The sequence below is a fragment of the Python bivittatus genome, unplaced genomic scaffold (assembly GCF_059951505.1).
Source record: "Python bivittatus isolate LINGU-HERP-01145 unplaced genomic scaffold, Pbiv_v1 ctg000480_np1212, whole genome shotgun sequence".
Classification (NCBI taxonomy): domain Eukaryota; kingdom Metazoa; phylum Chordata; class Lepidosauria; order Squamata; family Pythonidae; genus Python; species Python bivittatus.
The window spans coordinates 79,992,883-80,064,971 of NW_028277075.1; the positions used below are offsets into that span (position 1 = coordinate 79,992,883).

The window sequence follows — 72,089 nt, forward strand, 5'->3', positions numbered from 1 at the left end:
TGTGTATTTGTTCAGTGATTTCCAACCCACCCACCCCACCCCACCCACAATCTGGAATTGTAGTTACAAGGAGATGAGGACTGGGAAGCCATCAAGACATTATCCCTTGATTGCATTTTAAAGACTGTCAAAGTAGTACCTCCTCAAAATGCAGTGGTGGCTGATTTTCTCCTACAGGAGTTACGGGGAGGAGGGACTGTGCTCCTGCCAATGAGAAATTGGCCTGCCCATAATCTCCTTAAACTTTCGACCTAGCCAGAAATCAATCAGCTTGCATCTTGAACACTGTTGATGGTGTGGGAGCACAGGGATCAGGAGCCAATTTCAAAGGGGCACACAGCATAAGAACTACTGAGCATGAGCAAAAAAACCCTTTGTATCTAGAACAAAGTAAGGCCTTTTTTAAAAGAAAGCTTATCTATCAAGTACCTTACTGTCAAACGCCAAGACTTACTACTGCTACATGAAATGGCAGTTCTTGAAATAAACAACTGTGGTAGAAAAATAATAGCCATTAGAGCATCCAAAGTCTTGTTAAAATACTGCATCCTTATTCCTTGCTTTCTCAAACAATTTTCCGTTTTTAGCCATGGCCAACACTGCCAAAAATAAAAAAGTCGATGATGGAAATGTAGAGTTCAATATAAACTCAGTCTCTTTCAGTGTTTCCAAGTAATATGGCAACATTCCAGTTCAGTGTTCCAGTCTAAAGAGTTTGTTTAAAGAAATTTACAATAAATGTCTGTGTCCTTTATTTGCAACTTTCCTAACAGACAGACCTTTTGTCCAAAATTTCCCCTAGGGTACATAGGTTTTAATGTAAATTCTCTGAGAAAACTTTTTGAAAAATGCAAATCTCCCTAATGTCACTCTTTGTTATGTAAATGATCTCAACGGGCTTCTAAAATGTTAATTTCCCCAATGAATACTCTTTCTCTCTTTTTAAAGTAACTATCCTTTTTTAAAGGTAACTTTTTTGAGGGAAAAAGTCTATTTCTTAGGCTTATCTCTGTCAGTTTGGTCTAGTGGTTAAAGCTCCAGGCTAGAAACTGGGAGACTCTGAGTTCTAGTCCCACCATAGGCATGAAAGCGCTGGGTGACTTCGGGCCAGTCACTCTCTCTCTCAGCCCATGACATCAGGCTCAGGTGACAAGCCGGTCAGTCAATTCCTGTCACAACCAATGGATCAACATTCAGTTGATCTGAAAAGTGGACCCTGCACCTGTGGAAAAATGCTAGGAAGAAAAAAAAAAATCTCTGTCACACAAATATATTTATCAATGGGAGTTTTTGACCGCAAGGAAAAAAAGATACTATGGACTGTGTTCAGTGGTACCATCCATACAATAATGGAAATAAATCCAATCCCATGGAAAGCCCTGACAGATGTCTTTTACATCCTTAGTTGGTGAAGGAATATAATTTTCTTATTTATTGTTTTGAACCCCAAAACGTATTTTGTGGTTGCCGATTGCTAAGAGACAGCTTTCATCTTTCAGCTAAAAGGAAGGAGGCCTGTATCCCCTTGTCTACAGACCTGAACAACAAATCACTATTTACCTATCAAAGCCTCTGAGTTACAGGCCAATATTGTGTTCGAAGACAGTGCCTTGCCTTCTCTTTTTCTCCTTAGAAACTCTATGAGAAAATCACTCAGATTAAATCATATTTGGTTGTTTTCAACTCTTATTTTGTGTCCCATCCCCTACCATCTAAAATGACTTTATTTCTCAGCATGAAAATGTGCATTCATAGGCAAATTAGCTGCTTCTTGAGTTTACTGACTCTGTATATAAATATATGTACCCCAACGTTTTATCTGCCACATAAAGCCTTTTTTTTGTTTCCTTTTTCATTTCCATCAAACAGTAACTTACAAAATATATATTCTTCAGATCACTAAACACCTCATTTGAGAGGATTGCTGGTCCAGGTAATATGCCTTAAATGGTGTTTTTGTTTAGCACTGTGGTCAGGACAACATAATGGACTCTTGTTTGACAAGCCAAAATATAAAATACTAGGACAGGCATTCTTTCTCTTTCTTTTCCTTTTGTATTTTTCAAGAGGTCTTGCTTCATCTTTTGGGTTTGTCATTTTATACCAGGCACTTAAACACCAACATACAGCACTATACCAAAGCATATCTCTTCTTTCCAGTGCAGCTTTTAAGAATTGTCCTTTTTCACAGCAACCAGTGTTAGATGGTAGGGCTGTGCATGCTTTGAGAAGGATTTGGAAGAAGTGTTTTGTAGCTCATGTGAGCGCAGCACTCGTTAAAGCAGACATCTTTTGCGGGCTTCTGGGCTGAGTTTGGAAAAAGCTATGGATGCTTTGAGGGTTGCATTAAAAGTTAATGGATTAAACAGCTACATAGTTTTTGAGGCTCACATGAAAAAAGACCTGGCTGCTTTAATGAGTAGCGGAGAGGTGCTGTGCTAGCACTTATGTTATATCCTTTAAAGCACTTTTGAATCATATTCAAAATGGGTACAGTTCATATAATTAACAGCACTGAGGACTTTATTGACTGTTAGAATTCTGACATTAGAGCTAAGCTACTTGGGTTTCACCTATTTTGATGTGACTGTAGGGATTGCAATCAGATATAATTACCATTACTACCAGTTACCACCACTGTATTATCAGTAGCAGTAGGAGTGATCAAACACTGTATCAGAAATTCAGGTTCCTCACAAATTTCTTTTGTAACTCACTTATTGTCCAATTGCAGTCAGATCCAGACTGGCTACTTTACTCTGCCATGTGCTTTTTACTTTCCTGCTGACTTATTCTATCCAGATCATTATGCACCCATATTGTGCAAGTTGGTCTTGGTCTGGAGTGGGACACCAAGGTTGCCACGAGTGCTCTTATGATAAGTGCAAAAAGATTGCTGATTATTTCATCAGAGAGGAAATGAGTGGTGGATATTAAACCAGGGCCAGAGTACAGTTCATCAACCCCAACGCCTGATCCTTCAGAATGTTCCTACCCTGTGGATGTTCACATACTGGTTGGCTTCCTGACATGGCAAGGCAGTCAGCCATGTATCTCCTTGCCCCTGGAGCTATCAAGTTTCAGCATTAGAGATATCTTCTTTGTTATGAACTTCTTAAGTACAGCAACATCAACATGAAGCCTGGTTTTCCCCTTGGCTCTCATTTTAGAAAAGTATTTGGGTCAGTTCCAGAAGAAATGTGGTTCTGATTATGGTAGAGCCTTGGCAGCCCCATTTCACACTCAAATCATGCAGTGACTGAAGCCCTTGGGTACTGAGGAAGCATTCATGCTTGCTAGCCAGTATGAACCAAGAGTAAGGAGAATCATTGTCTGCTGTGACAACACCCATCCCCCCAGTAGAGAAATCTCCTCATTATGGAAATGGACCATGCAGAGGAGGGAAAAATAAATAAATAAATAAATAAAAATAAGCTACAGCTAAGAGGAGGAGGGGCTATCCAGCAGGTTGTCCTGCTTGATAGGACAAATACTGTAATACTAAGTTGATCTTACCAAGGTAAGCTTGGTGCATTGTCAAGGAAAAGAGAGGCATTGTCTGTTGCTGTAGCCAGCATTCAAAACATTTCTTTCTGTGCTACTTGAGTACTTCACTTTTGGATGACCAAAGACATGGTTGCCAGGTAGCACATCTTGAGCAATTCTTCCTGTCCTATCAATTGGAGAGAGGCTGAGGACTCATCCCTTACCACACTGCTAACTGCTTACTGCCTACTTTCCAGATATGGTCAAGAGTGAGGAATGAGCACTGTCCCTCAGACACCAACTCACCCAGGTCACACACAGGGTCAGTCATTTGATCACTGAAGCAAGACATTCTAGGATGACTTTCTAACTCCCTGACTTACTTCAGATTAAAGATGCAATTCTGGATGAGATTCCATGTGACTTATTTGGCCATGTCTTTCAGTCCTTGAGTAGCACATGAATGAGACTCTCACTGGATGAGACTTCATGTGGGTTAATCTAGTCCCTACACCATCTGAGTTGCAAAGGGGTACATCCACCACCTATCCCATGGCATCCCACCCCACTGGCATGGACCCCCAACTTCATTGTTGTAACAGAATCTTGAAGCCTGAAGAGTTTATCTTTCCCCCCTCTTATACCAAAGAGAATCAGGGCAGGGAAATATTTAGTTTCTTTCTCATCTCCTTTTCTCTTTCAAGGCTAAGTTGCTGTTTATGTAACTACCCAAGTTCATGCTTCCCCACTCATCAATGCCATTGTCTGACTCGTGGGAAGGTAACCTGGAATCTATTGTAAAGATGGGTTAATGTGTGTGGCCTTCAAAAAAAAAAAAAAATGTACAGACAATCTAAGCTTAGCAGACCAACTAGCATAACATGTGGTGTTTTTAACTGCACTATGAACTATCAGCAAACAAAAGGCACCAGAAAATGAATGCTCTCAGTGCAATGATGAATGAACACTGGAACTCAGTAAGCTATCCAGCCCAAATTAATCTCTTTTTTTATATATATATAAATGCATGCAGAGTCAAATCAAAAACTCCAAAAGAGCCAATGTTCAAGTGGCTAACCAATCAAAGCAAATTATCATCATAGAACTTTTGGCAAAAAGAAAAGATTATATTAATGTCTTGTTCTTGTGTACTATTGATGCAGTCTACGGTGCGTTCTGCTGCAAAGACATTTTCAAACTTGTTGGTCTGAGCCATCTGCAGTTCTTCCATTACTTGACCACCTGAAATGTAAAAAACAAAAAACAAAAAAACCCAGGAGTTATTTTGTTGCTCAAGGGCATCAGATGTGATGCATGATTCATGGTTCCTTTTTTCTTCTGTTAAATGCAATTTGCACTGGCAAATACTAGTTGCCAGCCAAGAGGATATATATTTTTAAATTGCCAGTCTTTCTGCAAGCTGGTGCATTGGTAACACTCAGCATGAATTGCTACCCTATTTGTCCTTGTGACTCTAGGATGAAAAGAAGGAAGCAAGAAACTTATTGGGAGTTCCCATTGTTTCCCATAGCCAAAACACTGAAATATTTCAAGTTTTCTTTTGATGAAACATGGAACATTTAAGCAAGTTTTATTTCACTGAACCCTATCCAACTTGAAATATTTTGACAGGCTAATCAGAGAGGAATGTTTCCATTTCATGTTCATCCATGCTTTGCATAAAAAAGGACCCATAATCAGTCTCTGACACCTCCAGGCTGGGCTGGTTGAGACCAAGGACCTACTCCAACAATCGGTGGATTAAAGCTTCTTGCAGTCCTAACTCCCTGTTTTAAAAAAGAATGTAATGTTAACTTACAAACGTCACAATATAGTTAAGTAGAGGAAGAGGAGGAGGAGGAGGAATCATTTACTAAGGGGACTTGTCAGATATGTAATTTTGTATGGATAGATATAAATACATCCCTTTTCAAGTAATGTTTCCACTCATTTTAAGACTCAGATCTTTGGGTACACCCAGGCAAGCTTCCTACAGATTGTATGCTTAGGGGGTATCACTAGATGTTTCAGGTCAGCTAAGGTAACCTTTGTAGTCCCAAATAGTATTTTAAAAATCATGATGCATTATAATAACATTAAGTGCTATTCCATAATGACAGATGAATTGAAATGAAACCAATGAAGTGGCTCGAGTGGTGTATTTGCTGGATATGACAGAGAGACTTTTCAATGACTCCCTGATCAATTATTCATATCTTTTATTCTCATGCTGGCATCTCTTTGTTCTGATACATAAATGCATGAGCAATTAATTTAAATTGATGTCAGTCCCCCGCTCATGGTAGACATCGCTGTACTCTCATCATTCTCTGTTGAATAGTTCAACAGCTTCATAGGAAGAAATGGCACATTCACTGTGGCATATACCAATTAAAAGTAAATTATTTTTAAGGAAAAACCCAGTATTCTACAAAAATGACTTATTTATCATTCACAGAGTCATCCTTAGGACACTTTTTGACATGGAGTGTAGCCACACTAGGTTAGAGGCACAAGGAATCAGGCAACCAGCTAAAGAGCATTTAATTCTTTATGTATGTTTCATCCATAAACAAATTAGTTTGTGTAGATCGGTGTCCTCCAGCTGTTTTCAAATTTCATTCTGTCTTCATCAAAGATTTAGGGACAAAAAAATATTCCAAAGACAGATACACTCTTTTGAAAGGCAGGCCCTTTTTGAGGGGTTGGGAGGAGTCTGAAAAAAAACTGAATATTTAGTTGGCTGCTTGTCTCAGACTGGGATCATATTTAGATAACAAATTATGCCTGCTGCTCCAGCTACTTTCTTCACTGAAATTTTTTTATGCAGCATACTCATTTAACAGAGTGGGCCTTTAATTACTCAAGAGATATAGCCCAAAATAAAGTCTCAGTAGAAGAGAATATGTGTAGCTCAGGGTTGAACTGTGGAGTCCTTGGGGTTCTCTGAGCTTGGTTGTTTTCTTGCAAATGTTTCATTACCTGGCTAGTGTCCAGAAAGACTGAGAGCAATAGAGGAAGAAGAAGAAAAAAAGGAATATGCTCTAGAGAAACATGATCAGTTTTCCAGCTAGTGGGGCACGAAGGGTTGGCTCAAGACATGTTTCTGCCCAAGTGCAAGTAGCAAATGTCACCCGTCCTACAACAGCCCATAGCTGGGTGCATAACAACCAAAGATGGTTTGTGAATTATTTTGGACCAAGAATTAGAAATGTCCAAAGCGAAGGAAGGGAAAAGGTTCCCTTGCATCTAGCTTAGCTACTGGTGACCCAATACAGTGGTACCTTGGGTCACGAACGCTTCTGTTCATGAACAATTCGGTTCACGAACAGCACCGTTCGCAAAATTTTGCTTCCGTTCGCAAACTCCGCATCGGGTGATGAACAGGATCCGTGGCCATTTTCCCTGCTGTGACATGTGGTCGTGGCTTCCGGTAGGGAGGGGGACTCTCCCTCCAAACAATAACCACCTCCTCACCCGCCTTCCTGTCCTCCACGCCAGAAGTCGCCTCAAGCAAGGTTAGTGTTCTCTCTCTTCCTACTGTACTGTACTTTGTTTCATATTTTTGTGGTTTTTTAAAAAAATACATATAGTTCAGAACGGATTAACTGTATTTACATTGAACCTTATGGGAAAATTTGATTCGGGTCGCAACCAATTTGGGTTGCGACCAGAGTCGCGGAACGAATTAAGTTTGTGACCCGAGGTACCACTGTATAGTTTTCTTGGCAGCAAGAAGTACAGTCGGCAGAAGTAGCCTGGTCAGCTTAGCTTTTCAAAATACAGCCACTAGGTATTTCCCTGCCCTTTCAAAATCTGCTGCCTGGTTTGTGTGCTTGACACATTATGGTAATCCCTACTTTATAGTAATCCTAGCCCTGAAACATAAGAAGTACTTGTCTAAAATGCCAGAATAGAACCAGGGCCCTTCCTCTTCCCACCCCCGCCCCCAGTTAATGAAATGGTTCTACTCCTCTCTCTTTAAGAAATATAGGAGATATAATTATAATCTTTGGCTTCTTTGTATGTTCTGAACGACCAAGTATAGCCTACTCTTCAGAGAAGTGAGCAACACATATAGGGGGCCTGACTGCAAAGTGGTTTGAACATGAACTGTTTTAAGTAGGGGAGCCACTGAATCTATTGGTCTATATACAAAACAAAATTCACATGTTGTGAGTGTTTTGGTTTGAGTGCAACTCAAAATGTGGCTCTTTTGTTTCACGTGCCAACCAACCTGTGGTCATTTCAAGTGGCAAATAGTTGTTTTAAGTATACTGATCTGTTTTAAGTGGTATGATAAAGCCCAATTCCACCCCAGTCCCAGCCCATAAATAATTCACCTCATTTCCTTTTTAGCCCCAAATATAATCATCATCTGATGTCACCACACAGAACCTGGCCTCTTCCTGTTGTTTTCAGATGGTGATGCAGGGGAAGAGTTGGCTAGCAGAGGGACTTGAAGATACAAGAGTGCTCTATAGGTTGGAGAGAAAGGCTTAGGATGGAGTAGTCTGTGAGTTCTTCACTATGAGTATTCTTGAGCCACTGGTTATGGGGACATGGCATCTTATAGGCTGGTGGGATATAGCCCCTATTTCTCAGAAGCTGCATTTAGTGGGCAGCTGGAACAACTGTGGGAAGGAGGAAGATGGAGACAGCACCAGCGTCAGGGAAGACTCATATTTCTAGAAGGCTGTCCTATTCCTGTCAGTCAGCCATATTCCCATTCAGCAGGCGCCTCCATTGCAATCCCTATGCCAATTCCACAGAGAGTGGCTGTGGAATTGGCATAGGCATTGCCAGCAATGAGGAGGACCCTTGGAAGAAGAAGCCTTCAGTTGAAATCACCAGCTTATTTCATGACTGGCTCACCACTGCTGAAGGATCCTGATTCTTCCTGTGGGCGCTCATGGCCTTCCTGACCAGATATAGTTCAGGATCAGGATCATTAGAATCCCCGTTTGCCTGAGTACCTGCCTACACAGCCACACAAGAATTTCTGCAAGCCACGCCTCTGACTCCTGCAAAAAATCCATACCTCCATGAGGTGACAGCAAAGAGTCAGAGTTCTTCCATAGCTGAAACACTCAGGACTATTTCAAGTTTTGTTTTGATGAAACACAGAACCCATTAACTGATTTACTGAACTGCGGTCAATTCCAAATCATTCAGTGGACCTTTGGAGATGTTTCATTTCAAGCTCATGCCCATCTCTTTGCCAGAGTTGTGCCCCTCCAAGGTTACACTCAAAGTCTAAATCCAAATGATAACTGCTTGTCTTACCGTGCTCTTGTTCATCACAGATACTCTTACATCTGATGTTATGATTGATTGTGGTTCTTAGTATCTGTCCCTCTTGGTTGCAGGGTCCACCTGTTTAGTTCTCACAGAAAGACATTGCATGTCATGACCAGAGGTTTTGTTTTTCAGCCAACTGGTCACACAGCCTGATGCTGATTAGGGCTGAGAGAGAGAGAGAGTGACTGGCCCAAGGCCACCCAGCTGGCTTTCATGTCCAAGCCAGGACTACGACCTGGGTCTCTCCACTTCTAGTCCAACACCTTAACCACTACACCCAGTTGGCTGTCATCTGATGCTATGACTGGTAAAGATTTTAAATTGACACAGATGGTGGATTTACAAAACAAATCTATAAAGGTCATTTTTGCTGTTTTAGCTCCAGAGGATACTGCTGAAGGGTTAGAAATGTGTGGCTGATTACTGATTAATTTTAAATCAGTGTATATTTTCCAAAATACCCTCACCTTATTTTCTGGGTGTTAGTAAAAATATTGCAGTTGGTTCTGGAATAAATTATTAAACTATATTAAAATGCCTACTGTAGCTGCTGTGGCTGCTGCTGTTGCTCCTCCTTCTTTTGCTTTTTTTGGAATGCTCCTTAATGCTTTTTTTTTTCCCCTCAATAATCTTAGCTTCATTTTATTTTTCTTGTAAGCAAAAAATACTATTTCATTTCAGGATGGGAAAAATAGTACTGCCACTATTAACACAAGCTCAGTCACTGAATGGATAAATACGGAAATAAATTATCAGTATAGTAAGCATAGTGCTTGAAGATAAGAAAGTGAGGAAAGAAACTGTGCATGTGTGTACATTGGCATGTGTATTCAACTGAACACTTACATGTGTAAGATGCCAAGGCCTGACCTCTCTTAACACCTACCAACTAGAACCACCTGCTGAGGAAGGAATGGAACCACTGAAGCACAAAGACCCCCATCCCCAATAATCCAAAAGGATATCATGATCAATGATGTTGAAGGGTGATGATAGATAGATAGATAGATAGATAGATAGATAGATAGATAGATAGATAAATAGATGATAGATGGAAGATAGATAGATAGATAGATAGATAGATAGATAGATAGATAGATAGATAGATAGATAGAAGGTAGGTAGGTAGGTAGGTAGGTAGGTAGGTAGGTAGGTAGATGTGTGTGTGGAAATGAGTCCTCTATGTTGGCAACCAATATTCAAATACTTGGAAATGCAGATGATTATTGAAGAATATATAGGGTAAGAAATTAAACATTTATTTATTTGTTTGTTTGTTTGTTTGCTTCTCACATTTATAGAGCTGCCCATGTCTCAATAAAATGACTCTAGGTGGCTTACAATAAAAACAATCATAAAATCCAAATGTTAAAAGCTACAGTTAAAAAAAACATCAGCAATATTGTTATTAACAAGATAGTGGAAAGAATTGAAACAATGCAGCCATCTCATCAACTCACCATTGTTTTGAGATCCCCTGACACAGCCATGTTTTAAGGGACCTTCAAAAGGATGTCAAGGATGGGGCAAATCTCACCTTGTGGGGAGGGGGGAAACAATGTTCCACAGGGCAGGTGCCATGGCAGAAAAGGCCCGCCACCTGGGTCCCACCAGATGAAACTGTTTTGCAGATGGGACCTGCAGCATACTTTCTCATCAGAATCTGTGTAGATGATTTTTCTTACGGAGAAATTAATAAGGTTCAATATCTTTTTTTCTTAGATATTGCTACAATAGTGTATATAGAACACAAACTCCAAAGTACCAGAGATCAAGGTCTGTGTGTTGGGGCTTGAGCCTTGTTTATATGGCCTTCTCATTTCTCTTGTGCATAGACATTTCATTTCCATGGACTTTAAAAGAAAATTTTAAAGAAATTTGAGATATGGGTATACCTTGAGTGTACCTGATATAAGAATGACCAGGTCACATTATTTCCAGTCCATATCAGTAATATTTTTATTTGATATATGTGTTGCAAGATCTATTTTTCCCAACAGAAACAAATGCAGGTGGGCTACAACTTGAGTATCCATACATAATCTCATCTAACATCTTACTACTGTACCAAATTAGCTGTCATACTGATTCTCCTGTGTTCATTCTTTACTTGATTTGATTCATTTCTGCACCAATCTGAGATTTAAAACAAAGTACAACCATTGGCATACTCATTTTTTCCCTACAAAATATGCCTTTCTTTTGTATATGTTATAGCTGTATATTATGGATGCTGTTTTTATCTTAAAGTTTGTATTTTTACATACATTTCACTACTTTCCCAAGCTGAGAACTGTATCACAAAACTGAGGAATGTGCAAACCTCTTAATTCTGATCCCTTATTAATATATGAGATGAATATCAGGTCAGAACTTTTAAAAATGTTCTAAATAGACTTCTGAAGTATCCCTAATCTAAAATAGCTTTCTGTATTGCAGCTGTGGGATTTATACTTTATTTGTATGATGAACTATGTGAAAATCATTTATTTCTGACTTCTTCAACTCCACTGCTCAAGCTGGTCCCTAAACTTCATTTTGATAGCTTTTCATTGACAGAACTCAATTTCCTTCAAGCTGCCATTAAAGGAACATTTTGGCATTCAAAGGAACAAATATCTTTAATATGGGCTGAAGCTAGTGGGTTTGCTTAGAAGCTGCTCCATAGTTCTTGAGGTATAAATAATTTCCCCATAGTCTAACAATTGTAGAGACTAAAGATGTCACCAACAGAACAATCCTATAAACATCTCCTTGCTTTTGATTCCTTGTGATTGCCTGTCACCCCTGATAGGCGATGGGATTTTTTTTTTTCTTGTTAGGTTAATATAAAATTTATCCAGGAGAAAGGATGTGCTGGAAGAAATCATTCTCTAAACCTGTAAACAGTAGTTTGATGAGACAGTTCACTGAATCACTTAATGGCTGAATCACTTCATCTCTTTCTGGAGCTGCAATTCACTTAGTTTTTCATAGAAATTTATAAATTATCTATTGGAAGGAGATTTGAGGTTTGCTTTATTTATTTATTTTTCACTACACTGTAAAAGATGCTCAGATGCAAAGGAATATAGAAAAGATTATAGTAGGGCTATGCCCAACTTTACCAATAAAAAATATTAGGGTTCACTCATCTTCTACTTGTATCTTTTGCAAAATGCCAGATATGTTATGATTTTCTTTAAATATAATTAAAAGTACTTCCACCATCTTGAGCACAGCTTTGAAAAACACCCCTCTAAAAGGAAATTCATGAACCGGGCACAAAGAGCATATCTCATGTTCTGTCAAGTACTCATTGCTCATTTCAATGGTCTATTTTGCCAGATTACAGATAAATATAACAGTGCTTTAAATCTATTAATAAAATGGATGAATTCATAGTATTTAACCTGAAGCTTACATGAAGCTTAAGATAGCTTGTTCATGCCCTGCAAGTAAGGTTAACTGAAATGGTGAATTATATCCATAAAATAATAGAAATTGGTGGGAAAATATGATGTATTTCTCTGCAGAAAACATCATGATGGAGACCAATAAATATATGCAGTTCCACAACACATCCTGTGATTTTAAAAAACTCTGGTTAAGCATCACTGAGTAAAAGATGAGGAAGCTGAAGATCAGCAAATAGACAATCATGGGGGAACCTGAGGTCATGGGAATAGACTGGAGAAGCTCTTCATTCACGTGGAGCTAGAAAGATGAACAGGAAAACAAGATTTACCTCATATGTTTTACAATATTAAGTTCCTTTCAAACCTTCACCATTTAAGGATTTATTTTTTAAGTACTAATTTTAAGTACCATTACATAACAACTCAAATGGCTTCAGGTTTCCATTTTAAATCTCATCTGAATCTCATCAGTGAGAAACTAGAGAACCATTACTAAAAAGACAGTATGCTTCAGACATGGAAAGAGGGTCCTTATTGTTTTGTGAGAGTGTGTGTGTATGCGTGCAATTGACGCACCTCTGACCAACAGTTTGCTTTGAAGGTTTCAAGAAATGGCATATGGCATAACAGCCCTAACTATCTAAATGGACCCTGTTCTATGTTCAAGGGAGCTTAAGTCTGAACTGTCTTAAGAAAAAAAATGTCCAGACTGACATGCTTTGACATCAGCTTGCAAAGTATTTGGACCAGATTACAGGCTACCACATCCTCCCACTGGACAATGTTCCAGCTGATGAACCCTTCCGCCATTCTGTCCCAGGAAAGCAAATGTGTTTGTGTGCATGAGTATATCCATACATACACAAAGACACACACAGACACACACGATTAATTTAAATTGATATATACAAATGTAAAGCATCAAAATGCACATATATGCTGGCATAACAAGCAACTTTTTGTCTAATGCCCAAATGTAAATGCCCTTCAGGGTACAATACCCATGACAGATTTCCAAGAAAGTGGAGCTGAAAGCTAGTGTGATCATCACAAGCTTGATTAAAGGTAAATACATATAGGAGTAAACATGCAACGGTCCTTGTGATGGACAACAGGTATGTATGTTGTGTTCTGCCATGGCATGTCCATGCCAAAGGGCTGATTTGTAAAACTTTTATAATCATGTGCAGAACAAGGTGTGTGAGAAACTAGCTCATCAGAGAATGCCCTTCCTGTGAACTCCTCAGAATCTCTGCACCCGGCATTACCTCAGTGTGCCTTCCCAGATACAGTCTGTGCCAAGCTGTGCATCTTACTATTGTTTATACTAAAAGTGGTTAAACAGGGTGTTAGCTATTTGTGCATACTAAAAAATCTATACCTTTCTTTCATCACCAGATGAAACTAAGATAGCACAATGCTCCAGCTTTACCTAGTAAGGGGATGCTGGTTTAAAACTCACTAGAAATGATTTTTCCCTTTAATTCATTTTTTATTTCCTTCAACTAGCAAGCCAGCTAACATTCCCTGGGTAGCAGAGGTTTTTTAATAAATATACTGTATGTGCAGGGTTGCACGCTTTCATAAAAGTAGTCAAACAGTACCACTTGCACCACCGGCACCACCACCACCACCACTACCACTTTACTTATTCTCCTTTTCCTCCATGTATTATTATCATCATTGTAGGTCGCACAGTCAGCCAGATGTTTAAACTGGATTTGGTATTTTGGTCCACCTATCACGTCCTTCCCCAGGACCTGGAGTAGGCAGATGTTGTTGTTTAATAATATTAAAGTTATTGTTGCAGGATGTAAGCTGTTCCAAGTAAAGCTGCCTTTTGCAATTGACTGATGGTGATTTTGTCAGTCCTGATGGTGTTCAAGTGGTGCTCCAGTTGTTTTGGGATCACAGTCAAGGCTGTGGTACTATCTTTGCTTTCTTTTGCCACAATCATTCTATTTCTATTTGCAGGTCTTTATATTTTGTGATTTTTCTCCAGTTCTTCCTCTTCTGTGCTGCTGTCTCCAGGTATTGCAGTGTCCACTATCCAGACCTTTTTGTCTGTCTTATCAACAATTGTTAAGTCTGGGATGTTATGTGGCAGATGCTTGTCTGTTTGAATTCTGAAGTCCCAGTGCACTTTAGCTTCTTCATTTTCTATTATTTTGTGTCTTTTGTGGTCCCACCAGTCCTTGCTTGCAGGCAGGTGGCATTTCTCGCAGATATTCCAATGCACCATTCTTACTATTTTGTCATGCCGTTGTCAGTCTGTGCGATCTTCTTGCAACAGCTAACTACGTGGTCCACTGTTTCTTCAGCTTCTTGGCAGAGGCAGCATTTGCTGTCTGTCGCTGTCTTCTCAATTCTGGCTTGCATGCATTTGTTCTTAAGGCTTGGTCTTGTGCAGCCAGAATTAGCCCCTCTGTCTCTTTCTTCAACTTTCCCACTCTTAGCCATTGCCAGGTCTCATTGTTATCTGCTTTGCCTGCCATGTGTGTGTGTGTGTGTGTGTGTGCATGCGCACATGCACTGGCCATGTAATACTTTGCCTTGCCATGTCTCTTTTCTATTCTTCATGTGGTCTTACTTGTAGGTTAGTTTGGTCTCTTCAGTATTCAGTAAGCCTTTGGGGTGTACTAGCTTCGGTGCATCTTCTTAACTATCCTTCAGATATTCTTCCAATGCCCTTTTTTTCTTCTTCAACTGTCTGGTGTACTTGCAACATTCCATGCCCACCTATGCTTCCTGGTAAGTGGAGTCTGTCAACACAACTGCATGGCTGAAGGGCTTGATTCATTGTCATTATTTTCTGGCTTTCCTATCCAGGGCTTCTAGTTCTGCTTGAGTCTAGTCCACTGTTCCAGCTGTGTATCTAATGACTAGAATTGCCCATGTGTTAATTGCCTTGATGGTATTTCCTCCACTGAGTTGGACTTTAAGATCTTCTTCATTCTCATAATGTATTCACGCCTAACCTTCTTTTTGGTTTCAGTGTGCTTGAAGTTGTCAGCTTGAAGGACACCCAGGTATTTGTAGTGATCTTCATCCAGATTCTTGATGTTATTTCCATAGAGCATCTTGATTCCTTCAATTTACACTATTTTCCCCCTGTTGATCTTAAGGGTAGTACATTTGTTCAGTCCAAACTCCATTGCAATATCTTGACTGTATATTCAGACATTGTGGAACAGCAATTCTATTTCAGATAGTGTTTTTCCATGCAGCTTCAGATTGTCCATGTAAAGGAAGTGGGATAGCCTGGCAGATGTTTTTGGTATTTGATAGCCATGGCCTGACTTGTTCAGTATTGTTGACAGAGGAATCAGTGCAATGACAAACAGTACTGGTGATAGTGAGTCTCCTTGAAATATTCCTCTCTTGATATTAACCTCTCCTAGTCTATCACTATTGACCGGCAACTGTTTCTTCCATTGTGCCATTGATTTTTGCACAAAGCTTCTGATGTTTCTATTGACTCCTGTTGTTTCTTGACACTTGATTATCCAGTCATGTGGCAGGGAGTGGAATACCTTCTTGTAATCAATCCAAACTACATTCAAGTTGGTCTTCCTTCTCTTGCAGTTTTCCAAAATCATCTTGTCAGGTGCTGATCTTTTGTCCCTCTGCTGTTTGAGTGGTTTCCTTTCTGTTTAGATGGAAAGAGCTTGTTTTCAACTAGATGCTTTGGACTGCATCAGCTACCACACCAGTTAGCAATTTAAAAGTTGTTGGCAAGCAGGTAATTGACCTGTAGTTGCCTGGTGCTGCCCCTTTTGCTGGATCTTTCATTATCAAGTAGGTTTTGCCAGATGTTAACCAATCTTCAATTTTAACTCCTTGAAGTATGTTGTTAAAGTGCTTGGCAATGAGTGGGTGCAGACCAGTCAGATGTTTCAACTAAAAACCATGCAATTCATCTTCACCTGGTGCTGACTAATTCTTGATCTTCCTTGCCCTTTTCTCCACCATTTCTGCTGTTATTACAAGTTCTTTCATTTCAGCTTATTTTTTATTCTTATCCACCTCCTTTATCCAAGCTGCATTCTTCTTGTATTTCTTTGGATTGTCCCATAGCTGTGCCCAGAACTGCACTGTTTCTTCTTTGTCAGGTGTTGACTGGTTCATTGGAGTCTTTCCACTGATGGATTGGTAGTATGTTTCTGATTTGACTGAAATTGGAGATTCTGCCTACAGTGTGCAGTTTGAGCTTTGTATCTGCTGATCTTTTTGGCTATGGCTGTTATTTGCTGCTGTATTATTTCCAGTGCTTCTTTGATGTTCCTTGTTTCTAGGTGATATTTCTTGATCAGATATTCTTTGGTCTTTTTGTTCCTCAGCTTTTCTTTCATCTGTTCTAGCTTGCTTGTATCTGATCTTAGCATGCTGATCTTATTTTCTAACCTGATCTTCCATTTTGGTGGTGCACTGTTTGGCTTTTTCACTTGTTTGTTGATTTTGCCTCTAAGGTATTCAGTTATAACTGCAGCCATGCTGTACATCAGTTGGTTTGTTTCTTGCAGTGAGCAGGTGCATATATTTGATATTACAGTATTGGCATCATTCAATATTGTGCTAGCTGTTTCTTTGTAACAAGCTCCAATGCAGGCAAACTTATTCTGTTCTCTTTGTGCTGTTCTAGATGCTCAGTTATTCTTTCTTTCAATTCCTCTTGTTTTTTAGTTAGAGGGCTTTGCTCTTTCTGAGGAGAAGGCAGAGGAGAGGGTGCCTGGTTTGGGAATGAAAACAATTCAATAGCTATGCTGGCTTCCTCTACTGCCAACTCCCCCTGTTTTGCCTCTACAGCCTGAGCTGCTTCTGGCAAGGCTTTGATTTCTTTGCCCTGGGTACACCTTTGCATTTTTTCCAATTCTACTTCTGTAAATACTTTATTTCAGATTATAAATCAACATTGATCTGCTAGTCTCTGTTCTGTTCTTTCTGATTCTGGATATTGTTTTTTCCAGAACTAGTGTATTCTTTTCAGATGTCTTCTTCTCGTTGGACTTGATTTGTAATAGCAAATCATTATTTCTTTGTTTTCAGTCTTTATATATTTGGGACGGGTAAACAACTTTTCTTCCAGTAGTCCTGCAGCTGCTGCCCCTGGTTGCTCAGCTGATAGTCCTGAGTCCTGTAGCCCACTTGTCACCAGTTGTCTAGGAACTAGAACACCTAGTGTGGTCCTTCTTGACCCAGGCAATGACTGATCCAGTATAGATTTCTGTAAATTATGTCTCACCATATTGTTTATGGTAGAGACACTCTTCGTCTGGCTCCTCTGATGAGACCTGTCCAGTATGGTTGAACCTCTGGCATAGCTCTCATCCTCCTTGGAGCACTCAAGCCCCACAACCATGTCAAGGTAGTGCCTCACTGGGGGATCATCATGATGATGAAGATGATGATGATGATGATCCTCAACTAGCTAAGGAAAGAAAAGAATAATTAAAAGAAATGAGATTTACCTACTTAACTACTACGGTATTTTAATGCTAATGACAAAGACCAGGTCTTAGAAACTTTTAAATCAGGACAATCTTTATCTCATTTGAAGGGGCATTCTGTTTTCCATGTAGTAGCCAGTGAACTGCTAGTGTTAGTCTGTAAGGAAGTAAGGTACATCCAGCCAAAACAGAGGCTTGAATGACACATATTTTAGTCCAAGCATAGATCAACTGATATTGTCTCTTCCACACACAGGACAATTTATGGAATGTTTTGCATATGCCTAGACATTCTGATTTGGGGATGGCTCTCTTAGACCCTGAATCTAATATTTGCCCTTCCTCCCAATTATGTCCTGATTTTCCTAAACAGGTGTGAGAATCCTTTATTTTTCCCTCCTTCCAGTGCATGCTGAATTCCCAAATTAGGGGCAGAGTGAGCTAATCCTTTTATGTTATCTTTAATTATTTAAGGCCACTCTGAATTTTACCATTCAGTGTCAGCTTCAGTCTTTATGGAAAGCTAGAGCATAGCCCTAACAACAGTCCTCTGTAGCTAAATGTCAGGCTCCTCTTAGCTGATACTATATCATTTACTTATTCATTCGTTCAATTTTTAAGGCATCCACCTGCCAGGTGGGTAGAAGTCACAGAGGCAGGGATTCAAGAATCTAGATCTCTGGTAAATACATTTATTACAAGAGGCACAGAATCCATTAAGGAAGAATTCCAGTGACTACCTGGTATAAAATGGAAGCCCTATTTATAATGAAAGCTTTAATTGTACCTCTTTCTCCCAGCTGTTATTGCAATGGGCTCAAAGTATTCTGCATCCAGGGAGTAGGAAGAATTTTTATCTGTCCCTTATTATGACAATGGACTAGTCTGGTTTCAAACTGTTTGCATCTGACTTTGCCAGATTAAGCACTTCCATTAAAATTTAGTCAGAACTCCTTTATATCAGAAGTATACATCTTTGGGTCAGTTGCTCTGAGTTGTGTTGGACTGGAGCAGCATATAAGCTAAATAAATAAATAAATGTCATACTTAGGATTTGAGAAGCATGGTGAAATGCAAGCTGTGCTGTCAAAGAAGTACTCCAAAAATCAGCAGGTGACACTAATAGAAAAACTAAATTTGAATTGATTTGGTTGGATTTATATTTAATTAGAATTAAACATGTTTAACATAATATGATTTGTTTCTGTTCACATTATAATTTATAAGAAATTTAGTAATCTCTGAGGGTGCACCCAAGGCTTTCTAGGGTTGCCTGTAGCCCTTGATCTCAAACTGGGCTTCTGTTCTTTAGAGTTTCATAACACTTTTTAAAGTGTTGGATCCTAGACTGATAAAAATTCAAACTATTACAAGTTTCTCCCTGATCAGTGAAAAGACCTGCCTCCTCGCTTGATTTCATGAACGTTGTTATAAAGAAAATCAGAAAATCTCAGTCCTAATGTATGCAGGGATATATTAGCTCTAAATGAGAAATAGTTCATTTGCTGGGATATTGTACCCCATCCTTTTATCTTAATAAATGTTGCCAAAGATACTGCGAGAGTCATGCTTGGAAAGAATCACTTTCAATTTTAGGCAGCTCCAAAGAGCCTAGCAACCCTCTACCTTTCCATGTAATTATAAACACTATAGTTTATAATTATATAGGGTTGGCTAGCCCCCTAGAGGCCTGGTGTTGCTACCATCGGCCTCCTAGATTTTTTCCTTTTATTTTTGTAAATGTGTCTTGTCATAAATTTTAATTGTATATTTATTTGTTGTTTTAATATGTTGTGAGCTGCCCAGAGTCCCCCATTGGGGGGAGGTGGGTGGGGACAAGTTTAATAAACAAACAAACAAATAAATAAATAAATAGTGGGAAGAGCCAGATTAGAACTTTAGGCACAGGAGCATGTAGTATGAAGGTGCAAAAAATGCAACCTTTTGCAGTTTCCTTTTACAGTCTCCAGGCCACTCCCTTCACCCCCCCCCTTTTTTTTTTTTGCATTTTTGGGAATTATGGAATGTGGAGTTAAAGGTCAAAAGTAATGGCTAAAGACTTGTAGAAGCTTTGAAAAGGGATACTAGCTCTGATCCATTGCAGAGTGTGGTATAACCCTTCAGTTGATGTAGGACCCTATATATACACCTAAAGTTCATTAGTATGTTGGAATTGCATTTACATTTTTTTTAAATTAATCCTAATTTAATTTTGTATTTTGTATTTTGTATTTTTTAGTTTTAATTTTAATTTTTACAATTAAAAATCCTAATTTAATTTTGCATTTTAGACTGAAGGGAACTGCCTCTTTTCTTGAGGCAAGAATCACATTATTCATAAGGATCAAGCCAAATCTTTCCTAAAACCTGATTACACAATCAGGATAATCCTGCCATGATTTACATTGGAAAGTATGATTATATTGAAAGTTTGGATCTAACTTCTAGCTTCACACATACAAACACACACACATAGACACAGGCACACAAATCCATCTGCAAAAGCTGGCTAAATTATTATAGAATAATTTGTTGGGACCATAATAAATTTCACAGCATAAGGTTTGTAGATGTAAAGTGACAAATTTAACTGCATTTATATTAAGCAATTTTCTGCCCATCAGATAGATGAGAAAATTAATATGTAAGCCATTAACTTACTCCCAGATGCTCTGTGCACTACCATTGAAATAGGATATTTTAAAAATATTATCACTGATGTTTTATTGCTTTCTCAGAGGAAAATGCTTAGAAAAATTACAATCTCTGAATTTAGAAGAGGTTCATTAGAAGATTACATACTTTGAGACAAATCATCCATGAATTATGGAGAAAACCATGTTCACAATCAACTGACTTTTCTTTTTAATGTGGTTTATTTGCTCTTTGTTTCATCCGCATAATGTCAATACCACACTAATAATCTTCCATAATATATATGGATTGAGAATTCAAATGTCCTGTGAGAAAGCTGAGTTTGTGGCACATAGTAAGGCTTTACTGTATGCAACAATGATACTTATTTTGATAAAATCAACCCAAACCAGATAGAAGAATCTGTATATACCAATGTTGCTGCTTGAATGATAAACTATATGCATAGCTAGTGAATAACCGAAATCCTACCTATTAACAAATTTGAAGAATGGGAAGAAATGAGAGATGTTGATTTTTTATGTTGTTCCCACCCATTTCACAGTCACATAGGTGGGATTCCAAGTTTTTTGTTTGAATAAGGCAAATAAAGGCTTAATCTTTATTAAAGTACTTGATGATTAATGGATAGATAATATTTGTTCAGGAATGCCGAAGTAAAATCAATTGAATCCAGCAAGGTGAAGAATTTCACAAATTCTTGAACTTACAAGAATTTTACAAGAATTGAATGTACAAGTCAATAAGTTGATTAAATCCAAAGTGACAAAATAGCAAAGCAGATCAAGTCAAGCTTCTTACAGAATGAGAACATCACTCCTAGATATGCTATGGCTCTCTCTCTATCCTCTACCTTCACCTCCCCATAAATAGAAAATGGATCTAAGAAGCATTTATCTTTGTCCTATCTGTTTACTAGGCATTAATTCGCTCTGCAGTATCTGTTAAATGGCTCTTCAGTCTAGACAGTAGTAGTGTTTGAATCTGTAAGAACAAATTAATATTTAGTTGACATGGTGGGTGGAGGGTTCTCCTCCTTGCCATTGTTGTTTCTATACAAAAAGAAATGCATAAAATATTAAATAAACTTCTTTAGCAAGGACATCCTGCTATTCATTGGGTAAATCAAAAGTACAGGTAACTGTTAAGAAAAGTGGATTTAACTTCTCACACTTACAGCTTTATTATTGTGTATTTATCCTTGCTTTGAATTTTTTTTGTTTTTTGTTCTGTTTGTTTTGTTTTATTTTTTGGTGCCTTGGAACTCCTGACAACTGCCTGGACAATTCCCTGCAGTTTTCTTGGCAAGGTTTTTTGGAAGTGTTTTGCCATTGCCTGCTTCCTAGGGCAGAGAGAGGGACTGGCCCAAAGTCACCCAACTGGCTTTGTACCTAAGGCAGGACCAGAACTCCTGGTCTCTGGACTGGTGCCTTACTCACTACACCAAAGTGGCTCTCACTAGCTTTGCTTAGCATTTGGAATAAATAACTTTAAAATTTAACTTCTCTTTGGGCTCTATTTAAGAGTTGTTAACTAGCCCTACGGTAATCCAGCAAACATTGGGATCCGTGTTTGTGCAGGGATCAGTTTCAGTACTTTCATGCACTTAATGCTGCAGGACAGGAAAAAAAAATATTGGTTTGCTGATATAATTTTGACCCATTTTACCATGATGAACTTATATTGTGGGATAATCATATTTAAAAATAGCTTCTAAACCTGTATTTTGGGTAAACTGGACCGCTCACAACATTGTTACTTTGAATTAATTCAACTCTGAGGGAGCTGCTTTTAAATTATTTGCAGATTCTCAATTCTCAATAATTGCTTTCCAGTCTCCAACCTTCCCTTTCTGAGGAAGTTTGTTGAGATGGTAGCCAGTCTGCAGTTGATGCGAACCCTGGAGGAAGCATATTATCTAGACCCATTTCAGTCAGATTTCAGGCTGGCATTTAGCACTGAAAACACCTTTGGTCACACTTGTAGATGACCTGTGGTGAAACTGGGAGAGAAGTGGTGCTTCCATCCTTGTGCTCCTTGATCTCTCAACAGCTTTTGATACCGTGGACACTGTGTGGGCAGTGATCGGCATACCGAGGTTTCCCTGCTTTGTACTGGTTACCTGTGAGCTTCTATCAAAATTTATGATGAAGTTGGGTGGCCTATCAATCAATCAATTAAATTTGACAGAATATTTAATAAGGATTAGTTATAATCATCCTGTTTCTAGATATGTAATTCAGGAGTTGGAACATTAAGAAATATGGTTTGGTCTTGCCCTATCCTACTATTGTTATATAGGATTGTGAATCTGACTCTGGATCATTTCTGTTTATTAAGGATGTGCATATTATTCTTGGCTTTATCCCCTGTATTTGGAATGTATCAAAGTATCAAGAATTTGAGATTTTAGGGAGCATGGGGCTTAATTAAAGAAGTATGATATAACACTGGAAATGATCATTATTAGTAGTATTAGTAGTGCACCACCTGACTTCCTTAACACTGGGTGGTTCACAAACTAAACACACAGAAAAAAAATAGCAATAAAAAAATATAATAATAAAAAAAAGAAGCAAAAGATGGCAAAACTGTGCAACAACAAAAAACAGCTCAAAAGTCTGGGTGAAGAGCCAGGTCTTCAAGAGTGTCTGAAATAACAGTAGGGTGGGAGCTCTTGAGGGGGGAACCTCATTCCAGAGGGCAGGCACTATGACAGAGAAGGTGTGTCTAATGGTATGTGGGAATGACCTTGGGAGACAAGAGAGAGAGCCACAGACTGGACAACCAGTGTGTAAAAGATATCTCAGCCCACAAAAGGGGAGAGGGCATGGAAATGTTTCAGAGGGGACCCTCCCTAGTTTTCCAGAGAGTAAAAGGAAAGGAGGGGAGAAATACTTTCCATCTTGCAAGTTTCTGTTAGCTCTATCCTTACTGTAAAGTTACATTAATACTCCTGCTTGTACTTCTTGTCCGGACTACCTGACAGGGCTAACAGTGTGCTTCTGGGGTCCCAAAAGATGGCATTGTTTAATTGAAGGAATCCAAAATGTGCCAACCCTGTTGGATTGACTAAGTTGGGCTAATACTATAGGAGATAGGTGGTCCTTCAAGTAAGCAGGACTTATGTCATGTTAGGGCTTTATAGGTAATGACCACCACCTTGAATCATACCCAGAAGCAAACTGGCAACCAGGGTGCTTGCAAAGCAGGAGTATTATATGGGCCTCCAGAGGCACACCCATCAATGTCTGTGCTGCTGCACTGTGGACCAGTTGAAGCTTCCAGGTGGTCTTCAGTCCCATGTAGAGCATATTGGATTAGTTAAGGTGTGAGATGAACAGGGTGTGAGTGACTGTCTGAAGGGCCTCCCAAACTTGGAAGGGGTACAACTGGTGCATCAGGTGAAGCTGTGCAAAAGCTTTTCTGGCCACAATTGCCACCTGTTGATTGAGCAAGAGTTGTGAGTCCTAGTTGGCAGTTATACAAACATGCACAGTCATTCAATTTCAAGGCCAAGACCCCACTATATCACAGAATAGGTGGGAAGAAGAAACAATTCCTTTTTTATATCAAGGGTATAAAAAGTAATTCACACACTCTCACTAGCAGTGGAAAATCATCTCTTTTTTATAGTGTCATTCCTGTGTGCAATAGTGATTCTTATCTAGCTCAGCTGTGTCCGTGAATCTACTGCTAAATCAAGCTGAAAAGCTAAGCCATTATCAGGAGATTTGTGAATCACTGTTAAGTCTTGGTTGGGGAGTCAGACAAGAAAAAAATCTACACTTGATTTGCAGCAACGGATCACTGATATGTGTACATTATCAACATTTTAATTAAGGTATTTGTTTGCTTTGTCACAAAGGGACAAAAAGAAACCTTTTGAGCAGTATGCTCAAACTTTGTGGAGTTATTCTGCTTATATATAATTTCCACGTCAGTTTTTTAATTTTTTTTAAATGTTATGCTTATTAATCTTTAATCTTGTTATTGTATTAATCTGTGAGAAGAAAATCAAATTCTTCCCCCCATGTCGGCCAGAAGTCAAAGCTTCCCATTTGTCTTACCCTACCATTGTTTATCTTAACAGCAATCAAGGCATATGACTAAATTATAAGAAGAATGGGCTTACCTCAAAAGATTAAGACTAACAGAAAGAATCAAGAGTCCTCCACCCTAGCCCAAAATTAAATAACTAAAGACCTGGCAGGAAGGGCCGTTTCCTTAAACCCAAAAAATCAAATCATAAAAAGATTTCTTCCCAAAGAGATCTACATTCCAATTAGACAATATCAGATAAGGCAAACACAGGAAACCCCAGTTTAGTAGGGTGCCTGACCTTAGAATGCTCCCTAGTCAATTTCACTGGCTAGCGCTCTCTCCTGGAATCCCAGAATTACCTTTTCTCCTAGAGGGCTGGTTTCCCTCTGCACCTTTTAAGGGTCTTCCCTATAAAAGGGGATTCCTGGGAAGACCTGATGTGACCCCCCTGACAGCTGATCATCTTGTGTATCTGGCTCTCGAAAATAAAGTTTTCTCTCTCCTTCAAGCAACCGCCTGCCTGTTTATTTCCGGCTCGGAGACGAACCTCGTCAGTTTGCATTCTAACAAATCCTTTAAAAGTACAGTATGTATTTGTACTTTTTAATTAGTTTGCATAATAAAATATATACTTTTAAAAGTTGTAACATGATGCAACTAGATTGGATCTGGAAATCCTACATGGGCATTCTACTAATGGATTCTTCTGCCTAAATATGCGGGTTGGGTGGAATAGGGAAAGGATTATACTAAAATTAGAGAAGATTAGCATGGCCCCTGCACAAGGATAACATGCAAATTCATGAAGCGTTCCATATTTTTAATGGTTTTTATTGTATTTTAATTAATATTTATTCTTGATTTTATTGTAAACCACCCAGAGTCACTTGCTAGTGAGATGGGTGGTGACCAAATCTGAAATATAAACTAATAAATAAAAATTCATAACTGGGAGACATTATGAACTGTCTGATGGACCCAAGAATTTCCTGGGGAAATAAAAAGAAAATATTTCCCCAATATAACAGCCAAATTCTATGTCTTTTTTTTTTTTTTTTTTTACAGCAATCATTCTGAATTCAGTAGGAAATAAGTAGAGATCAGATTGCAGCCAAAACACAGCTGGATCTATAAGCTGTAAATCAGATTGTTAACTTGCTACATAGAAATGAACACATGTGGATACACACACCTGTTGAAATAGCCCCTTGAATAATGGTCATATTTCCTATTTGATTCCAATAAAGCAAGTCTATAAGACTGCAGGCCTAAAGCCATGAATCAGCCCAGCTGAAAGCAGCTGCCACGCCTAGGAAGCCAGAGTTAATGGCTCATGTCTAGCTTTTAGTCTAGATAATTTAGCTTTCTGGCTGGGGCCTCCAAAGGATGAATATAACCAAGGCCATAGAACAGTTTGGAATTGAAAAGAGTTGCTGAACTTCTACATCTTCTATAAGCTCTGCCACTTTTGCATAAGTTCTGGAGGGGGGAGAGAAAAAAAGAAAAAGTTCCTTTCTTGTTACAGAACAGATTTTGGATGAACAGCTAAAATCACAATTGAATGACACCAACAATACATTCTAAAACAAAGGCTTTCAAAATATGATTTAAACAGGGCTATTTTATGGGTTTCCTATGTATCGTATTAAACATGATATATTAAAAGAAGAGCAGACGAAAGGCATAGGGCTTACATTATGACACTCTGCCATCTTGCTAGTTTGACCCCTCTCCCCACAGATGCTACCACCTGCCATTCTCCTTGCAACTCTTGGAGGGCATTTTTTTTTTAACTGTGGTCCCTGACACATATATAAAATGAAAGGCTAGCATGCCGCCCAGCATTGCTTTTTAATGAGATAGGTGGTGACAAATTTGATACATACATACATACATACATACATACATACATACATACATACATACTTTTTTCTGGAGAAAAGAAATAATAAATCCATGGTATGTCCCCAGTGGTGGTTCTACAAGGGTAGGTAAGGTTGCCACACTTGCAAAGAAAAGGGTTTTGAGAACTGATGTCTCTGAATGCCTGTGGACTTCCCTCTGGGTGTATGGAAGGGAAGATCCACATCACCCTGGGGAAACTTTTTGAATTACTATAGGATTGCAGGCTAAATTTAAGTTGGAGCCTGCTAATTGCTAGTGTGATCTTCTAATTGCACATTTTACTTCTTAATAGCTAATCTTACTTCTTAATTGTTCATTATTTTTCTACATTTGCATTAGCATTTCATTACATCTTTCTATTTCTTTGATTCATCGATGCTTTACTTTCACGAACACTTTATTTCATTTCTGCATTTGTTGATTGAAACGTTTCCATTGTGTCCTTCAACAGTGGTGCTCAGGATGCTTTAGTAAAACAACAAAACAATAAAACAACATCACAAGACAATGAAGAGCACCAATATTAATGTTAAGTAGCCCAAACTGTTTAAAGCATTTCAAACGCCTGGCATAATTGAGGCATTCCTCTAGCACCAAGAACATAATACAAAAAGCACCATATGAGATTGGTGGGAGATGGGAAGAGTTTGGCCTAATTTAAGAATGCTTTTTTCTACTTGTCATAACCCCACCAGAGGTGAGTATTTGTAGGTGACTTCAGCATATGGGAAGTTTAATTTGTTCTAGTATCATTCCCTTATGTTCTTGTAAACCTTATTACTTTTTTAAGCATGTTCATTCTATTTTCATATTATTAATTGCATGATTCAGAGGCATCCTAGGCAGATAAGGTCTCCTGCCTGTTTCTTCAACAACTTTTGTTGAATTTAATGAATTTGCATTCGAGTGTTTTTAGAATGGATTTTTTTTAACTTATTTATTTACATGTTGGTCCAAGGATGTGCATGAACATCCTGTCTTTCATTGGACCATTATCTCTCCAGAGAACTGAAACCTTCCTGGTTTCCTGTGTTACTATCAGTCCCAAGGGAGGATGTTGTAAGAGAACTCTTTCCATGTTGGGCTTTTTTAGTTGTAGAGCTAGTAAGTGAGAGTCCTGACCCTGAAAGCTTGTTAGAAAATATGTTCTCTAACAAATTTGAAGAAATCATCCATACAAGTGGACTGGGGAATTTCAAAAAGTCCAGGTCTAGTTCAAATAGTAAATGAAATATGAACATTTAAGTGGTATTTAAAGGGTTTAATAATTTTTTGAAGCCAACCACAGCTGAACTGGTGGGACAGCTCACCTACTATTACTATTTTTACATCTTTCACTTCAAAAACAGCAATATTTCCTGTTAGCTTAGAATCTGTGTGTCTATGTCAATCTGATATTCATTCATTTTTCCATGTTTAGGGTGTAGAATGATTGAATGATCCTGAGAATCTAGCTCCAGTCCTGAGAATCTAGCTCCAGTCCTATTTCCCTCTGTGACCTACTCTTATTTTTCCAGAGGAAGCTGTTCAGTATAACACTGCTGGCACAATGCTGGCATGTTAAAAACAAACATATATAGGAGCAGTATCTTTGAAATTCCATCTAATCTGGGTTAGATGAAAGCAGAAGTTTTCCACATTTTTTTTAAACTGATGAGATATGATAAAAGGCAATGGTAAGAACTTGGATACTCTTTTTTTCCATCTGAAGAGATGGGGTCAAAGAGACCTAAAAACACATTGTTTTTATCATTAAAAAAAAAAAAATCCTTGGTGATTAGAAAAATAAAGAGTGTTGTGCTAAACTGGAGACCCAAATTGCAAATGAAATGGTTAGCTGTCACAGGGAACAGTGTCTCCCTTTTATGTTTGCATGATCTGTGAGGTCAAGTTCCCTGAGAACTAGTTACTTGTTCAAGATCAGCCAGCTAGCTTTCTACCTGTATAGAGATGAAAACCTGGATCTCCCCAGTCTAAATGCAACCTGTTATTGATGGGAAATGAATCAAGCCAAAAGGCCAGATTGTTTTTATCCCATCCCTATGTATGTGTTGAGCCAAATGAGGTGCGGACGAATGGATCCCAGGTCAGAGTTGGCAGTCATGTAAGCATGCAACCACCAGCCAGCTTCAAGGCCACCAAGTGTCATGCCAAGTATCCATTAATTCAGAAGGATGGGAGGTAGAACCCCTGAGAATATCAAAGCATTTTACATCTGGCACTAGAAATGGGCAATTATTTATTGGGTATGGCTTCATTCTTGTCTGGCATAAGGATTCTAATCAAGCCAAACTGTGTTTGAGGTCTTTCAGTCAAGTTAAACCAAGGAACTGAGATAAACCAAGAAGTGTCAGAAGATCTGGAACTTAATGCTGGGCTTTGATTAAGAAGCCCGATACCCAGTCAACTGTATGGTGGAAGGAGGTGGGTCTTTGGGGAGGGAAAGCTTCTCCCTTTCTCCCAAAGCCCCACATTGAAATGGAAAAATCATGGATCAGTAATAGAGACTGTTTCATCCCTCAGTCTGGAGAAAGGAGAAGCCTTTCACTATGCAGATGAGTATGGATGATAATAATAATTCTCACAATTTCCCATGCTGGAAAAGGCAAGGAACAAACATTCCTTGCTTTCCCTTGCATTGAGAAAAGCTCTGCAGGTAATCTCTGTTTCCAGCATAGACTGCCTTCTTGCAGGAAGCATAAAGAGTATTCCTCCATGTAGAGGAAAGGAAAGCAGAAATGAAGAAAAGATGTTCCACATACAGACAGGGAGCTAATTTCTTCATCTTATCTAGACCATCTTTCTTTATGTAAAAGAAGGTAGAAAGCAATTGTACAACTCTTTGGGGAGAAGAGCTTCTTTTTAGGCTTTGATGTGCTAGAGGCAAATATCTCCACACTGCTCCATGCTGTAAAAAGAAAGAAAGAAAGAAAGAAAGAAAGAAAGAAAGAAAGAAAGAAAGAAAGAAAGAAAGAAAGAAAGAAAGAAAGAAAGAAAGAAAGAAAGATCAGATGTATATGTGGTGTGTGTGTGTGTGTGTGTGTGTGTGTGATCTGCTTTTCCGACCAATTCCAATTAACTGAGCCCACCCGCAATGCTCTTCAGAATGGAATTACTTTATCAAAACCTTGCCAAGACATCATTTTCTGCCAGTGAAGTCCCCAGCTCCATTACTTATTAAGCGAATTAGAGTGCATGTATGTGTGGTCCCAAATCTGTCTGGCTACTACAGACCTTTGCTTATGAAGACTCTAGCTTGTCCTTCAAATCTCTGAGAACTATTTTGCGATAAATGCTTTCCAGCTTCCTTATCCTTAACTCCCTTAAATATGGTGTCTGAAAATGTTTATATGGATTAGCTAGGTAATCTAGTATGAAGCACAAGTTGCAAACCAAAGTGAAATTGAGTTCCCAACTGACTGGGGAAAGAAATTAATGATTTAATTGCACCACTTTTAGCAGATCTATAATGCAACTTAAAAGCTAATTGAGAACTGAACAGCCTGAGGAGAGAGTGAAGCCTTGGTGTTGGCTGTCAAGTTCAGTCAGAGAACCGTCTGCTCAGGGAGCTAGCTAGGTAGAGGGTAGGGTGAGGGCCCCTCTGCAATCTTTCAATCCATATGTGACTGTCTGTGGCCAGTTGATGAATGTGGGGGCTTCACAGCGTCCGAATGACTCACCAGACCAGTTCATCCCTAGCCATTGTCTCCACGCCCCATCAGTTAGTACCCTGTGCTCTACATCAAAGCCAAAGGGGACAATCCACAAGCAAAAGGAGCATGAGGGAAAGCATCCCCTTGCCTCTGTATATCCAAGGTGATCTTTTTAATTGCTCCCCATAGGGCAAGCTACCTCAGCTCCCCAATTTCCTCCATTGGCAGTAGGTAGACTCTTTAGTGGAAATAGATGTTTATCTTTCTTCTTATCCTGGAGAAAATGGGGTTTACTGTGGCTTGTGGTGCAGGATCTGGAGTGCTGTGAGCCCTCAGAGCATTTTTCTTCTCTTCTTCCCTGCCTTTGTTTTAAAGTTAGCCTTTCTGACTAGGAAGAGAAAGAGGGGACAGGAAGTAATGCAAGGGTCTAGTGCTATATCCTGGGAGTGAAACAGGCACCAGAAACCAGATGTAACTCTATGGCTGATAGTGGATCTGCATTTCATTTCATTTTTTCCTGTTTCCCACTAACTTTGTAACCTTTGTGACTGCTCTTCTTATGAAGCCCTTTAGGGCAAAGTCATCCTAACATGGCTTACATAAAGAATTAAAACCTAAATGGCAGAATAAATCAATTCATCATTATTCTAAAGGTAAGAGGGCCATCTAAAAATGCCCTAAAGGCCAAAATGCAGTCAGGCTCCCTGTGGGGGTCATAAACAACTTAGAAGAAAGTCAGTGATTAGGCTTGTCCAGGCAAAGTGAGAGCACTGTCCAAACTCCTGCTGGGCTTTCTTGCTCACCTTGATGCAAACCTGCAGTTGTGATAGAGCAAGTTTTGAACCCCCCTGTGATGTATTGCTTAAATTTAATTATTTTAAGTGGTGCATGCCAGTCATTCAAGGTAGAGCAGATCAGGAAACTGACTCCACAGGAAAGCTAGAACTATACTTTATTGAGATAGACTATCGTAACAAACTCTTGCAAGTGTCCTTGTACTCTCCCTCTCCTCCGTGCTAGTCTAAGTCTCTTGCTAACATAGTCTCCTTTCACAGGGCTCCTGGAAGGCTTCTGCCCTGACTGTTTCTGTCTCTGCAATGGCTTCTGAATATTCCTTTCAAGGCCATCTTCCTGGCTGTCTAGATGATATTTGTTTCTTGCCCAACCCTAACCCCAATATGATTAGTTTTATTCATGAGGGCAGCAGTCAAACAAATTTACTTATTTTTCAAAGATCATAGTACCCCAAAGTTTAAAAATCACTGCTGTAGACCACTGACCCGCAGTGGAGACAGCAATAGCATATGCAATGAAACAGTAAAAGATCTTTCAGAATCTTTAGTAAACAGCAAAGCAAAGCAAAGGGATTTTCAAGACCAATGTAAAGATGGGGAATGGATTGATCAGACAAATATCCTGGAGCTCAAGAACGTTGGTTGAAAAGGAACACCATTCCCACTTTGTTCTATTTCATTTTCTTGGGGAAATGCAACAAAACAAAACAATTTCTCGTTCAAGATTCTTAAAGAGATGGCTTATGAAGTTTAGAGAAAAATAAAAATGTAGGTGATATGGCCCCTTAGACCCAACCCCAACGAGGTGAGCCTTGATGGGAAAAGATTCCCACTCCTGATATAATGTGTTTCCTAGGACAGAAGATTTTGAACAAGCCACAATACCAATATAAGAAAGAGATGTAGGTCAACTTTTGAATGGATATTTCCTGATCTGGAGCATAGAACTGATCTGCACAGGGCTGGAAGTCTTGCCTCCAAAGTCATATATGAAACAACAACTTGGCTTAGGTATTAAAGCTGTGTATTCGTATCATGTCACTCAGTGCTAGTCAAACTCTGTTTAAGCAATTTGGCATAGCAGTATACACTTGCAATTTGCCTAACTACCACCCATGTTCTGTGATTCTCAATCATCTTTCTCTATATACAAAGTTAAGGAAAAAAGAACTTTTCTTCCAATAGCTGAGGACATATGGCAGACTGCAGCAAATTTATACAAAAACTATGAAGGCAAAACTTAGAAGCATATACAAACAGAAACAATCTGCATGGTGGCAAGTTTCTATGATGTTTCTGCTACAGCTGTGCAAACTCTTTTAAAAAAAAGATGCTTTAGAGTATGCACAAAGCACCTCTTTTCAAACAGTTGAATGGTTATGTGTTTTTCCAAGCCACTGTACTGACTTTCTAAGTTGCTCCCTACTGTCTCTGCATGCTTCTGCATACACAGCCACATCACAAAGTGGAGACAGTGGAGAGCAATTTCCAAAGTCACCACAAGAGCATGGGGGGGGGGGGGGATTGCTTTAATGATTCAAAGAAAGGTGATTTATTTGTACCCCATTGAATTCTGAAGCGTCTCTTTTAAAGGATTTGCACAGCAATAGTTTTCACCACTTGTTTCAAAGGGGCAAGCTTCCCTTTAAAGTTAAAAGTGAGATCTTGCTTCTTAAGCAAGAGGGTCAAGAACCACACAAGAAATGGTAGGCTACAAAGAAAGGCTTCTTGAGAGTAATTAGCCTACTCATTAGGGCACCCTTATCTGCTAACAGCCATTTTTTCTGGGTTGGGAGGTAAAAGCTTTTAGTTTGTATCAGACCAGTGCTTTTGCTCAGCTGCAATAGCAGCAGAAACCTGAAGAGATGTTGGGGTCCTGGTTTTTGTGTTGAGATCTCAGACCAATCTAGACCTTAGCATTTTGTGTACTGGGCCCTGAACTGCCATCAGCTTGAGTCCTGGGCTCTTGCTGGTTAGCACATCTTGTCTGGTGTTTGTACTACTCTGGAAGTTTAGATGTTGAGACTGTAAATTACTTAGTTACCACAGTGTTAGGACACTTGTACATAACTAATTTGACAGCACAGATCTTTCTTACATTCTGTCACCTCCTCGTTTCTTCTGGAGACATTAGGGATGGAACCAATCCTTCTACAAATAGAAGAGCAGTGTTCCATTGTCCATTTAACCATGGGTGTATGTGCACATGTGTGTATGCATGCCTCAGAACAGAATCAGATACACAACAGAAGTCGTTAAATTATGATGAAATATATTCTCTATACCTTCACTCTTCTGCCACTGTTACCCTATTTAGGAAACTGTGTTAACACTGATACATTTCAAGCAAGCCAACTGGCATCAAACATAAATTCTCACCAAAGTTCTATTTGTGTAATTAAAAATGACTCCACTGGGGGAAAAAACTCATAGTGTTACTCTTGCATTCCCTTTCTCTTCGTTGTTAGATCTAAAGCATTGGATGCTGAATGTTCTGTGGGGATTACAAACAGTCATCAATTTCCTTCCCAGTTATTAATTCCAGGAAACAACCTGAATTTGAAACAAGATGGCTTGAATTACTGTGTGCTTTGACAGATTACATATTTAACTGAATACAGTTTGCTAACAGCATAACCCAGGTAATCAGCTTGGGCAGGCACTTAGGTGTTTATGCATAGCTTGAAGTTGGGGATCATGCAATGTGAGATAAATTTATATTTATATTTCCCTCCTGAAATATGCAATAGTGCTATGAGCTTTGTGGCCATTTTTGTTTGTTTGTTTGTTTGTTTGTTTTAAAAAAGCACAGCAACCATTCATTTTTATTAATCATGTATCTGAAAATGTCACTTGGGAAACTGCATGCATCAGCCTTGCCTGTGAGAGTAATGTTCTGAAATGTCTGTTTTTGTGGGAATAGAAACAGAATCCCTTAGCAATAAATACATTTTTTCTCACAAATTTGGGGCTATTGTGAATTGGGAATAGGATGCCATTTATGTACTTATTTCCATTCTGTCATGTGGGGAAGGAATAATCCTTGTGGCTTGGTGGTGTGCTGAGAATTCTTGATTAATAGCCCCTAGGTCTTTCCTGAAAACAGCACTTCTCAAAATCTCCATCTAGACCAGTGATGCTTTTCCTGACTGGGAGAGATGCTTTTCTTGGATCTCTCCAAAGCAGAGGCCTTTCCTATTACCAGATCTTTTTGGATTAGAATTACTAGACATTAAAACTAGAATGAGCCTGACTCTTTTCATTTTGAGCCTATGGAGAACATCACCTAGGATTGTCCATATGGGTGTCTTTCTGTGGAAGAATGACAGAAAGAGTGTGTCTCTCCTGATACTGTTTGGATTTTTAGCTGTTCCTGATACTCTTGACAATGGTAGTTTCTTGATTGGTGTTTATAAATGGTAATTATCCTTTAACAGAGAAAATGATAAAAACTCATTATCATTCACGAATTGAACTAGGGCAAAAATCACAGCATCCATCCAGGTTTTGCCTATAACAGACTTTAAAAAGAAAATTGATCAAGTGCATCAGATCTGGAATTAAGGTCAGAAATAAACAATAAAATATCTTCAGTATATAATACCAATTTATATTCTAATGAAGTATGCAAAATACATTGCTCTTATATTCTTGTCTAATAGCACAAACTAAGGTTTCTAAACAAACCTCAAAAATCAAAGGAGAAAATGGACATTCATGTCTAGTACATTTATAAAGTAAAAAAGTAGACAGAAAAAGGCCATTGACCTTCACCTTAAATTTGGAAGCCATATAAAGAATCTGGACTTATTTTATAAAACCTTTGGGAATATACATTTGGTAAGAAAACATTCATATGCTATATATAACATTTTCCACTTGAAGCTGTAGAATAGCAGCTTTGTCTTTTCTGTCTGTTCAAATCAGTCAAATCAACTAACAGCCAAATATTACCTGATAACCCCACTTGATCATTCTTGACCACTGAAGAAATCACTTGTTGATGTCCATTGGCTAAAACATCAATTAACATGGTGATGTCTACATTAATCAGTGAAATAGGATGATAGTACATAATGTATGCTCTTTAGTAAGTTTTGGTATAATTGTAATATATGCCTCATTAAACAAAGAAGGTAAAAGAAAAGTAAAACAAACAAAATGTATGCATGCATAAAAACTTTTTTGTATACACAAAAAATATTTCCAAAGTCCTCCAAACAGAACTGTGCACCAAAACATATGAATATGTGGAACTGTTTAACATGAATAATGAGTTTGGCTTACTATTTCCCTGCTGTGGACATGCAAATCCTCAGATAATGAAGGCCACCTATATTAATGTATGCACAGCAGCATAGTTGACAGTTGAATCCAAGCATGCTTGTAGCTGTGATCAGAATACATGATTGTGGGAGTGTCCTATGCTGAGCTCTTATACATGAGCAGGTGCTTGTGTATTTAACCTTTTTTACAAGTTGGTGTTCTACTTTAGCACTGAAGAGGAAATAATAGAAGTGCAGTTAGCAGCATGGTTCTAGATCATGGTAGCACCTATATATGAATAACACAGTAGGGCTTAAATTGGGTTATTATCAGTTAGAATGACAGTTGACAATTAGGTACATGTCTGGATCACCCAGTGGCCCAATCCAGGGAAGATGGCACCTCTTACTAGAGTTAAATATGTCTTCAAAGTTCACCATGTATTTAGATTCAAATGAACATTTGAAGTAAATTCTATTGTTTAGGGTGGGTAGAAAGAAGGTATTTAAGCAACTGAGAGCAACTGTGCCTATATATCAAGATGATCAGTTTAATAATTCTTTGGTGGAGAATATGAACCTAAACAAACCACAGTGCCTCTATCCATACTAACTTGCCAGACTATAAGTTTTCCAGAGAAGGTTCTTCTTTGTGACACCCACAAGAAAAGTGTACAATGTAATTACAAAGGGGATTTTTTGGTTGTGGCATTAATGAAGATAGACCACTTTCCTCATGCTTCAGAAATGATGTGAGTGTTGCTCATACTACAATATTTTTGAAATCAGATCAAAGTGCATATACTGACTCACTGAGGGTTTTTTTCTGAAGTTGGCACCATATTTCATTTTTAAGTGAAACTTTGTCATGAAACTTATAGTTTCCTGTTTCTGCAATACAGGTAGTCCTCACTTTCCAACTGCAATACGGACCAACAACTTGGTTGCTAAGTGGCATGGTCGTTAAGTGTGATGTCACATGACTGTGTCAACTTATGATGTCAGTTCTGGCTGCAGTTGTGGAACAAATAATTGAGGGTCATTAAACATGACATCACATGTCCACAACTTGCAATTTCCTGTTGGCTTCCCCATTGGCTTTGCTTATCAGAATCCAGCTGTGAAGGTCACAAATGGTGATCGTGTGACTGTGAGACACAACAACCATTGTAAATGCAAGCCAGTTGCCAAACACCCAAAGTGCAATCATGTGACCATGGGGATGCTGCAAAAGCTGCAACTTTGAGGACCAGTTCTAAGTCTAGTTTTTCAGCACCGTCATAACTTCAAATGGTTGCTGAATGAGTAGTTGGTAAGCAAGGACTACCTGTATTGCAGGAGGAGTTTTTAGAAAAGCAAAAAGTTTTTGATAAGTCTGGTAAAATCTCTTAGTGGTACATAGTTACTCAACTGAAAATCTGATTTAAATGTAGGGATTTACACTTGGGAGAAAATATTTGAAGAACCAACATTTAGCAAAATGATTGAACTGAAATGTCCTGTAATTTCCATAAATATGTAATTCATAATGGTAATGCCAAGCTTTAAGTAATCTTCAGATCATGCATGTTTGTAACTGCATCTTTTCTTTATCTGAGAATATAATAGGCTAAAAGTTAAATGTGAGGAAATGGCTTTCTTTCAACTCCACGCTCTTGCTTTGCTTTGAATTAAAATCAATGGGCATTTGGTTCCAGTGAGAAAGCTGTCACATTGACTGAGAACTGGCTAAAGGTGTTTAAATGAAGGCAGAAGATAATGGACGATGCGTCAGGATGAAGACAAGTTGTCCATCGGCATGCACAAAGGGAACTCTTTCCGCTTGTTTTTATTTAACAGCATTATTAATCGTCTAAGAGAGGAAATAAACAACACATTAATTAAGTCTGTAGATGACAAGAAATAGAGATATGTGGCAAGGGCTATTCAAAGGCAGCTGAAATAGTGGGATGGGATTTATACAGTGGTACCTTGGGTTACGAACGCCTCTGTTAACGAACTTTTCGGGTTACGACCAGCTCCGGCAGCAAAAATTTACCTCGGTTTGCGAACTCCGCCTCGGGTTACGAACCGGATCCGCGGCCATTTTCCCTGCTTCCATGCGGTCGCAGCTTCCTGTGGGCGAGATCGCGGTAGCAAGGAAACGTTTGGTGAGGCTTGTGGTGGGTTTTGTGGCGTTTTGGAAGGTTTTTGGTGTGCTTGTCATTGAACCTTATGGGGAAATTTGCTTCGGGTTGCGACCAGAGTCATGGAACGGATTAAGTTCGTAACCCAAGGTACCACTGTACATGGAATAACAATTATATATGTTGGAAGGGTGAACATGATATTACAGTTCCAGAAATACTTAAAATACTTATTTTGACTAATCAACCGAAGTATAAATGCATATAACAGGGCTGAAAGAGCAGCACAACCTCAAAACTATAAACATAGCAATTAAAAAATGGAGAGGAAGGGGTGGGGGAGTCTAAAAATTATGTTGGAACAACTCCAAAGACATTGACTATATTCCTCTAAACTTCCTCCTTGCCACTTAATGAAAAGAAAAGAAAAGAAAAGAAAAGAAAAGAAAAGAAAAGAAAAGAAAAAAGGGAAGGGAAGGGAAGGGAAGGGAAGGGAAGGGAAGGGAAGGGAAGGGAAGGGAAGGGAAGGGAAGGGAAGGGAAGGGAGGCAAGCAGGCAGGCAGGCAGGCAGGCAGGCAGGCAGGCAGGCAGGCAGGCAGGCAGGCAAGCAAGCAAGCTCAAATGTTGACATACAACATATATATCTATTACTGCAAATCACATGTGGATTTCTGCTTCCAGAGATCCATATTAATCCTTTTAACCAAACCCCATGCCAAAAGCAAAATACTGAAAAAATTGGGAGTGGCACTTTATTTTAGATAACAATAACAATAACATTAGCTGCTGCAAGAAGTTCGCAGAGGCTGACTACAAACAACAGCATGACAAAGTAGCAACAATGGTGCACTGGAATATCTGCAAGAAATACCATTTGCCTGCAAGCAAGAACTGGTGGGACCACAAAATAGACAAAGTGATAGAAAAATGAAGAAGCTAAAGCACTCTGGGACTATAGGATTCAATCAGACAAGCACCTGCCACACAACACCCCAGACTTAACAATTGTTGACAAGAAAGACAAAAAAGTCCGGATAGTGGACACTGCAATACCTGGAGACTGCAGAATAGAAGAGAAAGAACTGGAGGAAATCACAAAATATAAAGACCTGCAAATAGAAGTAGAACGACTATGGCAAAAGAAGCGAAGATAGTACCAATAGTAACAGGCGCCTTGGGTGCAATCCCAAAACATCTGGAGCACCACCTGAAGACCATCGGCATTGACAAAATCACCATCAGTCAATTGCAAAAGGCAGCTGTACTTGGAGCAGCTTACCTCCTTCAGCTATAGCTATAACACTATCAGACAACATCGTCTATCCCAGGTTCTTGGGAAGGACTCAATAGGTGGATAAGAATGCCAAAGCCAGCCTAAACATCTGGCTGACTGTGCGACCAGCAATAATAAATTCCTGCTTGTAAATACAGAAATAGCTGAACTGATTAAAGTTTCATAGGTCCAAGTTGTTTTGTGATCACTGGGATCATCATGTTTGCTTTAGTAAGAATTCACATGCACTTATGTGATGCATTTCAAAACTGAAGGGAAGTCAGAAGTTTCTATTTCAGAAATTAAAGGACTTCATGTTGCTTGGGTTGACACTATTTTTCCACTGTTGTAGGATCTGGAATTTACATTAAAAGAAAAAGGATAAATAAATGCTGATTTTACAAAATATGAATAATATAGGAGGACTTTTTTCTTTTTTTTTTTTTACACTGAGGCACCTAGACACATCTGAATTGAAATGTATGAAGAGAGATAGGATAAACGCTTTCAGAGATACACTTTGAAAATCTGTGGCTGCTCAATTTAACAACCACAGACAGTGAAATAAAAGATAAACCCAGAAATAAAACTGAAGTGATGAGAAACAGCTCTGTGGAAGACTATACACAGGATTTTGACCATGAACTGAAGTTTGGTCGTTGTTGTTTTTTCTCAGCCAAGCAAGACTCTTCTATTGTAAGTTCTTAAGAATGCTAGTCTTGAAAATGAATGCACATTTTATTACAAGCTTTGCCTTTATACTAATGTTTGGTATTTAAAAAACAGGTCTCAATGATATTTTATTCAATATTTTTCCATCATGGCAGCTACTCTCAAAACAAACAAGTAAACAAGCAAACCCTGCAGTCTGAGAAGACACCAGGAATATATAAACTTATTCTAGATATATTTCAGATCTGGTTCAATGATTCACAAATCACCTTGCTGCAGTGGAGAACAAATCAGAATCATTAGAAATCAATTGGATTCTCAATCCATGTCTCTCACTTAGTTGCATAAGACACAAACAACCAAGTTTTGATTTTGATTTTTAACAGGAAGGCTGCAGGAATTCTAAACCCTTCTGAACTTGGAAGAAATGTGTTTTTGTGTGCCATAACTTTTTTCTTTTAATCAGAATAAAAATTTTTCAGGCGTGCTTCTCCTTCTATGGGGATAAATCTACCAGATATCAAAAATAAGCATAGATGTTTTTTTTACAAAGAAAGCCATGCAAGAAGAGTTTTTAAATTGCATGAATATGAGGGGAGTTCATTAGTTCCCCACCAATCATTATTTTGGAGATCATTTCTATGGAAACCACAAACACTGTAGCAATGTCTAAATTGCTAAACCTGCCACATTTTAAAAGGATAGAGGTAGGAAATTTTGCACTACATACCCTCAAAATTGATTCAGAAGAGGCAGAAAGGATCAGCCAGAACTAGTCTGCCCAAACCAAAAGCAACTGTTTTTAATATTGTTATGTTCACTTCAGTAATTTCAACAAAACAGAGGACAGTAACAGCAAATTATGACATTCCACTTCTCTTCTAGAAAGGACTGTGATGACATACCTGTCATTAATTAATCTCTTCTCATATTGACATATTCTTTTCATAAAAACTGAATGGCAAGTAGCTTGTTTTGTTCCTTTGCCTTTGTTGTTGTTGTTGTTCTTTTACATTCTCTGTTTCTATGCAGCTTTCCAAAGCCCACAAAGCTTGATGAAGATTCATATTTTGGTCACTTCCACATGACTCCTGCAGCTTGGGCTAAAAGATTTGGACTGAAGTGGCTTAACTCCGGATTCCAGAAAGCCTGGTCCATGCTGCTACTATTTAGTGGACATACTTATCTGTCTTCCCTTAGAATAGTAGACTCATTTATCTCAGCTGACATAATTCCTGCTCTTTACAATTATATCACATGGGTAAACCTATTTAATGGCAGATGCTATAAAATCAATTAAAGGCAGCAAAGCAAGATCTACCCAAATTGAGGGGGTAAAATGACCAAGCAGATGTTCATATCGGGTTTAATGGAGAAACAAACTTAGGTGAGAAATCTGAGCAAGACAACATTTGACAACATTTTTGGAGTAACCTGGAGTCTCTTTTCACCCCACTGCAGCTGATATAGTCACGAGAGGGTAAACAGTAAAGTCAGAGAGAGGATGTTCCTAGAGCAGCCCTGCTTTAAGACTTCTCTAGATTGCTGTAGGACTGTCTCTATCTGACAGCAGGAGGAGGAACTTCAGATGTGATATTGCTGTCCAGGAAATATTAATTTAACCCAAAACTAAAATTAACCTCTCATCCTTGACTTCAGTATAACTGGGTTTGTTTGACATGCTAAACACATCCATGATCCAGTTAGGAAAGTCAAACATAGCTCATAAGTAACATGTGAGTGATTTCAAGATAGTATTACTTAAGCATATGGTATCTTGGGTCCACTGTTTCCATCCAGGAGTGAAATTGAATTGAATTGAATTGAATTACTATTAGTTTTGAACTCTTATCTGTGATATAACACTTTTACTGCTATTAGCTTTAATTGCAACTCCATTTTTAATGCAAAAGTATAATTATTTTTGTGTCATAGACTTTATCACCTATTTATCAATTTCTGGATGTTTTTTGCTATGAAGTATTAAAACAGCATCTTCACCTTTGATTTTCTAAACTTTATTTTTATTTCTTTTAGCACTTCAGAATTATAAATTCAATGGGGAAAAAATCTAAATCTCAACTACTTTTACAGATAAAGGCTATAGTTACTAGGAATAAGTATTGCTGTGATGAACTACATGCATAGTAAACACATTCTAAGAAAAACGAGGAGGAAAAGAAGTTAAGGTTGAAAAATAATTGTAAAAAATAAGTAGAGTAAGTTGAAATATAAACCAGCCTCATTTTAATGTTGCTTCTGTCTTTGGAGTGCCATATGTAATATTTCATATAAATATTTTTACATAATTATATTAGAGCTATGCTGTTGCATAAGACACCAAATCATTTTTATATAATTTTATTGAAAGTCTTAGCAATAATAAGAACTAATACAAACTGAAATAGAAAAAAAAAAGAAGAAAAAAGGAAAAAGAGAAGAAAAAGCTAAAAGTGCAAAAAATAAGTAGAAGAAAAGAAGATATAAAGAACGATATAAAGAAGTGGCTTCTGATCTTCTTTACAGCAGTTATAAGTACAATGATAGTTTAACCCCTCTGTCTAAAGTTATATCATGACTCTCTTCTTTCTATAATCTATCCTGTGTAATGATCAAAACCATAAATCATAAGTTCATTTTTTTCTTTTTTATGCAAAAAATCCATAAGGGTTTTCCAGTCACCAATGAATGTAGATATTGCCTTTTCTCTAATCAAACACTTTAGCCATTTCAGTAAGTTCTGTCATCTTCACCAACCATTCTTCCATTGTAGGTATTTCCAAATCTTTCCATCTTTGTGCATACAATAATCTCGCTGTAGTTATCATATATAAAAACAGTGTTCCATGACTTTTTTCTAACTCTTTATCCATCAGTCCCAGAAGGAAAAGTTCTGGTTTCAGTTGATTCCTAATCTCTAAAGTCCTTTGAATCACTGTGTGTATTTGAACCAAACTTTTCTAGCTTTTTTGCACGTCCACCAAGCATGATAAAATGACCCTTCTTGTTCAGATTTCCAACATAAATTTGAAGTATGTTTATACATTCTAGATAATTTTTCTGGTGTCATACACCAACAGTACATCATTTTATAACAATTATCTTTAAGATGATAACATAATGTAAATTTCAGTCCTTTCAACTACACGTTTTCCCATTGTTCTGTATGTATATTATAACCAAAGTTTTTATCAAAGATACTTTGACTTCTTCTTCTTCTGTTTCAAATTTCAGTAAATGTTTATACATTTTAGCAATTACATGTTGATCACAGTACTGTTTCAAATTCTGTCTTACATTGTTTAATACCATGAATTATTTTGCCTACTTTAATTTTTTCTGATTACTCTAAGTAAAAAAACCATTGACAACTATGTCCCTCTGTCATCAGTTGTTCTCTTGATTTTATTTTATATTTCCCTTGATAAAATTCTAGTATCTCAAAATATGTTAAGCATTTATCTTTGCCTATTATTCCTCATCTATAAAATGTTTCTAGTGCTGACAGCCATAAAGGTGTTTTCGGGCACAGCCTGGGTTTTTCAATATGGCACGTCTAACATAATGAATTTTGAAATCTACTGTACATTAACATTGACTTTATAGTACCACAAATATCCATGCCACCCAATCTCAGGTTGTGTTCTAACTCTAAAAGTCTTTTATTTTTCAGTAACACCCAGTCTTTCATCCAAACCAAACAGCAAGCTGCAAAATACAATTTCAGATCAGGTAAACCCAATCTTCCTCTTTCCTTTGCATCTTATAACATAAGACACCCAATCAAACCAAACCAAACAATAGAAAACAAGAACAAAAACTCCATATGTTTTTTTTCCCCAATTAAAAATGGCCACCATTTTGTTAGACACTTCTAACAGGAACATATGGGAATCTCTATGAAATCAGCAGCAATAAGTTGATAATTAACATATTCAGGGCTTAATTCCATGGACAGTATTCTGACCCCTTTAAAATTTCAACTGGGCCCATGATCTCCCCAACTTCAAAATTTAAACAAAGAACTGCAGATGAAGGATTCTGATTTAGGATTTGCCATGATCTCTAGAGACATCTCCTACTTAACAATATAGTCTCCTACTTAACAATATATGTAGCAGAGGCTTTTCAAATCAAAATCATATTTCAGGTAGAATGGATCTGTGAGTCATTTTGCTCTATTTTTCAGGGGAAAGCACCCAGTCTTGTTTTGATCAAAGCTTTGATCAGAGCTGTTTCAAAATTCCTGTCCTCATAACTTCTCAAGATCTTCTTCCACATGACAATAAGGGGAAGAATTCTTGAAAATGTTGAGAAGCAAAATGAACACTATAACATTTTCAGATGGGATTTCATAACAATTTCATATAGCAACCTTATCTATACTTTTAGAGAATTGTGGCATCTAAAGTTTGAAAAACTGAAAGCCCTGTGAGTATGAAAGTCCCACACATTGAAAGTTCAGCAAGAATAATTGCTTTTTTTTATTGTATCATTTTTCTTTTGTTTGTTAAACTCACCTATGCTTTCTTTTATGCCAGCTACAGTCCTAACATATAATCCTCCATGTGTCTGCTGGCTTCTCTCAACAGGAATGATATTAATCACCTTTTCCCCAATAATGGAGCTCTGACGCTGGACAGATGAAGGCAGAAATTTTCACAGGTCTTCAAGGATGGGAATTCTACCTTCAAATTTATCCCCCAAATTGGAAATTTTTCTCTGTCTCCCTATCTGTCTGATCTAGCAGTAGTTACTTGACAAATCCTATATCTTCTGAAATACTCTCCAGAGACCAAAGCAGTGTCATATTTTATATATATGAAAACATATAAAAAATAGAGAGCCCCCTCCCCTCTTTTTTTTCTTCATTAAAAACACATTACCTGGGTGGAGCTAGGTACCTTGTACAGTATGTTGTCTGTTCCAATATCTGCTTAAATGTCTTTGGGAACAATTGCTATGTAATAACACTCAACCAGGAATTTCCTGGGGAAGAAGTGCCTGGCCTATGGAATCAGAGCCATGTCATAACATAATAGTGTCATTTCCAGAGGCATTCTAAGCACATTTTTAAAGTAGACAGCACCTGGGCTGTTCTAGTCTGTCAGAACAACTTGTGTTTAAGTAAAGTATGTTGCTTTCTGTTTTTAAATTGCCCAATTCTATGCATGCAGAAAAGTATGTGCTGCTGCTCCAATGGTCAACCTGACCCAAATACTGATTTTTAATTTCTTTGGGCTTTTAAGCATTAAAGTTAATTTGGGACAAATATTTGGTGTAACCACAATTTTTATAGCCAAATACAAATGCAGCCTTCTTGTTGTTGTTGTTGTTTAGTCGTTAAGTCGTGTCCGACTCTCCGTGACCCCATGAACCATACTGCGCCAGGCCTTCCGGTCCTTCACTGCCTCCCTGAGTTTGCTCAGTTTCATGCTCATTGCTTCAGTGATGCTATCTAACCATCTCATCCTCTGCCGTCCTCTTCTCCTTTTGCCTTCAATCTTTCCCAGCATCAGGGTCTTTTCCAAAGAGTCCTCTCTTCGCATTAGGTGACCAAAGTATCTGAGCTTGAGCTTCATTATCGATCCTTCCAATGAGCAATCAGGGTTGATTTCCTTTAAGATTGACTGGTTTGACCTCCTAGCAGTCCAAGGGACTCTCAAGAGTCTTCTCCAGCACCACAGTTCAAAGGCATCAATTCTTCGGCGCTCCGCCTTCTTTATGGTCCAGCTCTCACAGCCATACATTACTACTGGAAAAACCATAGCTTTGACTATGCGGATCTTTGTCGGCAAGGTGACGTCTCTGCTTTTTAATATGCTATCTAGGCTTGCCATAGCTTTCCTCCCAAGGAGCAAGCGTCTTTTAATTTCATGGCTGCAGTCTCCATCTGCGGTGATCTTGGAGCCCAAATAAATGAAGTCTGTTACTGCTTCCATTTCTACCCCTTCTATTTGCCAGGAATTGATGGGTCCAGATGCCATGATCTTAGTTTTTTTAATGTTGAGTTTCAAACCAGCTTTCGCACTCTCCTCTTTCACCCTCATCAAGAGGCTCTTTAGTTCTTCTTCACTTTCTGCCATTAGGGTGGTATCGTCTGCATATCTGAGGTTGTTGATGATTCTCCCTGCAATCTTAATTCCGGCTTGTGATTCTTCCAGCCTGGCATTTCTCATGATGTACTCTGCATATAGGTTAAATAAGCAGGGTGACAGTATACAGCCTTGTCGTACACCTTTCCCTATTTTGAACCAATCGGTTGTTCCGTGACTGGTTCTAACTGTTGCTTCTTGGCCTGCATACAGATTTCTCAGGAGACAGGTAAGGTGGTCTGGTACTCCCATCTCTTTAAGAATTTGCCACAGTTTGTTGTGATCCACACAATCAAAAGCTTTTGCATAGTCAATGAAGCAGAAGTAGATATTTTTCTGGAACTCTCGTGCTTTCTCCATGATCCAGCGAATGTTGGCGATTTGATCTCTAGTTCCTCTGCCTCTTCGAAACCCAGCTTGTACATCCGGTAGTTCTCGGTTCATGTATTGCTGAAGCCTAGCTTGTAGGATTTTGAGCATAACCTTGCTAGCATGTGAAATGAGTGCAATTGTGCGATAGTTTGAGCATTCTTTGGCATTGCCCTTCTTTGGAATTGGAACGTAAACTGACCTTTTCCAATCCCGTGGCCACTGTTGCGTTTTCCAAACTTGCTGGCATATTGAGTGCAGCACTTTAACACCATCGTCTTTTAGTATTTTAAATAACTCAGCTGGAATACTGTCATCTCCACTAGCTTTGTTGTTAGCAATGCTTCCTAAGGCCCACTTGACTTCACTCTCTAGGATGTCTGGCTCAAGGTCAGCGATCACACCAGCGTGGACATCAGGGACATTAAGATCTTTCTTGTATAGTTCTTCTGTGTATTCTTGCCACCTCTTCTTAATCTCTTCTGCTTCTGTTAGGTCCCTGCCTTTTTGTCCTTTATCATGCCCATCTTTGCACTAAACGTTCCTTTCATATCTCCAATTTTCTTGAAGAGATCTCTAGTCTTCCCCATTCTATTGTTTTCCTCAATTTCTTTGCATTGTTCATTTAAGAAGGCTTTCTTATCTCTCCTTGCTATTCTCTGGAAATCTGCATTCAGTTGCTTATATCTTTCCCTTTCACCCTTGCTTTTCGCATTCCTTCTTTCCACAGCTATTTGTAAAGCCTCATCAGACAGCCATTTTGCTTTCTTGCATTTCTTTTTCTTTGGGATGGTTTTAGTTGCTGCCTCCTGTACAATGTTACGGACCTCCGTCCATAGTTCTTCAGGCACTCTGTCTACCAAATCTAATCCTCTAAATCTATTCATCACCTTCACTGTGTACTCACAAGGAATATGATCTAAGTCATACCTGAGTGGTCTAGTGGTTTTCCCTACATTCTTCAATTTAAGCCTAAATTTTGCAGTAAGAAGCTCATGATCTGAGCCACAGTCAGCTCCTGGTCTTGTTTTTGCTGTCTGTATAGAGCTTCTCCATCTTTGGCTGCAAAGTATGTAATCAATCTGGTTTCGGTATTGACCATCTGGTGATGTCCATGTGTAGAGTCGTCTCTTGTGTTGTTGGAAAAGAGTGTTTGCTATGACTAGCTTGTTCTCTTGACAGAACTCTATTAGCCTTTGCCCTGCTTCATTTTGTACTCCAAGGCCAAACTTGCCTGTTATTCCGATTACTCCTTGACTTCCTACTTTAGCATTCCAATCCCCTATGATGAAAAGGACATCTTTTTTTGGTGCTAGTTCTAGAAGATGTTGTAGGTCTTCATAGAAGCGGTCAACCTCAGCTTCTTCAGCATCAGTGGTTGGGGCATAGACTTGGATGACTGTGATATTGAATGGTTTGCCTTGGATACGCACTGAGATCATTCTGTCGTTTTTGAGGTTGTACCCCATTACTGCTTTTCTGACTCTCTTATTGACTATGATTGCAACTCCATTTCTTCTAAGGGTTTCTTGCCCACAGTAGTAGATATAATGGTCACCCGAATTAAATTCACCCATTCCCGTCCATTTCAGTTCGCTGATTCCCAAGATGTCGATGTTCAGTCTTGTCATCTCATGCTTGACCACATCCAGCTTGCCTTGGTTCATAGATCTTACATTCCAGGTACCTATACAATATTGTTCTTTGCAGCATCGGACCTTCTTTTCGCTTCCAGATACATCCACAGCTGAACGTCCTTTTGGCTTTGGCCCAGCCGCTTCACTCTTTCTGGAGCTACTTGGAATTGCCCTCCGCTCTTCCCCAGTAGCATATTGGACACCTTCCGACCTGAGGGGCTCATCTTCCGGCGTCATATCTTTTAGCCTTTTAACATTGTCCATGGGGTTTTCTTGGCAAGGATACTGGAGTGGGTTGCCATTTCCTTCTCCAGTGGACCACATTTTGTCAGAACTCTCTGTCATGACCTGTCCGTCTTGGGTGGCCCTGCACGGTATAGCTCATGGCTTCACTGAGTTACGCAAGCCCCTTCGCCACGACAAGGCAGTGATCCATGAAGGGGAGCCTTCTTGTAGAGCACTTTATATAGGCTCCAGCTGTGATAAACAGGTCAACATGACAATCACAACAAAGCACAACAAAGTTTGGGAAGAAATATTAATTCCTAAGGTATGCAATAAGCTAAAAGACTTGATGGAAAAAGTAGAGTGGCAAAAGAATTTAACATCATGTCATCAGATCAAATGGAATAACTGGGAAAAATTATCCTGCAGCCCTACCTGAAATCAGTAATTAGCTGAAGACCAGTAAGAAATGTTCAAAATGGAGGCGTACAATACAGACTATCCCATGCTGAAATGTTAGTGGGGAGAAGGAAAATCTTACACTGCTTCCTAAATCTGTTTAACAGCAAAACCATTGGCAAGCATGGGCGACCAAGGAGAAATTAGATGATGGAGTGATGATGGAGTGCTATCAGGCTTCATTTCCAACTCCTTGGAGACGCTTACTTGACAGCATATTTATTTATTTGATTAATTTATTGATATGCCCACCCAACTTGCAATCGCAAATCTAGGCAGCTAACATAGGATTCAAACAGAGAAGAAAAAAAAAAATACTCAACAAAAACAGAAACAGCAAAAGACATATTACAACCAAGGTCAAATCACAACTGCATTCATATTTGCAGACTATTGCATGACAGGCTCATCCAATGCCCTGGCTCAAAGCCTGAGGGAACAGCCAGCTTTTTAAGGCCCAGTGGAAGGTCAACAGGTGACCAAAGCAAGAGTGACCATGAGGAGATCCAGGAATAGGTGTTATTTATTTATTTATTTATTTATTTGTCAAAAATATATATCTCATCTCATCCCATCTCATGCATGTGGCTCTGGGTAGCACATACAATTTAAACAATTAAAACCAAGCCTTTAAAAACCATTTTAAAAACTATAAATACAAACAAAACCATGGGAGAGTACATTCAAAACCTCACATGGTCGAACCATTTTGCAGGCTCCCTATTTCCATGGGATCCCCAAGCCTGCAGACAAAACCAAGTTTTAAGCAATTTGAGTAACTGGCACACAAGGTGAGATGGTTTGGTAGTACATCTTATCAGTGTCTTGGTTACAGCTTCAGACAGCTGACCCTGTTGTGCAGAGTACAGCAATGCTCCCAGAAAAACTTTGCCCAGGGAAAAATACACATCAGCATGTGAGATTTATAAAATGCAATGTCCATATCTTGCTCTCCAAAGAAATCCAGCCAGAAAATATATACTAGCTGATTGTTTATTGATAAAAATGCAAAACTTCATAAAATACAAGTTACATACAAAATATAGAAAAAAAAAAAACACTTCTCCTTTATTTTAGCATCCAAGACTTATCTGCTCACAAGCTTAATAAAGTCTCTAGCCAAAAACTCTCAGAGAAGAGGTACACTAATTGGTTACAACTACATAACCCATAAAAATACCTACATAATGGCTAACACTATACTGAGAGGGTGGGGATATAATCCTCCCATTATATTGCCATTCCATACCCCCCCACTGGGTAACTAGCATACACACGCCAATAGGTGGCAGTAATTAGCAGTATATGTGCACAACACACAATAACAAATTACGCTAACAATAACAAGTTTGTCACATGACTATAGTTTTAGCCTAAACACAGTTTTGCAGATAACGAGATGAATCCTTTCCCATGAGAAAATCCTAACAGACCCTTTGCTAGAAATAGGCATCAACTTTAGTAGACAACATCTGGGGATGGTTTAATGCCATAACTTGTCAATAACTTGGAAAAGTTTTTTTTTTTTTTTTGCTAAGTTCTTTGCTACGAATATTTTTTATGGGAAAAATTGATTTTAGTGTGCAGCCACTGTTTCCTCACCCCTCAGCAGGTGTCTAATTAGAGAGCTCATCCTGGCTTTTTTACCCAAATTGTTACAAGTAGGAATACAGCTAAAAGGGTCAAAAGTGAGAACAATTTATAATACAATAATGCAATCTGCAAAGTTTGCTAAGTAACATTTTCTAAGTGCATGTGTGTGGAGGAATTTACAATATAAAACTGGTTAATTTACATACAAATTGCCTCAGCTGACTAAGTAACCCTTTCTACATGGGTATATCTTATAGGTGGAAAGGGAAAAAAGAGTTCCCTCACCATTCTCGTGAGATGCCATTACACTTATTCCTTCCAATCATACTAGCAAGTGGCTGTTGATGATGCTACAGTGGATGTCCTAACAGTCACTGGTGGGAGGCATTCTGAGTCCGACATCTCAGTGGTTCCTCAAGTCTTCCAACACTTCCTGGCATCTCTACTTTCTGGAACCACAGGCATTGCATTGTATTTTGATGACGACCTGATTAGGAGGTCAGTAGAACAGAAACTTGCTTATCCAGATTCAGGAAGGTCTGCACCATTTTGACAAATAAGGAATCCATTTGAAAATGGAGACATGTTAAACTTCTAGGATTATATTCTTGGGCTATTATATTGATGTGTTGTATATTCACCCAACCTAAAATAGGATAAAGATCTACTCCAAAACTAAAGCAAGGGCTTCCAGCTTTCCTGTGATGCCTCAATTTTTACCATAAAAAGTTTACTATTATTAAACCACTTCATCATTTACTAGGCAAAAGAGTTTGTTGTAAGGATGCTTTCCAGAATGTCAAGAAACTATTGGCCTCTGAGGTGGTATTGATACTTTTTGAGGAAAAGATGTTGCTACTTTTTACTATTGCTATGTGTTTTATGAGAGAGCCAACTTGGTGTAGTGGTGAAGGCACCAGGCTAGAAACCAGGAGACTGTGAGTTCCAGTCCTACTTTAGGCACAAAGGCAGCTGGGTGACCTTGGGCCAGTTACTCCCACTCAGCCCTAGGAAGGCGGCAACAGCAAACCACTTCTGAAAACATTGCCAAGAAAGCTTCAGGGACATGTCTAGGTAGTTGCCAAGAGTCAAAAACTGACTTGAAGTCTCTCTCTCTCTCTCTCTCTCTCTCTCTCTCTCTCTCACACACACACACACACACACACACACACACCTGTCTTACAATAAGGGACATGTGCTTAGTCACAGCTACCAGGCAGCACAGAGATATTTGCTTCTTACTATTCTGGGACTATGTCTTTCACTAAAACATATAATGCATTGATTGGAAGCCCTTGCTATTACTGAATCTTATAAATCCCTTGCATAGAAGTTGTGAAAAAAAAAATACATGTGGCTTTTTAAAGCTTTTAAAAGAAATGTTAAAAAAATAATAAAATCCAACCCTCACTTACTAGACTAAAATATTTCCCTAATACTCAGGAGTAAGCAGACTTGATTTAGATTGATCTACATGTCCCTTTTGTGTGTGTGTGTGGAATATGTATCATTTAGATGAAATTGAGTTTTTTTAATGCATTTATTACCCAAGCAGAACTTCTTCCACAGAACTGAATCATTAAGGTAATTCAGGAGTGAAGCAACATAATGTAGAAACACGAATACTCTGAAAAAAAATGAAAGAAAAAAGCAGATTAGAAAAAACAGGCAAAAAGATTTTTTTCTGCTGAGCGAGCTATAGAAAAAAGAATAGGAAAATATTTATTTGAGATTTGCATTGAAGCTTATTGTACTCTCAGTTCTGCAATGTAATATTTAACATAACATGGGTTTTATGTTGCCAACTGAAACTCCAATTTCATTCTTTATTTACTAAAATTATATACCGCTTCTATACAATCACATCTTAAAGCAACTTACAATAATACATTCATGCATAGCTAATGCAGGGGATGTAACTATCCATATGTAGAGATGATCCATTGAAATCTATAAGATCATGATTACTTTCAACCCCATTAATTTCACTGTGTCTGAATCCAACCTAATTCATTCATTATAGGCTTAGCTACAGTGTGCATCATTGCAGAAAATGGGAACTCCCTACTATGTTTAAAGCTGTTATACTGTATTAGCGAGCTGTGCTTATCACTACAAGAGAATAAGCATATAGATGCTCTTTGAAAAAAATGGTTCACATTGTGACTGAGCTTTGGCTGAAATATTTATCAGGTATCAACTGAACTGCACAAATGTGTTCAACCCAGCTGGGGTCAGAAATTTCATAGAACAAAAGGAGATTTATGCTTATGGTTGAACATCATGTTTAATACTGGGAAAAAACTCTGCTGTTTTCTACACACACACACACACACACACACACACACACACACACACCAAAACTAAAATCATTCTAGATGATGAGAAGACCGTGGATTTTTACCATTAGAAGACATGGTTGGCCCATACATTCGAGCTATTCGGATTTATTAAACACATTCCTTGGTTTGATACACACAGTTCTGGGGGAATGCACCTTCCTCATTCATGGCTTTACTTTGATCCAGAAGTTCATTTACTATTTTTCTACATCTAAGGCTTCTGCCTCAGCATGGGAATTGGGTTGATTCAACAAGTTCGTGGGGTGTAACCTCATAAAAGAGATTGAGAAAACATAATCTGCAAAAACTGAAAAGCTTTTTTCAGCGTAAGGCCTTTAAGCGCGTGCAGCTGGGCAAGTATTCAAGCAAGACTAATGCCATTGGATGAGATACATCTGTGAGGCTGAAAATAATTGTCCTGTTTTGTAGCAGCCAGCAGTATGTAAGCTTGAGTGCTTGCCACAGGTTACAATGTGTCAAACATGTTTCATGTAGCTATATCTGATTAAAAATCAGCAAAGGCAGGATTTTTTAAAAAAACAATTCTTTCTGTAGCCATTTCTGCCCAGGATGGTCGCTCCCATCAAAGTTTATGATTCTAAATAGGAAATTGAGTAGTGAAAAACTTCTCTGTTAAATGATCTAGGATAAAAGGGATGATTTTTGTAGATGATTGATATGTACAATGGAAAAAGCCATATAAGCAGCATTGATTCTTCCTTTGCTTTGACATGCTTTTGCAAAAATACCTGGGGCCCATGACTCATCTCCCCCCTCCCATTTCCTCTTCAGATTTTATGATATGTAACGGGATACCAGATAATCACAGTAAGCCAAAGCAGGAAACAAATGGCTAACCACAAGCAGATGCCAGGAGAGATGCCTGCATAGTTACAGGAGGATGAAGTTTGGAAATAAAACAAAGGTCACTCTATAGATGGAAAAGTGGGGTAGAGGACCAATGAGAAGGAAGGATGGGCTTATGATATTGTAACCCCAAAACAACTTTAAAAAGGAAGACACACAGAGAACGAGAGAGAAAGAAGCCCTTTGGCCTCTTGTGATGAACTTCGTTCATTCTTTTTTTCAATTATACATTCACAATTAGCAAAACAGTCTTTAAACTTAAAAAATAAACTTTAAAAACTAGAAAAGAGGCAACCCCAACCAACCAAAACACAAACTAAGAAAGAAAAAGAGGAAAAAAAACCCCTACCTTATAGTTTTAACTTACCAATAATCACTGCATTACAGATAGTCCTTGCTTAATGACAGTAATTGGGACTGGAATTTCCATCGCTAAGCAATGCAGTCATAAAGTGTGATGGCACATGATCATACTGGTTAGTGACAGCAGTTCCAGCAGTCCCTGGTAACCATCATTAAGCAAGGACCGTATGGGTTGTTAAGTGAGGACCTTATGTGACTGTGAATTCCAACTTCCTGCTAGCTTCCCTATTGACTTTGCTTGTGGAAAGCCAGCAGGGAAGGCCACAAATCACGATCATGTGACTGCAGGACACTGCAATGGTTGGAAATCTAGGCCAGTTGCCAAGCGTCTGGATTGTGATCACGTGACTGTGGGAGCACTGCGATGACTGGAACTTCAAGAACCAGGTGTAAGTGCCACTTGATCAGCACCTTTGCAAGTTTGAGTGGTCACTGAATGAGTGATTGTTAACTGAGGATTACTTGTACTAATAAATACACTACTATAATATGCTCAGTATAAAACATTATTTTAAAATATCATAAAGTCTCTGTCATAATAACACATATTGCTGCATCCTTTGATTAGTAGAGAATATCGCCTTTTCCAAAACAGATAGATCTCACATTTCTGACAACCATTCCTTGACATCTGAAATAATATATTTCCAATTTCTCAATATAATTCCTTTAGACACCCCTCATGCTCAATACAACAACCATAATTCCTGATAAACTGTCAGATTCAAAAGCTTTGATATATATATTTCAACATTACATTAACATATTTAACATTTAAAGATTTACCCATAAACCTGCTTATATTAATACACTATCCCAAAAAAGATACGAAATGATCACATTACCATATCATATGGGTCAGTGAATCCTTAATTTTTTACACTTCCAGCATAGAAAATCTGATGTCCATCCTTTCAAATGTCTTCTTTGGGGAATCCACTACACCCTAAGTACAATTGCTGTATATTGCTGTTAATACAATTTTTGATGAATCAGCTTTAATCTCAGATCTGTTAATACAATTTTAACATTTTTAAGGATATGAATGTATCGATGGGGTTTTATCAGAAATTCCAGTTCTTTAGTCTGTGGTTGAAATATCCCAGAAAATGTCCCCTTTAAAAATATTATTGAGCTTTTGGAAGAGATATGTTGGGTTTTAATTCTGTCATGGATACCATCAAGTAAGTGAACAACTCAGGTGCCTTTGAGGCATTCAAGGTATCTGGCCCATATTCATCCATTAGAACATGCTTAAGTTGAAGATACCTCCACTGTTGTGAATTGTGAAGACCAAATTCAATTTGAAGTCAGAAAAATCCTTAAAACAGTCATTACATAACAGTTGATTTAAAGTCATGATCCCAGTTTCTGCCCAGACTTTCCAAGGCCATCACTACTTCCTCATTCTAAGCAGTAGTCTAAGCAGATTTAACAGGAAAGTCTTATGGGTGTGTATGACTTAGGGGCTCAAGCTGCTAATGTAGAAAACCTAAGAGTGGCATTACAAAGTACTGAGTTGACAGATAACATTACAAGAGGGACCCACAGAGAAACTTTGTACTGAAGTTCCAAGAAGTTGGATGGTTAGTTTATCCTTAATATGGATCCACCAAGAATCATTCAAGTGGAGAAGATGGTGTGATGGAAGGCATGAGCGGGGAGGATTCTGGAATGGAATTTCAAGGTTACAGGGAGGGGGAGTGACATTCCAAGCATCTCCTCAGCCCCCAGCTGGACTGTGTGAAAGTTAGGAGGAAGAGACTGGCCCCTCCCTAAGGGCTTGATGGTTATAGTTGCTGTCATTGGGGAATTAGAGTTAGTCTGGCAAGATTCTGTCTATTAGGTACTAGCTAATAAAGAAGCTGAGCTGATTTCTGGACTGTCTCATGTGATTCTTGGGCTGAACCTGACAGAGGGAAAGTGTATGAGTTCACCCTAGCCCCAAAGTTGGGCATGACATAATCAGCCCCAATCCAACATATATGAGGACCATCCTATTTCTATATCTGTCAAGAATGTTCAGCAGTCCACTCAAAATCTGTCTCTCATATAAAGGCAGAAAGATAGGGAGACAGCCTTGAAGGAAGTACGCAGAAGCTTTTACTTCTGACAGAAATATTACCTTAGCCCAGAAAGACAAGAGGTGGTAAGGAAGAGCCTCAAGACTTTCCCACCTCAACTATTTTTGGTATAAGAGGGAGAAGAACAGAAAGTCAGCCTTCCATGATTCTGTTATTATAGGCTATATCAATAAAGTTGAATTCTAGTATTTCTTGTGTTTGTTTCCTGATCTGGTATCTTGGATGGCTGACACTATGGTTTTAATTCAACCCCAGTGAAGGATTATGTCTAGACCTAAATTAATTTAATAAGCTATGGTTTGAAGTGGGTTTTTTACTAACCCAATTGTCCACACTGGAGTTGATATTGACAAGTTGCAGGTAATTAAGCAAACTGTTGTGGATCTTTCCTTGCTTTGGAGGAAGATGGGCGGAAAAGTTGAACCTTTCACCTACCCTCATTCTCATAAGTATGATTTCATATTTCATCTAAATCTACCCAATCTTTTTCCAGCCTTAAGGTAAATGGAGTCAGCATTAGCTCCCGATATGTAGATATAATTTAACAAGCATACATAAATGTTAAATCATAATAGCTTTGCTCAGAAAGCCATGTTAATAAGCTGTATGTTAACTCGTTTCATAAAGAAAGAGGAGGGCAAACACAATTTTTGAAGGAGGGCACACCATAATTTTGGAATAATGCAGGGGAAAGTTCTCTCTCCTGTATGTACAACAAAAGCTTCTGAAAACTAAGGGTAGCATTTTTAAAAGAATGTAGAATATAGTTTCTAGACAGGTTCATGTTGAATGTGCAGTCACTGATGGTTTAAAGCTTTAGAGGTTAAATTCAAACCTTGAATTATACCTAGAAACAGTTGCAAACCAGTACAGATATTCAATAATGTCCAAATAACATGCACTGGTTAGCAACTTATTTGCTGAAATTTGCACTATGTGAAGTTTTGGAATATTCTTCAAGGATTGCCCCACACTGAAATGCAGTAAGTAATGTAACTGTGCCAGATTCAACTGATCCAAAAATGGATGCAACTGGCATGCTAAGTATAACATCCGGAGACAGTTGAGATAAAAGAACACTGCCAAAGAATGCCATTTCTTTGGAGGGAGACTGAAACCCCATTGGTACAGTTGTTGTTAGGCCATCAGTTTGCATGACACTTTGGGCAATACAAATGGACATGACCAGGTTCAGAGGAATTCCAGTTTTTATTTTGTCACAGAAGTGGTAATGGTAGAAGGGCAAGGAAGGAGAGACTAGATAATGGAAATATGTGTTTTGTTCAGTCATATATAAGACTAGGAAACCTGGGGGGAGCATTAGGGTTAGAAGAGGTGACAGTGGAGTAAAGTTTTGCAGATGGAGAAAAGGTAGCATCAAACAGATGTTCTGGGAAGCAGTTCCAAGAATACTTCCACTTACCTTGGATACAAATCAAAAGCAAATTTGCATTGTAAATCTCCTATCCTTCAGTTATAGAACTGTAAAAATGAGAATATCATATAATTTGACATCTTTTTTTTTCACAGCTCTCTTGTCTGCAACAATATGATATTTACATACCCAGAAAATAGCCCTATTTTCTGGGCCAAATGCTGAGCAGCAGTAATTTAACTCGTGTTTTTTTTCTGAGAGAATTGACTGCTCTAGAGGAGAAATTAGGTTCCATGGATGTATAACCCCTTTCAGAGATGCCTCAAACCATTAGCTTGCCTCCAAATAGAAGGTCTGTAAAATAGAAAGCAAAAAAGAACAACCAAGCAATACAGGACCTCCTTTTCCCCCTATTGTTTTAAACAAATAGGTTCACACAAATTCCTTCAAATTAAATCTTTCAAGTATTTTTCCAGCATTTTCTGTAAACATGGATATCCTTCAGATATTTGGAATTTTTGTTTGTCATTCAGTTGTTCTTGATTTCAGTATTTGGAACCTGAAAGTCAGTGATTTAACAGCTGACATGCTGGAATGTGAAACTGTTAGATATCTGACAAAGAATGTGATTAGCAGCTTTGAAACTTTATGTATCCCATCATAGAGTTCTTTCTGCATGACAAATCTCTGTAGAGCTACCCTAGAGTTGTGGTACGTTCTGGAGTACATACCTGGTTCAGAAGAGACAGTATTAACTTTTTATTTCCCAGAATGGACTGGGAGTATGTTATAGAGAATACGGAGTGGCAGCTGGAGACCTTTGGATTTGGTGGAACAGAAAAAAGGTTGTTCTCATCTTCTTCCCTTTCACTGACAGTAAGAATGTTCATACTGAAATAGCATTGAATTAGATTTAAAATATAACTGAAATCAGGAATAATGGTTCTTATCAATGGTTCCTCATCAAACTAGAATGATGTCTCAAGTGGCCTGCCATAGTCCTAGGCTGAGTACTTGTCAACATTTTTATTAATGATATGGATGAAGAGGTGAAGGGAATGCTTGTCAACTCTAGGGATGATCCAAAGCTGGACATACTCTAGATATAAGGAAAATTATTTTCTTGTATTTAGATGTATAAAATATGATATGTTTTGAGTGGCAATTCAAACAGAAGCAGTACAGGTAGTCCTCGCTTAACAACCCTAATTGGGACTGGAATTTCCATTACTAAGTGAAGCAGTTGTTAGGCAAAACATCATGTGACCACACCATTTAGCGACAGAAGTTCTGGTGGTCCCAGTTGCAGTTGTTAGACCAGGATTGTGCTGTCATTAGGTAAGGACCTCATGTTTCTCCTGCCCTGCCGGGCTTGCCTCTACTTCAACTCCCCCCACCTGCCTATCTCCCCCCCATATTTGCCCTTTGGGCCACCCTGCACTCCACCATCCCCACCATCCTGCACTCTGCCCTGCACTCCACAACCTCTCACTGCCCCCAGCTGCCATCCTGCTGTTGATGAGGTACACCTGGTCTGGCCCTTGCAAGGTAGCTGCTGGCTGCATGCAGCCTTCCCAAGATCTTGTGCAGCCTTCCTGAAGCTGCATGAGAACTCAGGAAGGCCTCAAGAGGCCAGCAGCTGCTTTGCAAAGGTCCAGGCCAGGTGTCCCTCCTCAGCAGCAGGATGGCAAAGGTCAGCTGGGGGTTGCAAGGGTGGCGGAGGGCAGGGTGGCCAAATGGGCAGAGATGGGGGGAGATAGGTGCGTGGGGGGAGCTGAAGTGCACCCTGCAGTTGTAAATGCAGGTGGGCTGCCAAATGGCCAAATTTTGATCATGTGCCCATGGGGTGCTGCAACAGCTATAACTTCAAGGACTGGTCATAAATTCCATTCATTCAGCACCGTCGTAACTTTGAACGGTAGCTGAACAAATGGTTGTTAAGCAAGGACTACCTGTATTGGAGCATACTGTAAGAGGCTGCATTCTACTGCAACGGCTGATGATCTAAGCCCTTCTCCAGAGCACAAATTCTGCACCCAGAAACTGGCTTTGGGGCCTGAAAAAAAAACTGACCATCAGTCTTAACTCTATCCTTGTTCATACACATTCATATACTCATATCAGAGTGAAAGGTAACCACTTACAAAATACATTACAAAGCTTTCTTATTTCCACTGCTCTCTGTACTTTTCTGTTTTAGAAATTAAAGCTTGTCTCCCAACGCCTTTACAAGTTTCTTTTTAATAATTTAGAGCACTTCCTTTCTTACTTAAAAAATAACATCTCTCACAATGTGGTCAATGTTTTTCTTCTTCCCACTTAACCACTTAAATGAATAGTTGTTTCCCAAGGCAACTTTCCTTTGACTACAACCTACAATTCTAAAATGAAGTAAATGAAACCCTGCTTCTCTTCCCCCCACCATCATTAAAGTGTTCATGGATACCCCCAAAGCTGCTGAAAGTCCCCCCAAGTAAAAATAAAATTATTTGCATAGGCAAATATGTCAAGGTTATTGCTAGATCTCACAAAATTCCAGTGATTGTTGCCCTGACATCTAATGAGATCTTACACAGGAAGTCTCTCTGATTGAAGATGAGTCCAAGGAACAGATGGGATTACTGCTGTTATACAGCTCTGTCTGCTGCATATATCTTCCTGTTGCTGGTTGGTGGTTGAGACCTCGAGGTTTTCGGTTCTTGGGAATTTCAATTTATCGCCTGCTGATACTGAACGCTGATATTGAATCAGAAGTTCATGACCACCATAGCAACTTAAGTTGTCATGGGTCCACCACATATTGGGATCACATATTAGACTTGGTTTAACATGTCCCCCCACCCCAGGGCAGTTGAGATGTGATGTGCTTTTGGAGGATATTGCTTTGGTCCATTGCTATGGTCAGATCACTTTCTGATTATTTTAAACCTTTTGTGTCTTTGTAAGCAGCAAATTGCAGAAAGACTGCAAACTGGGTAAGTAAGGTAGAGGCTGACAGCAGACACCATCATGTGGGATTATCATGGTTACACCATATTAGATAGCGTTTGATGGCTGACAGGCATAAATATTTATTTGCTATGTTTGCCATGGGATGGACCTATTCTTCTTCTTCTTTTTTTTTAATCTTACAACATTTGATAAATAAGATGGTATGCTACTCTGTACCTGACAGGTGACGGCTAATGAAATGTCATGTTTGAAGCCTGCCAAGATCAAAACAATTTAGCGATACCAACACATCCAAACCATTAAGTTTGCAAATGAAAACAAAACACAAATGTTACTTTGAAATGACTCATAAACTGTGAATAGGATGGCCATATGATATGGAATACTGTCTAAACTCCTTTTAAACTATTTCAGTAATTTCATTGGGAGAATTAAACATGTGACTATATGAAGGGAAAAAGAGAGAGAGAGAGAGAGAGAGAAAGTGCCATATTTGGTCATACTGTGTTTGACCTCTGAGGTGAACTTCTGTGGTGTCTAAGGATACTGCTACATGATCATTTTTAGTTTGCGGTTTGGTGCCTTCAAGTCAGTGTTGACTCCTGGCAAGTCCCTGCAGTTTTCTTAAGGTTTTTCAGAAGAGAGAGGGACTGGCCCAAGGTCATCCAGCTGGCTTCATGCCTAAGGTGGGACTAGAACTCATGGTCTCCTGGTTTCTAGCTTGGTACCATAACCACTACACCAAACTGGATCTCAAACTGTCTCTAGTACTAAATCCGTACTAAGCTAGTATCTTCTTTAGCTCTATCTTGTTCCAGGGTAGTTTAAACCAGTTTTCTCTAACCTGGACATACTGCAAATGCCTAGACTTCAATTTCTAAGCTTCCCCCCAAAGCATATTGATTACAAGGACAAAGCATGGCCATTACAGGGTGGCAGGCACAACCAGCCAATTGAAGTACCACCCCTTTTTAATGTGCATCACATTCACATAAAAGGGGTAGAACTTTGATTGCCCAGTCATTTCCTTCCCTCCAAAAGACACCCCTGGTCCTTGCTGAGAATTCGAGGAGTTGAAGTCCACACTTCTGGCTGCTCTAAATTATCACCAGCAAAACTTTGTATCTTCCATTCTATAGTTTCTGAAACATAAACCATAATTTAAACGTGTCAAGAGGACTGCATCTCTATTTAGTAGTTTGCACTTCAGTATATCTTGGGCTTCACTTGAACATGCTGATCCCTGACTTTTGTTTCTCAGCAATCCTATTTTATGTCCCTTTTTCTTGGTACCAAACAACCATACGAGTTTGCAATAAAAGTGAATGGCTGTGTGTGCACTCATAGGCCATTTCCCCACCAGTGGCTTAGGATGTCTTCCTAACACTGGTGAAGTGATTTAAAGCTCCTTAATGCTATTTTGGCACAACAATGGTTGGATAGCTCTAGAAGATGCTGTAAGTCACTAGTGGGAAAATGACTAGAGCCTTTGCATCTGCATTTTATTTAGGATTTCTTAACAAAGCTAGACTTTCTGAATCAAACTTTCAGACAAACTTTTAATGGGAAAAGGAATTATAAACTAGGAGGTCAAATCTAATTCATCTAATAAGTTGTGTTTTATACCACAGAGCCCTGATGGGGAGATATTGCCTAATATAAATGATCTGCCTGTTCTTTCCTCTTTATGCCTCTGACTGGTATAAACAGATGAAATTAAATGTTTTGCAAGCTTTGCTAACAATGTGCCTTGGGGTGGCAAGGTTGAACAGGCAAAGACAAATAGAAAGGGAAAAAAGGAGTTTTTCATCCTGAATGTGAGCACTTTAGAAAAGAACTTTATAAAAACATCGTTTCAAAGGCAGGAGTTAAATTGTTACCTTGAGTTCCTAAGGGCAGCATCTTTGTATGACTGTGTTGGACTGGCATCAGGCAGTTTCTGAGCAATTAAAGTACAGAGCTTTTTCACACTTCCCAGTTTGACACTGTGATATTAAACAGAAATATAGGAAATGTTTCTGTTCTGTTCTGTTCTCTATCTTCTTTTCTCTTGGTCTTTTCTTTTTCTTTTTTCACATTTAGTTTCTTATATTTTTCTTTCTTTCTTTGAATGTCTTTCTTATTATCTATGTAAAATCTTTGAATGAAAACTATTTTTTTTAAAAAAAGGAAACATTTCCAGTATTGGAAAAACAGGGCAATACTGATTTATCATTTCTAATGACTGTTTACCTGAGGCATTTGCACAGGAAGCCTACAAGGCCAGAATAACCCACTCTTTTGTTCAGCTTATGATCAGAAAGGCTGATTTGTCTGGAGATAATATAGGATGCTGATAGCCAGGAATGGCTAAATGAATACATGATGCCCAAACATACCACATACTTTTAGACTGCAGAATGCTGCTGTCTAGTTTTTCACCTCAATCCCTCAAATGCCCCAAATGGTCCATTTTTGGGTCTCTACCTACTCTACCTACCTAAGCTATGATGATCAAAGAAGGCTGCGTTTTGTTATACCCTGTTTTCATTCCTTGCTGTGGACTGAGTTTCCTGCCAGGAAAAGAAACCTATATATTGAGTTATTGTAATGAAATTAAGTTATTGCTGGTGAAATGACTTCTCAGTCATTGTTGTTGTTATTAAGTTACTAGTATGGAAGTGAAGGGCTGACACCATTTTATAAAGATCAAAGAGGCCCTTGCATGTGGTGCTGATGGAAAGGTTGCAGGAATTCAAGCCTCCAATGTTGGTCTCAGACTATAAGGACTGTGGGTATGGATGACTTTTAGAGTTTTCAATTTCAGTAGCAGCACTTTCAGTTGGGTTCATTTGGTTCAAAGCAGCTATCCCATCATAGGATCACCTAGGGCTTACTACTAGTAAAAGTAGCCATATTTTGTTTTGGGGCCTTCTTTAAAGGCATTTCCATGTACAGCACATTTTAGTAATCCATCGTGGATGACATGAAGCAAGGTCTAATCTCTCTAGAGAGCATTGAAATTGATATTGGACTTATATATTAGAAAGTGATGGTGTGTACATTTGACACAGACTGATTGCAAACCCTTTATTGGATTTTTAATGATAAGTCCATTGTGACTGCTCTAGGATTGTTTTTCGAAGGATTGGGTATCATCAAATTTAGAAATTAATAAAGTATCAAGGATTCATCTTCCTACCTTATGAATGGACTTACTAGAGGCTACTTTGAGTCTTCCCTGAAGGAATGCCCCCCCAAAATTCTTCCCTTTAGCATAATCCCTTTAGCATAATTTAATACTCCATGGGTAGTATACACACACATATGTGCATGGTTCAGAAGATGGGGTTATCTAGCTGGAGCTGTTCCAATTTGTTAAGTCTTGTTAAGCCTAACTAGCGAGCAGGTTAAATTTTGTAAGAAGTCCTTAGTTGGCTTGTCCTTAAGAAGAAGCTTACCAGCTGGCAGGCAAGCAAATACTTCCTGAGATAGTGGGATTGACATTTCATGAAAAATATACCTAAAGTATGCAACTAAATAGCAATAAATATGAGAGTATACTTCTGAAATATTTGATCTATACAAAGACTTTCTTTGTATGATATACTTCTGGAGACTTAAGGAGCCTGTACAATGAAATAAAGAAGAAAAGCATAAGCAGAACATCAATAGGAAGTAAAGAGGTATTTCTGTAAAATTAAAAATGTATTTTTCTATTGGTGTCCATTCAGTTTGATGAAAGAGAATTTATTTTTGAAATGTATTTCAATGGAGAAGGTTATTTTGGTGGAATTCTTAAAGTGGAGTGTGGTGTTCCTGCACTTATCTGGATATAAGGTGACCAAAAGATGGGTGTACATGTCCTGTTTTTCATCAAGCAATCATCTCTCCATCAGTTGCAGCTTTTTGACTCTCAATATTTCAGTATAATCCCAAGAAAAGACTTCAGGAGAGAACTCCTCTCTCCCCCCCCCCCCTGCCCCCCAGTAGTAGATGGACTCAATTACAGCAGTGATGGGTATACCAGTAGACGACCAGATTAGGGACAGATTGTCTTAGAGAAACTCTATGTAGTTGCTAGTAATCAACACTGACTTGATAATACGTAATCAATCAATCAGTGTAGTGCTGTTGCAGACATTTTTGTAAAGGTAAGGAGGAATAGATTGCTTGTCCTGTTCTCCTCTGGTCTTTCCTGTATAAAATGGCTTCTCTTCTGAATCCTTGTGCATAGCATAGCCTAATAAGGCCTTAGATTTTAAACCAAGCTTCTGAGAATCCCACTTCTTCATCCTCACAGCTGTCTCTGTTAGCTGTTCTCTCATCTAAGCTCTCACTGATGAGTTTAACTAAAGAATGCTATTTCTTTCTTTTGATAATGTTCTGTCAGCTCCAAAGTCAGCCACGTGTAGTAGGGAGGGTTAGCCTCATGCTGACAAACTTTTTGTAGTAGATAGGCAAGGAGTATAAACAATACATTTGCGTAATTAGAAGCATAAATAATTGCAGTACAGGTAGTCCTTGGTTAACAATAGCAGTTGGGACTGGAATTTCCATCGTGAAGTGATGAAGTAATAAAGTATGATGTCATGTGACCACACTGCTTAATGACATCAATTCCAGCAGTCCTGGTTACCATAGTTAAGTGAATCACCGTGGGTCATTAAGTGAGTATCTCACATGACTACAGCTTCTGACTTCCTGGTGACTTCCCCATTGACTTTGCTTGTGGAGAGCCACCAGGGAAGGTTGCAAATCATGATCATGTGATCGTGGGACACTGCTACAGTCAGAAATCCAGGCCAGTTGCCGAGTGCCATGTTCATTATCACATGACTGTGGGGGTGTTGTAACAGTCAGAACTCCGAGGACCAGTTATAAGTACCACTTGTTCAGTGGTGTTGTAAGTTTGAATGGTCTCTGAATGAGTAGTGGTTAAGCGAGGACTATCTGTAAGCGTGATGACTGGCTGAAATTTATTCTTTTGGCAGCAAAACGTATACTGTATGTTCCCAATAGCTAATTAGCAAAACAAAATATGCCCTAAGCCTGATCAACAGCCATTAACTTATAGATCCATTTCATCTGCATCAATTGGGGCTCAGTCTAGCTCATCTTTGTCCAGTCTAAGCCAACATGGTAACTGAAAGTCTCTTGAGGTGCCAGGCTGACAGATCAGTTATCCCTTTCCTGTAAATAAGTTGTAGGAGGAGAGCTGTCTGTCAGAAGGCAGAAGCTAACGTATTTTATTAAAGGCAGAAGCTTTTGTGAAGTGTGCATCTGATGCATCTAATGAAGTGAGCCACAGTTCACCAGAGCTTCCACCTTTTAATCAATCTTCTAAGTCTGGAAAGGTGCTTCTTCTGATTGCTATAAATCAGCTCCCCTTCCCAGCGAGGTTGGATGGAACATGGTGCCAACCATTATAATTTTACCCAAATTCTCTTCTTTTTTCACAGATTTTTGAAAAGTGCATTCTCCTTCTGCAAATGTAATGAGAATAAGTGAAAAAAAGATGCAGGAGCTCTCTTCTGTTCAGCATTAATGCCAATCTCGGAGTCCTGTGCAGTTGTGCTGTACCACTATGGGGCAAGCAGAGAAGAAAAGGGAATTAAGAGACCGTTAACTTCTGCTGTCCACTCAGATGCTGCTGAGTGACGACCAGTGCCCTATACAGTTCTTGGGCATCGGTGTACCATTTTATCAGCCACCCTGGCATTTCAACTCCCTTTCTCCTTAGGTTGTCAAACAGTAGTGATATTGGCCTCTTTCATTAGTATGTTTATGAGCTCTGCCTGGGATCCATGGGACAAAGCAAGCTTCCCATGAGTTACAGGAAAATTAACTCGCTGCTGGAGTAAGATTCAAGTGCCATTCAGTATGGTCTGTACCCAGCACTTTTAGGAAGATCATATTGAAAAATGGGATAATAATGCAAGGAAGTATAGCTTTGATCAATGGGGGATTCTGCTGTATGCTCACAAAATGTGAAGCATTGAAATAGTGTAAACTGCTACATATACAGTAAGTGTGGGATTAATACTAGTGCAATGACCAAAAATTATTTTTCAAAAACAAATACATGCCTAACCCTAAGTATTAGTCAGCCACTAAATGAATCATAAGGTGGCAATCAGGGTATTCTCCAAAATGTTAAAAGAAAAGCCTTGTATTGCTCCAGTGTATATCCAGAAATGTATGCAAAATGTACAGTATGTTAATCTCACACAGTAGGTGGAAAATTTGAAGTCTGAGCTACATACATCTTACTAACAATTTGAATAAGGCCTCTAGAGTTTCCCCAGAAGTTTCTAATGAATTATAATGCTTCATGTGACAGAAAGAGAACATTATTAAATATACAAGGAGAGTAAACTTATTTATTCTGTTTAGTTAACTCAATTTTAATTGTATTTACATGTAAATGCAATGAAACCACAATTTGTTTTTATTTGGGCCCTGTGCTTTTTTCTTGGTCTAGGCTCCAGGCTCCTGGTATCTTTCTATAGAACCAAACATGGCCCTTAGTCCCAAAAAGTTGTACATGCCTGATATAGATTCAGATCCCCTAAAAGAGCAACTTGATAGTAGAACGGTCAGCCTTCCTAGGTAAACCAGACAGAAAACACAACCAGATGAGCTAATTCTACTTTATTGTAAGGCTACATTAACAGAATCTTGCAAGTCTGAAAGTACAAATCTCCCACCCTCCCAATTTACTGCCTGAGTAGTTAGGGCGGGTCCTTCCTAAGTTTCTTTCTCTGGCCATTACTCTGTTGCGGACTCCTTTCTCTTTATCTGATCATTCCCTAGGCTGCATCTCTTCCCCCCAGACTTCCAAGGCTACCCTCACATTCCATCATATCACCTTCCCCTTCAGACTCATCCCCTGCTCCCGAGTTCCCAGGGGAAACAAGCTGTGGACTGAGAATGAAATGCAGCTACATCGCTCTCCTCTTTTCCCGGTAACACTCTGAGATCACACGAGGCTTCCTGTAAACTGTCTGCTCCGGCCAGGGTGACAGCCGCCCCTGCCTCAGGAATCTGTAGGCCTCCCCACCTCCAGTCCTGCATGCCTGATGTGGAAGGAGCTGATTCATTTCCCCCTACTCAGTCTCTTGCTATTCCTGAGCCCCCCTCCATCCCATAGAAAAACTGTTCGTGCTCGTCTTGGTCAGTGCCTGACTCCTGCAATGCCAGGCTTCCTCAGTCTGTCGCAAGATGTTTGACCAATCCTCTATATCTAAAGATGTGGTCTAAAAAGAGTTCAGCTGTTTCCTGGGCCATTGGAAGACCCTTGCAAGGAATAAAATGGGCCAATTTGGTAAATAAATCCACTACTAACAGTACAGTAGTATATCCCCTCACTGAAGGAAGATCAGTGATGAAATCTAGAGAAACAGTGTCCCATGACTAAGAAGGAATTTCCAGCAGTTGGAACAGACCCACTGGCTTACCAGGGACTGACTTTGCTCTACAAAAGACATGGCAAGAGGAAACATAATCCTTAATGTTTGAGTGGATGTGGGGCCACAAAAACTCTCTGAGGGCTCTCTGTTGGGTTTTAAATACCCCCCCCCCATGCCCTGCTGTTTTGTCATGGCACAGCTGTAGTACTTCCTCCCTTAGGGAAGAGGAACATACAAACATCCATTGTGGAACAGCTGCCCTCCCTCCACGGTGAAAGGTGAAAACGTACCTTGCTGGGGCTTCCTGGATGTCATCCATCTGGGCCCTGGCATATGCATCCTGGTGCTGCTGTGTCCTAATCCAATCAAAGAGATCAATAGCTTGTCTTAATGCTCCCAGCCTCTCATGTTTGTCTGATTTACAGCGCAACTCAAAGGTGCATGGCTGCATTATTGTTGCTGGTGGGGGGGGTGTGTGTGACTGGGGAACCTCATACTCTGGTTTGTGTGAGAGGGTGTCTGGAAGTTTGTTCTGGGAAAGTGGGATGTATGAGATGTAAAAATCAAAGTGGAAGAAAAATTGTGCCCACCTGATTTGCCAAAGGGTGAGAGATTGGGTGTTTTGTGGAATCTCTAAATTTTTATGAGCTGAATGTACTTGTATCAGGTATGCTGCTCCTTCTAGCAGGTGTTGCCATTGTTGAAAGGCATTTCCTACCGCCAATAACTCTTTACTGAAAGTGTCATAGTTCCTTTCTGCTGGTAGGAGTGCTCTGGAGTAAAAGGCACAGGGTAGCAAATCTGCCCTCCCCGCTTCCTTCTCTGCCTGGATTCCTACCGCTACATCTGAGGCGTCTGTCTGCACAACAAAGCAACGGAAGGGTTTGGGGGGGGGGGGGTGGAGAGGCTGAGAAGCAAAGAGCTGCCTTAATTCTTGAAACACCACTTGTTCTTGGGCTGACTAGGAGGATCGCTGACCCTTTCTTAGGAGCTGGGATGGTGGTTTCGCAAGCTCAGCAAAATTAGGGATAAATTTCCTGTAGATGTTAGCAAAGCCCTGAAAGTGCTGCATACCTTTACCTTTGTAACTTTGCTGGAACCATCTGTATGCCTTCTGTAACCCAAATGGTTCAGTCGAGCCAGATCCAATGCACATTTTTCTAATTTAGCAAAGAGCTCATTCCATAATTTTTGCAATGTGGACTCCTTGAGGTTCTCTGAGCTTGGTTGTTTCCTTGCAGATGTTTCATTACCCAGCTAGGTAACATCTTCAGTGCTGAAATTTTGCAATACATTTCTGACATGGGTTACTTGCAAGGAGGGATCTTCAGAATAAACTAATATGTCATCCAAGTAAACGACTACATATTTATGTCTGCAAATATTTGGTTCATGAATCTAGAAAAAAACAGCTCCACAGTTAACTAGACAGAACGGCATTACTGTGTATTCAAATTTTCCATACCTTGTATCAAGTGCTGTTAAATACTTATGCCCTTCTTTCATTCTGATTAGGTTGTAAGCACTTTTCAAGTCTAGTTTTGTAAAGATGTGTGGCTTTTGTAGCTGGTCCGGTAGATTGGAGACAAGTGGGAGTGGATAGTGGTCTCTAATAGTCACTCTGTTCAGGTCTTTGTATTCATGCATGTGGGCTCCCTCCTTTCCCTTCAGAGTGGCTGCTGTTTCTCCTCCTTCTTGTTTGGGACAAAGGATGTGGATGCCGATGCTGGTGAATTGGAAGGGCGAATAAATTCTTTTTTGATGTCGACATCCACGTATTCCTTGAGGATGGCTAACTTGCAGATAGACATGGGATACTGTCTCTTTGGTGGGATTTGGGCCCCTGACTTCAAATTGATGGTACAATTACATGCCTGGTGTGGGGGTAACATGGATGCCTCTTCCTCCCTGAACACATCTACATAGTCGGCATATTTTTCTGGCAGCACTGATCCTCCCTTGTTCTGCAATGAAGTTGGGGGGTAAACCTTCACTGCTTGTAAGTGATGTTGTTGGCATTTAGGAGAGGGAAATGAGAGTGTTGCTTGGTCCTAACTTATAACTGGGTTGTGCAACTGAAGCCATTCTATATCCAAGATTATGAGCACTTGCAAGGAGGCAGTTACATAGAGTGCTATGAAGTATGTGTGATCTTTGACAATTGCAAAGGAACTGTGTGCTGCAGAATCATTCCTGCACTATCATTGGGTTTTCTAGAGCTTGGGTTGGCAACTTTAGTTTCTGTACCATTTCCACATCTATGAAATTAGTGGTTGCTCCAGATTCTACAAGAGCAGAAAGCTCCACCTTCTGCCTGGAATCTAAAGAAACAATAACAGGAGTAATTAGATATGCCTGCCTTTTGTCAGCTATCTGAGCTCTCCTTAGATGGTGGATGGGCCCCCTTCAGAGCTCCTGGGGGGGGAGGCCGGTGAAGTTTCCCTGGGGTGCTGTTTGGGAGCATTCTGGGCACTTGCTGATTTTGTACTCTGTTGATTTACACGTTTTGCATTTTACTGCAGTAACAGCCACTGGTGCTTTTTTCAGGCACAATCTTGCTATGTGTCCTGGGGCCCCATAGTAAAAGCAGAGCCTCTGATCTCTTCTTCTTTGTTTCTCTCCTGGTGACAGGGATCTCTTGGCTGCAATGGTTTGCATGGTTCTTTTGTGCTGGATTCCAAGGAGGCTATTGGGAGGGGTGGTATGGGCGACGACAGATAGTAGTGTTAGCAAAATTTGAGAGTTTCTGACTCTCTCCAATTAGGATTCAGTCCGGCAGAAGATCAAACGCGAAAGTACCAGCTGAGATTTTAAAGTTTTATTGAAAGTAAGCCAATTGAGTCAGAGGATCCCCTTAAGGCAGATCCCAAGCCCAAAGAAAACAATTTTATACATGTTTCTTACAAAAAGATACAGCAATTAACAAATGATTGGTTGAAATTAGCATAAGTTTTGGATCCTCATTATTGGGGGATACTTATCTTCCTGATGACCTATTGGTTACTAGTCAGAGTTCAGGGCAACCCCCCTCCTCCTTTTGTCTTTATGGCCTCGACCCTTATGGAGACAGGATGTCTTAATGAGAGAAATGTGTGAAGATTTCTCAATGTCTGTGTCTGTGTTATCCCTTTGGTTTTCAAACGTAAAGAAGTAAATATGATGGAAACTAAGAGCCCTTTTTCATAAGGTTTCAGTAGGATCTGTTGTCCTTCCTGTCCCTGCCTCAATTCTTCCAGTCAGGTGTCTCTAATTACACAATGCTGATATAGCTCATCCAGGTAATTTGGAGTGCCTTGTCTCACCAGCTTGCCTGTAGTTCATTGTTCAGCCCTTCCCTGAACGGGTCAATTAGGGCCAAGTGTTCCACCCTATGTAGCTAGCAAGTAATTTAAAGTCCGAAATACATGCCCTTACTCTTCTCTGTCCCTGCTTGAGCTTCTGGATCTCTCAACTAGCTGTGATTCTCTGTATGGGATCCCCAAAGTGTCCTCTGAGTTTATGCATGAAGTCCTGATAGTTGTCCAGCACCAGATCATTTCCCTCAGTTCCTTCAGCAAGCTCAGCACAAAAGTCACTTTAGTGCAATCAGTGGGAAACTCCACCAGTCTGCCTGCCATAAACATTTCATACTGAGCTGTGATTGTCCAGAATTGATCCCAGTCACCTCCACATTTCTCCAGCAAGCTCCCACAGGAATGCAGGAGCATTGGCTGGACCGCCACCAGTTGTGCCGTTGTGGGCTGAGGTAAATTCTACCCTAGTTGCTGCGTCAGTTGTATCATGGTATTCTGTAAATTGGTCATCTGTGCATCTACTTGCTACTGGTGATGTAACAACGCTGCTGCCAGACGCTCAGTGGATAGCGGGGTTCCTTGAGGATCAGAGGCCATTCTCAAAATTCCTCTCTTTAGAAGAGTAGTGGGACTTGCAAGATGGATGCCAGCCCTCCCTAGGCGGCATCTCTTCCCCCCATCTTCCAAGGTCACTCTCACATTTCATCACAGGAACTTATTACCAAAGAAGGTAGTGAGTATACCTTCATTTTGTGTGTTCAAGCAGAAGCCAAAAGGTTGACTTAAACTGAATTCCTGCATTAAGCATGGGGTTGGACCTGATAGTCCAAATGGCCCCTCCTAACTCTAAGATTCTATGAAACTATGATTGTAAAACAGTATTATAATGAGGTCAACAAGATAACTTATAGACAGGGATAACCCGTAAATGTTCTCCTAAGTGCTCAATAAATTAGGATAAAGGGTTAGAAATATTCATTGGTTTATACATAAAGCAATTAATAGCATCAAAAAGGGAAGGACATGTAATTGATGACATCCTAAGCTTTGCTTATGTTCACCATTCAGTATCTTTGAGTAGTGAGGGTTTTCTAGTGATCCCCCCCTCCCCCCCATATCTGTAGCTGACAGAATTGTTTGAGAGTATGAATTGAGCATTAAAACAACAACACCACCAACACCACCACCACCTCAGGAAAAGAGCATTAAGATAAATCCCTTCTATCTATCTGTTGCAAGAATATCTGAAGCTTTGCTATCCAGATGCTGTATTCTTTCATCCCAGGCTAGTACTACAGTGGAATATCTCCTCAAAAAAGACAAACACGGTGACTGTTTGCACTTTAATGGGCTTGTTATTCGTAGGGAGATCAAGACCATTATACATCCATGAACACATTTTTGAGGCAGAGAGTTGAGCGTTCTCACCCATGGCATTGCAGGGAAAAAGTTGGTAAACAGAGGGAGAAACTTATGTAGCAATGACAGGATCCCACGAGCCCATCAATGTTTGCATTTTCAGAGATATGCCAGACCTGCTATGTAAATTCTAGCATTTGGGGGTTGGAATTTTTGTTTCTTTTCTTTTTAATGCTGAGAAAAATAGAAGAAGCACCTGGGCTTTCTTTTCCCCTGCAAATAACCTCATTTGGCCAAAAAAAAAAAAAAAAAATAGTCACTTTTGATTGCCCCTGAGTACCCTCCAATCTTGCAGAAGCTGATGGGAGCTGTCAGCATCAAAGACCAGGGCAGAAGTTGGTTAGCTAGCTTCTTTCTTCTGGACTTACATTATTCTATGCATGTGTTCTATTCCTCCCAGTCCATCTATATTAGTGTTCTTCAACCACCTGTTCATAAGCCACTGTGCGTGATTCCTGGAAATGAGCAACCAAGGGGAGACCAATCTTTGGAGAAAGGCTGGCACAGAAAACAGAGTTGGAACCTAGTACCAAGGAATATTGAGGAATGAAGAACCAGCCCTATCATTAGGTGTAATGAAATATCCATTTAAAGCAGTGGGCAGGA

The 72,089-nt window shown here is 39.2% G+C and overlaps 1 non-coding gene across 1 annotated transcript; it reads left to right on the plus strand.

Moving 5' to 3' along the window:
- Window positions 1–25,046: 25,046 nt before the first annotated feature.
- On the plus strand, window positions 25,047–25,153 carry LOC112542242 (U6 spliceosomal RNA). Its single transcript, XR_003086056.1, has one exon. It is a non-coding gene; the product is annotated as a U6 spliceosomal RNA (small nuclear RNA).
- The last annotated feature ends 46,936 nt before the right edge of the window (window positions 25,154–72,089 follow it).